This window comes from Cupressus sempervirens, chromosome 3 (genome assembly GCF_028749045.1).
Source record: "Cupressus sempervirens isolate cs-2001-9-10 chromosome 3, ASM2874904v1, whole genome shotgun sequence".
Classification (NCBI taxonomy): domain Eukaryota; kingdom Viridiplantae; phylum Streptophyta; class Pinopsida; order Cupressales; family Cupressaceae; genus Cupressus; species Cupressus sempervirens.
This window is the reverse complement of record NC_143120.1, coordinates 1050815303-1050887391: the sequence shown is the minus strand read 5'-3', so window position 1 is coordinate 1050887391 and position 72089 is coordinate 1050815303.

Genomic DNA, 72089 nt, shown 5'->3' with positions numbered 1-72089 from the left:
AGCCGACAGTGCTATTCTAATTACAAATTAATTAATTATCTTATTATAGTTAATTGGGAAAGTCTCAAGGTTGACTTAAGAAATTATTTTGAAGATATGGTATAAAGAAAAGATGTTTTCCTTGTTTTTAAAGTGTGTATGTTAAGTGCATCAAGTCCAAAGTGCAAAAAGGAGCAGAGTGTTTGGTAAATGTGAGAAAGTGATCCAAGGGATTATTGGATGCAAGGTTCATGATCTAGTTACAAGATTAGAAAGGAGCAGAAATTCAGTTGACAGGATATAGAAAGATGAAGGAGTAGTAGAATTAACTTCTATTATATCTTGCAAGGAATAATACTAAGATCATTTAGACAGTGGGTTCATTGGTCTTGCCCCTGAAGCTATTTGGATAATGGGTCCATCTACCTTATAGAACTCCTAACAGGGATTCAAAGTCTCCTAATAGTGCTTGATATGTGTTCAATGTTGTTACACACTCCTAATAGGTCCATCCTCTAACAAGGAATATTTATATTAGTACATCATCTTATGGGTATCATCCCCACTGAGGTTTTCCCTCATATCAAGGGAATCATTTGTTAATATATCTGGTGTTGTTGTGCATGAGTAACTTATTGTGGTTTATGATTATATTGGTTATATGGTACACATTTAATAAGGTTGATAATTGTGATATTAGTTGGATAACTAATTCACCCACCCCCCCCCACCCCTCTCTCAGTTATATTGGTGGACTATATATTCTAACAAATTGGACTTGTACAATAGGGAATTTTCAAAAGAACAAGGACAATGTATGGTTGAAAGACTCAATGAGAACATTGTTTGGAAATGATAGATTTGGCAAAAATGAACAATTCACTTCTAATGTGTTTGGGAACAATGCTAATGTGTTTGAGAACAATAGAAATATATCACCCCCAAGTACTCCTAGATCACCATGATATGATATGTATGATTCACCTCCTAGGTTTCTAGACATAATCAATAAAACTCTCAACATTACTCTCAACAAGGTTCTCAACATGACCATGACTTGGACCAAGACATTATTGAAGAGGAACTCATGAAATTTCAAGAAGATGAATGTTATAAAAGGCTTATGAAGAAAACCTGAGATAAAAATCATGATTAGTACTTTTTACATCTAGCCTCTAAGGGGTGAAGCTTCCACATAACTTTGATGTTGAGAGATTGATCCAAAATAAGGAATCTACTGAGGCTAATATATTGAAGAAACAACTTCAAGACTTGCAAAACAAAGTGTTAGGTACTAAAAATGAGAGGAACAAGCCTAAGACATCATTCTCTATTGATTCTATATGTCCTTTTCCTTTTGATAAGAGGTACATAAATCCTTTCACACACAAGGCTATATTTCCATAATATTACAAGTATGATGGCAATAGGGACCCTTATGACCACGTTAGACAATTTTACACTTCAAGCATGAATTTTATGCATGATGATACCCTAGGATCCTTTGTTTCCAAGATATGGAATGGTTCACTAAGATCACACCTCCTCTCAATACTTTTGATGAGCTTGCACAAAGGTTTGTCCAACATTATTCATACAATATTCAACAATGGGTTACTATGTTGGACTTATGCAGCCTAAAATAAAGATAGTGTGAACCCTTTGTTCCATTTTTACAAATATGGAGAAAAACTACATTCATGATGTCCATGATGGAATCCTAAGAAAGAAAAGAATGACATCTTTGATAATAATATTATTCCTAAATTGCACTATGACCTTTGAAAGAAACTATTTGAGATATTCAATGACATGATAGAGAGTCCTTTTTAGATTGAATATGTCCTGGTCAAGCAAGGGATACTTACTCTCAATAAGAACAAATCTAATAATGACAAGGATAAGATCAAGAACACCTATTGGAACAAAAAAAAATGGTGTTAATGATGGAGTCGTTGATACATCTAAACCTAAGGAGACCAACTTCAATTTATCTAGTAGTATTCAAGCAATGAAACTTAAAGAGGATTCTTCAAACTCTACTAGCAAAAATATCAAGTCTAATGATTCCAATGATAGATACTTATGTAACTCTAAACCAAAGCAAAATTTCATTGTATTAGGAGGTTCCTATGATGTGATTCTAAAGAATTTACTTGCGAACAAGATCATCACATTACTTGAAAAATCATGACCCTATGAACCTAATGTCAAACCTCCATGGTGGAGAGAGGATCATTACTACAACTATCATAGAAACAAGGGTCAGAACACTGATAATTGCATCAAACTAAAATTCACTATAGAAGATCTCGTTGATAGAAAGAGGGTTGATGTAGATGGATTGATGAAAAATGTTGATCATAAGGCTTTCAAAGAACCTTTGCCTAATTAAGAAAAGGGAGAATCATCTAAACCTAAGGATGGAGATGCAAAGATCAATTACACAAACACTAATGCTGACAACGTGATCAATATGCTTGAGCCTATGCTTGAGAAAAATGTCAACATGATCCAATTAAAAGTGAATAACACTAAATATGACTTAGCTATTGATGAACCACCTAGGGTAATCCTTAGGGCTTGAATACATGAGGAAAATAAATGTTTAGTTATCCTTATAGGTGTTATTTCTCCTTCTTTCTAGAGACTAAATGCAGTTACTAGAAGTTAGCAACCAAAAGTCATGCTTAGAGGTCCTAACTCCTCGCAACAATCCAAAGCTAAGAAAACTGCATCTAAGCTAGTGGCTTCCAAACAAGTGCTGCCTTCTAGTAAGACAAATTACAATCTTGTAGACCAATTGCAAAGAACTCCCATGTAGATATCTATCTTTGAGTTTGTTTAATTATCTCCCACACATAAGAAAATCCTAGAGAATGTGTTATACATAGCTATAATTCACAAAGATATTAACACAAATCAATTTCATACTATGGTTAATCATATCGCTACACCTCACTACCTTTCCTTTCAGGAGAAGATGATAAATCTTTAAGCCATCCTCACAATTTGGCCTTACATATAGAAGTCATGTGGTGTATGAGAAACTCAAAAAATGTTAGAATATTAACAAGCACAACAAATTCAAAATAGTTCATGGAGACATAAAAAGTCATATTTAATTATTCTTTATAATTAAATATAACTTATGCAATAGACAAAATTGAAATCTATAATTGAGAAATATGAAAAATGTAAAAGTGGACATAGGTAATAGACTTAGACTAATCAGTTTTTGGAGTTTGTTTTAAATAATTTAGTATTACTAGATAAGGAAATAAGAGTAGATAGTTTTGAAAATAGTTTTATAAATTGACAATAGTAGAGCATGATAGTGTAGAGGGGGGAATCCATCTCTTCCTTTAAGAATCGATATGTGTAGAGAAGGATTGAAATAATAAAAAGTTATTTTTTCTTGTTTGTTTATGTTTTGGACTAATAAAGTACCATACAAATCTCTTCATTTAGAAGGCAAGAGCAACAAGTCTATTCTAAGATAATCTGAAAATAGTCTTTCGTATGTGGTTCTTCTTAGCTGCAAGAATTAATTTTAATGCAAGTTGATAGTAGCACAAAATGGGTTGCATATTATTGGTTCACTTAGCCATTAGTTGGGCTTTAAAGTCATCATTTTATAGAAACAATTTGCCTTTGCATAGATTTGAAAACTAAAATTCATGGTTCGAATGATAAAGACTAAAATCAGTTGTTTTGGGCATTCAAGATCTGAAAATATTTATGTTTTTAAATGCTATTGGGCTGCATGATTACCAATTTGTTTCAAATTTATTTTTGTTCTTGAAACCACAAATTTTTCCTATAAGATTTGGTTAGTGTCAAACCAATTTATGTTACCAGGAGTCAAAGGTTTGCATGGTCTCGGTTCTTGTTTTAAGACTGATTCTGGTATACTTGGAATTGCAATTATTTTACCATCATTATCAGAACTAATTCATAAGAAATGTTAGTAGTTAGTTTTGAGCAAGTTGAGATTTTTTCGAATCTTGTGTAGAGTCGGCTATTTGATATGAAATAAGAGGAACTATTAGTTGGGTTGGTTTCAATAGTCCATCACCCTCTTGTGAATATATTATCCAATCTTCCAACAAATTTTTACTATATATTATAATTAATTGATCTATTTGTAAATTTTAAAAAAATAATCAACTGTTGATAAAAAGTAGAGCAATACTTAAACACATGAAAACTTATAAAAGTTATAGAAATATAAAATAAATGAATTCATTAACAAGTTAAATAAATAACTTTTTGTCTCAAATAAAATGTCATAGCTATCTATGATATACATGTCGCTTAAAAAATAATATGCTCACTTAATAAAATAAGATGCTCACTTAAATAATCATTGATATCTTAGTGTACAAATACTAATCTTATGTGTACAACAATTGGGGTGACAATGTATATGCATAGAGTAAATCATATTAATAATATCCCTAATCACAAATATAAAAGGTGAATACTAATAAATGTCTTCTATTTTCTCATGAAATGTGTGAGATTGTTAAAAAAAATTAGTGTTCAACTTCTTGTCCCTTTATGTTGGATATATGTTGTATTTTATATAATAATGTGCTATTTTATAAAAAAAAATAATTTGTTGGTGTTGAAGTATTTATCCTGTTGTGTTTAATATCAAAGTTATATATATTAAATATTTATGTTTAGTTATAACTATTTGGTCCATGTAATTTGGGTTGGAAACAATTCTTCAAATTGTATGTTTCCATTGATGTTACACAAATGTCAGTATTAATCGAGTAGTCAAGCAATGAAAAACTTGCATATTTAGTATCAACTGAGAAGTCAGGCAATGAAGGGTATTTAGTGTTAACCAAGTAGTTGGGAAATTAAGAATATCCAACTTCCAATATTAACCAAATGGTCAGGCTTCAAATGATTTCCAATGTTAACCGAGTGATCAATCCCATTATTGACTGAGCTTTAGAAAATAACATTTATCTATTAATTAACTAATTGAAGTTGACTAGTCAGATGTTTAATGGCTATTTAAAAAAAGACGTGGAATAAGATGGATATGTGATTGAAAGAAAAGACAAAGTAGACAAGTGTGGAATATAAGCAACAAAGATTATTTTGACTAGTAAGGATCCAGGGGACAAGCTAGAATAGACATTTGAATCTACAAAAGAAGTTGCTTCATAAATAAGGTCAAATTGTTGTTACTTTTTAACCATTGTATTAGTGAGGAAATCTCTTAACAGAGTTGATTTAACAGTCATATTGAAAACCCTCTAACAAGATGACATTTCAAGATTGAAGTGTTTGAAGACCTCTAACCAAGCCACTCCTACTAGGGTGAGCTAAATCCTCTAACAAGGTCATACTTAACAGTGTGTATTGTGACCTTTGACAAGGTTGGCTCCTAACAGGGCTCACTTCAGAAGAGTGAAAAATATTATAACTAGTTGCATGGTGGTTTTCCCAAATTTGGTTTCCACATTAAATCTTGGTGTCATTTGTGTTCATGTTATTTTCTTTATGCTTTATGTTTTTGTAACTAAGTTACTAAAGTTTAAAATAGATTAATATTTATAAGACCTCTTTATTAACTGAGTTATAACAAGTACTTAGTTTTAATTGAGCTGGACAAAGTATTTCATTATCAGTGAAGAGTTTTCTTTGACATCTAGGGACAAGGAATTTTTTTTGTGGTAATTAATTCACCCCTCCCATCTTAGTTACCCTTTTCATTTCAAACTATTGGTATCAGAGAATTTGGTGCTTGGAGGAAAGGTTTCAAAGAACTAAGTTAAAGATCAAGATGTCATACAAAAGTGGAGATTCCTAAGCTTAATAGAGAAAAATTTTCAGCATGGAAGGAATTGATGAAGCTACACCTATCAAGCATTGGAGATACTAGTCTATTCTACTTGCAAAATAGATATGGTCCACCACCTAAATCTATGAATGTGGAACAAATGAAAGGGAAAAAGATCATAATATAATGATGATTGATATAGATTCCTCTCTCAACTATTCTGAACTTGATGAAGTTAAATATTGTCCAACAATATTTGAAATATGGGAAAAACTATAGAAAGTCTATGGAGGTGATCAAAATGTGCAAAGAGTCAAGGTAGAAAGCATGAGAGACAAATTTGATCAAATAAAAATGAAAGAAGGTGAGAACATTGTCCAATATAGTGAAAGAATCAAAGAAAGCATTAGTGCAATCAAAGCTATAGGAGGAAAGATAACTAATGAAATAGTGGTCAACAAGTTACTAAAAGTCTTCTTCCTATTTATGCAATTAGAATTTCAAAAATTCAAGAAATGAGATGCAATCCAAAGAATGATATAACCTTGGATGCACTTGTGGGAAGATTGAATAATTTTGAATTAGATAACTTTGATAAGTATGATCCTAATCCTTGCAACTTTGAATCTACATTCAAAGCTAAACTAACTCTCAGTAGAAAAGGAGGAAACTCAAAAAGAAAAAAAATTGATAATGAAGAAGAAGATGATATAGATGAAGACCTTGAAGTCATTGAAGCTCTTCTTGCAAAAAGAGTATCAAAAGGGAAAGGTATATTCAAAGGAAAAGTTTGATTGATTTGTTTCTCATGTGAAGAGGTTGGTCATATTGTTGTAAGATGTCTAGACAAAGAAGATAAAAATGAGAGAAGAAATAACAGGTTCAAAGGAAACAAAGACTTCAAGAACTATAAGGACTACAAAGACAAAGGTAAGAAATCTTGTTACATTGCTAAAGATTTTGATAGTGATGATAATAAAGAAGAAGTAGTTTATATTGATGTTAAGGATGAATCTAACGATGAGGAAAGTGAAAAGATGACACTTATTTCTCATGTTAGGAAAAATGATACATGGATCATAGATAGTGGTTGTTCTCATCACATGACTTGTGACAAAACTAAGTTTAAACATTTAGAACACTATGATAGTGGAAGTGTTAGGTGTGGAAATAGTGAACCATGTTATGTAAAAGGATTAAGGCACAATCTACTTAGTGTGGCATAGTTTAACAATATCAGATATAAGGTAGAATTCATGAATGGAAAATCTAATCTATTGGATGGTAAAGGAAACCTTGTTAGGACTAGAAATCAAACAAAAGGTAACTTGTTTTACCTATGCCTCACTAAAAATACATGTTTATTGGCTCAAATAGAGGAAAGTTGGATATGGCATGAAAGGATGTGTCATGTTAACTTTGATAACCTGGTTACCATAAGCAAGAACAAAAGAGTAAGAGGCATACGAAATCTTAAAAAATTCAGATGGCCATGTGTAAACAATCTCAAATAGGAAAGATGAGAAAAAGAAGTTTCAAAAGTAAGTCTTTCAATTCTAAAGAAGCTTTGGAACTAGTTCTTATAGATCTTTGTGGACTAATAAGTATAGAAAGCTACTCTAGAGACATATATTTCATTCTATTTTTTGATGGCTATTCTAGGATGATGACTGTAATGTTTTTAAAAGATAAATATGTTGTTTTTCAAAAGTTCAAATGGTATTTGGCTAAAGTTGAGAAGAAAACATGAATGAATCTAAAATGCCTAAGATCAAATAGAGGAGGTGAATTCATCTTGAATGAATTCAATGAGTTCTACAATGAAAGAGGAATCAAAAGACATGTATCAACACCTAGAACACTAGAGACAAATGGTATAGTAGAAAGAAGAAATATATCCATCTTGAGTGTGCAAGAAACTAATGGTTGAGAAAACTATTGTACCTAAATACTGGAGAGAAGAAATTAGCACAACAGTTCATACACTAAACCAAGTTTAACTAAAAAAAGGTACAAACAAACACTTTATGAATTATGGTATGGGTATAAGCCTAATGTTTGTTATCTCAAAGTGTTTGGAAGTAAATTTTATACCCTGAAAGATGTAAGGAAATGAAAGCTTGATGCAAAAAGTGATGAATATATATTCCTTGGTTAGTCCAATAAAATTAAGGCATACAAATGTTTGAAACTTTCTACTCATAAAGTTATAGAAAGTGGACATGTGAAGATTGATGAGTTTGTAGAAAGAAGTGAAGAAAAGAGCAACAAGGAGACTAAAAACTACAAAAATGTTTGTTTACTATGAGGGGGAATTTGAGACTTTAACATAAATAGTTGGAGCTGAAAAAGAACAAAGTGAACCTACCAAGTCATTGATAGTGTAACTTGAGTTATAGTCAAATAATCTAGAGTAACCCAAGTCACAAACAAAGGAGCTCGAGAAAAAGATAGAAGATCGCAAGCATGGAGAACCAAGTTTTGAAATAAGAAGGAAAGAATCAAAACTTGCAAAATATGTCAGAAGAAATCATACACCTAAAAAAATAATTGAAGGAGAGATAGATGACATATTAACAAGGAACAAGTTAAAAGGTGCATGCTTGCTTAGTGAATTCAAACCTAGATTTGTAAAAGATAGTTTCAAAAATGAAGGTTGGATAGAGACAATGAATTAATAAATTAAGAAAATATAAAAGAATAATACCTAGTCTCTTGTACCTAGATCTAAGGATAAGAATGTGATTGATGAGAAAGGAGAAGTAACAAGGAACAAGGCAAGGCTAGTATGCAAAGGATATGCACAAGAAGAAGGTGTTGACTATGGAGAAACATTTTCCCCTATTGCAAGACTTGAAGGAGTCAAAATACTACTGGCACATTTTGTAGAAAAGGGATTCAAACTTTATAAGATAAATATAAAATCAGCTTTCTTAAATGGAATCTTGGAGGAAGAAGTTTGCATTGGACAACCTAAAGGTTCCATTGATCCAAACAAAAGAGACTTGGTATGCAAACTACACAAAGATCTATATGGACTAAAGCATGCTCCTAGAGCATGGTATGAAAGGTTGCATGGGCATTTGGTAAGAATTGGTCTTGAAAAGACAAATGATAATAGTAATTTGTATATAAAGGAAGGACCACATGACAAGATATTGCTATCAAAAATATTTGTGGATGATATCATATTTAGAGGACATGAGATGTTACACAAATCATTTACTAAAGAAATGAGGAAATAATTTGAAATGTCTATGTTTGGATAGATAAATTTCTTTTTTGGCCTACAAGTTCATTAAATGAAGGATGTAATATACATCACTTAGTCAAAGTACATCAAGGAAACATTAAAAGCATTTGGAATGGAAGATTACAAACCAGTTGGAACACCTATGTCTGCTGGACATAAACTATCAAAGAATGATGATTCAGAGGAGGTAAATCAAACTACCTACATATCAATGATTGGGAAACTTTAGTATTTTGTACACACTAGACCTAATATTTCATTGATAGTTGGCATAGTTGCAAGGTTTTTTGCAAATTCTAAAGAAAATCTCATAATGGCTATAAAAAGGATTTTGAGGTACCTAAAAGGAACTGAAGAATATGGTTTATGGTATAAGAAAGGAGGAAATATTGAGATAAGAAGCTTTACTGGTGTAGATTGGTTAGGAAGCATTGATGACAAAAAAAGCACCAGTGGAGGAGAATTATTTCTTGGAAAGAGAATAATATCTTGGACAAGTAAGAAGCATAATTGTATTTCTTAATCAACAATAAAGGTAGAGTATGTTGTTGTAATAGCTAGTTATTCTAACACTATATGGATCAAGAAATTATTATTAGGAATGAAGGAGAAAATTGAGAAGCCAATGGTTATCTATTGTGATAACACATGTTCAATCAATATATCCAAAAAATCTGTGATGCACACAAAGACAAAACACACTTCAATCAAGTAAAGAAAAAAAATACTTCAATCAAGTATCATTACCTAAGAGAATTAGTTGAAGATAAAGAGGTGAGATTGGAATATGTGAACACTAGGGTATAGATAGAAAATACATTTACTAAGGCATTACCTAAGGGTGCATTTATGTATCTAAGAGGTAAGCTAAGGGTTTTCTCCCTATTTGATGCATACTAAAGAACAAGATATTGATGCATCAACCAAGTTCCATTGAAGATCTATCGAGTTGATGTAGATTGTCACACTTTAGGTGTGAAGTGCATAACATATTGCATATGAATCAGAACACAAAGGTACATAGTAACTTTAGAGTATGTATCCTTTGGCATTTGATGTCAAAGATGTAGAGTCTAGTATATTAGAAGGAAAGTATATAGATGATGGAATATACAACAAAGAGGGAGAATAATGATAAAAGTTCACAACAAGTGATGATCGATGTAAGAGGGAGAATTCATTCAGAAGCAACTGAGTCAAATCTAGGCACAATCACAGAGGGAGTTGGTATGGATGAGAATCAAAATCAAAATAAGGATATTATCAATTTGCTCATACTTTTATCATTGTATATTGAAATTTTGAGTTGTCATCAATGATAAAGAGGGATATTGTTGGAAATAATTATTCAAATTGTATTTTTCCATTGATTTTACACAAATGTCAGTAATAATTGAGAAGTTGGGAAATGAAGAACTTGCATATTTAGTATCAACCAAGTAGTCAGGCTTTGAAGGGTATTAAATGTTAACCAAGAAGTTAGGCAATGAAAGGTATCCAACTTTTAGTATTAATTGAGTGGTTAGGAATCAAAGGACTTCCAGTGTTAACCAAGTGATCAATCCCAATATTGATCGAACTTTAGCAAATTACACTTGTCTATTAATTAACTAATTAAGGCTGACTAGTTGTTGTTTAGTGGTTATTTGAAAAGGTATTCAATCCAAATTGACAAAACTTATGATATATAAGAAAGGTCAAGAAGTGTAATGAAAAATAAAGATGAGTAAGATGTGTAATAAGATGGATATGTGATCAAAAGAAAAGAGAGAGTAGGAAAGTGTGAAACTTAAGTTGCAAAGATTATTCTAATCAGTAAGGATCCATAGGACAAGCTAGAATAGAGATCTAAATCTATGAAATAAGTTGCTCCATAAATCAAGTCAAATTATTGTTACCTTCTAACCATTGTGGTAGTGAAGCAATATCTTAACAAAGTTGACTTAATAGTCAAATTGTAAATCCTCTAGCAAGGCAACATTTCAAGATTGAAGAGTTTGAAGACCTCTAACCAGGCCACTCCTAACAGGATGAACTAAATCCTCTAACAAGGTTATAATTAATAGTATGTCTTGTAAGCTTTAATAGGGTTGGCTCCTAATAGGGATCACTTTAGAAGAGTGAAAAATATTGTAACTATTTGCATGGTGATTTTTCCAAATTGAGTTTCCACGTTAAATCTTGGTGTCATTTGTGTTCATGTTATTTCTTTTATGCTCTATTTTTTTACAACTAATTTACTAAAGGTTAAAATAGATTGATACTCATAAGACTTATTTGTTAATAGAGTTACAACATGTACTTAGTTTAATCTGAGTTGCAAAGAGTATTTCATTATTAGTGAAGAGTTTGATTTGACATCTAGGGATAGGGAATTGTTTTTGTGGTAATGGATTCACCCCACCCCTCTCAGTGGCTCTCTTTATTTATGAAAATTTGTGTTTATGTTAAATTTCATATAGTTATACAATAATCTATTAATAATAAATGATATTTTTAAATTTAATTATTAGAGATTTTTAGATTAAGCTTTGGTTGAATGTTTTAAAAGTTATTTTTTTGACACATTTCACTAGGTGCATTATTTTAATGAGTTGCATAATGTGTAACACCTTCAAACCTTAGTTGTAGGTAGTTCAATTTCCATTTCACATTTCTTAAGAAAATGAAGGTATTATGATATTCCATGTAGCAACTACATGTTGAAAAAGTTAGCCCTCATGACTACTAGCCCCTCTCCCCTAAATATTGGAGATTTCAACACCTTGTCCATTTGTTGTAAAGTGGAAAGACTAATTCATATTCTAATTTTGCTCTAATTTAAATGGAAATCTTGTTGGATGAGTCAAGTTTGGGGTATCCAAAAGTTTACATGTATGATATAAGGAAAACTTAATTTATAAAGACTTAAAGTAGATAAAGGTACATGTATTTTTTTCACCAATAGAGTAAATTGGATGCATGATTGTGAGTTCAATTTCTTTGTATGATGGATTCAGATGGGTTCAAGGTTTGCATGAAATCCATTAGATGTAATGGAGCATGATTTTAAAATTTCTTGATTAAAGAATGGATAGTATACTGATTTTGATTTCAATAAAGTATTGATTTGTTTGTGAAATGATCAAATGTGTAGATTTATGACTAGTAAAGGGATGAAATTGAACTATATGACAAAATTTATGTGAAGGTGCAGCAACAGCCTGGGACATGTTAAAATTGGAGAAATGGTAACAAGCATGTGTAAGTTCCAACTCTTGTTGACTTTTAAATCAAAAGAATTTGCAAAGTAAATTTGAAAACAATTTACACATATAGATTATTGGCTAGATTTGGTAGTAAATTAAAAGGGATTCAATAAGTGATGTTTGGCCTCTAATAAGTAAATTTTTTGATCAGAGAGATAGCATTCCAATTATATTAGTGAGCTATGACATTTCCATTGTAGAGTTAGTGAAGATTTGAATTTTTTGAATTCTTCTCCACATCAAATTGGTATCAAAGCTCAGTGAAAGGTCTAGGAAAAGGTGAATTGTGAGATTGTGTGGCTATGAAAAGTTGAGAGAAGAACCTAAGAAGAAGTCCAAGAGACTAGGTATAAACAAAATAAACCTAGGTGAGGCAAAATGGAGTAGTACGACATAGCTTTGATTGTGGGGTTGTACCTTTTTAGAAGTTATCAATAGATCAAGGATTCCTAGCTAAAAGAGATATAGGAAAATAAGAAAAGAGAAGAAGAAATGAGAAAACAAAGAGAAGATGAAAGCATGATATGAGAAGAGATAAAAAAAATAAGTTTGAGATGAAACTTGAGGAGAATGAAGCTTAGTTTAAAGAATTTGTAGCAAGCATAGAGAAGAATAAGGAGGATCTTGTTGAACAAGCTGAGTTGAATGCAGAAGCAAAGGAAGAGTGCAACACCACTATTGTTCTTGATCAATTTGTGATAAGAGAGAGCCTGATGTTTCTCTAAGTAAGCTTTCTACAACACAATAATGTTTGGTGAAGGAAGGAATGATAAAAGAGTCTTTTTCAAATTCAAGAAGTGCCACTAGTTGAATGTACAATAGAAGATAAACTTGTTACTTATACCTAACTGATTTCTCAAGTTGTTGTTGTTGTTGAAGAGCAATGTGAAGTACATAAGGAAGGTCTTAAGGAAGTGTAGATTCAAAAAGAGGTCTCAAATAATGTTAATGTTGAAGATTGTTCGCTTCTAACATTCTTTATGTAGGGTTGTAGGTCTTATATGTGATTTCTCAAAACTATATGGAGCAGATGAAGATTGTATCTATTGTTCTTGTATGTTTTTTCATCATTGTCCAAAGAAATACAAAAATTTTAAAGAAGAAAGATATTCAAGGGGACCTTGAATTCTTTTGTCCCTCAAGAGCTTGGTGCACGAACAACATGGAAAATGTTAGAATAATTGAAAATCTATAATTGAGAAATATGATCAATGTAAAAGTGATCATAGGTAATAAACTTAGATTGATGAATTAGAGTTAGTGGTAATAAGTTTTTGGAGTTTTTTTAAAATAGTTTTGTAACTATCTGATAAGAAAAGAAGAGTAGGTAGTTATAAAAATAGTTTTCTAAATTGGCAATAGTACACTATCATAGTGTAGAGGGGAAATCGATATCTCCCTTTGAGATTTATTATGTGCAGAGAAGGGTTGAAATAAAAAAAAAATTATTTTTCTTGTTTGTCTATGTTTTGGATATTAAAAGTGCCATACAAATCTCTTCATTTCGAAGGAAAGAGCTAGAAATATGTTTTAAGAAAATTTGAAAATGGTCTTTTGTGCTGGAAATATTCAAGATATGATAGGTTACTGAGAGGGGAGGGGTCAATCAATAACTTCAAAATTTTTAAAGTAATTCAACACTTTAATGATATATACTATTCACCATTCATTCATCTAATCTACTGCATATACGAGAGAACAAACATTTATAACAAATGTACACAGTGATTTGGTGACCTAGAAACCTTCCAAATAGAAAGTAAAACTAGGGTGGGGATGATACCCACAAAACTTTGTTACTACAATATGAAGTTGGCCTATTAAGGCTTACATTGACCATGTTTGGTGATTTGCCCTACTAGGAGCACAAAGGACTGCTAGGTCCACCTTGTTAGAGGATTTACAAACATACACTAAAGTATGCACTCTGTTAGGAGATTTAAACAAAAGACTGTTAAGTCTACCCTGTTAAAGGATTTACAAAACTGATTCACCTATTAGGATGAAATAGTGGATCTACTTACAACTTGATTTCTGATTAGATCCTTGAAAGATAGATCACCTCTTGTGACTGATGAATCTTTACTGATCCTTGTAGACCTTGTGGAATACTCTGCTCTTTTGTTGATTCGCATTTACACTTCTTAAAACATTACATGTCTCTCTTGATACTCTTGTACATGTATTGTAAATGATATAATACATTACATATATACCATTCTAATAATTACAATTGCAAGGTCGGCTAAAAAACAAGTGAACAAAACATTACTGAGTTGGCCAAACAGTAGAAAAATCAGGTTCTTCAAGTTGACTTGGTGACTTTCTAATACTCAGCATCCATTGCATTACTCGGCATCATCATGCACTCGATAGAAGTAGAGGCTTGGTCCATACTAACCACACAACGTAGCTTGGAACTCGGTAACCATTGGAGACTCGGTAGATATAGTGTCACTCGATAAAAATTAGATCCTTCATTTACCTTGATTTCACTCAATAAACACTATACTTCCATTACTCAGTAAACATTGTATTCTCATCACTCGGTAAACACTGTGAAGCTCAGTGAACACTGTAAACTCAGTAGACACTGCTAGATTGCTCATTCACTTGGTAACTTCATGAATGCTCGATAAGTGATGAACCTACAAGGTAACCACTGAATGCTTGGTATACATTGTAGATGCTCAGTGTAAACTATAAAGCTCAGTTAACACTAGAATGCTCAGTGTGAACTGCGAAGCTCGGTTAACACTAGAATGCTCAGTGGGTATATTGATGTAGATAAGTGTTGTCACTAATGGCAATAGTAACTTAATGCCAACACTTTTGTAAAAATTTGTTCTTGGTTGCAAGAATTAATTTTAATGCAATTTTATAGTAGCACAAAATGGGCTGCATATTATTGGTTGACTTGACAATTTGTTGGGCTTCAAAGTCACCCATTTAATAGAAAAAATCTTCCCTTACATAATTTTGAAAACTAAAAATTCATGGTTCCAAAGATAAAGATTAGAATATGTTTCTTTGATCATTCAAGATCTAAAATTATTTATGTTTTTAAAATTCTATTGGGTTGCATGATTACAAATTTGTTTTAGATTTATTGTGGTTCTTCAAACCACTATCTTTGCTGCAAGATTTAGTTTGTGCTAAATTCAATTTCTATTATGATGAGTCAAAGGTTTGCATGGTATTGGTGTTGGACTAATCACAAATGTTTCCCTTTGAGATTTGTGACATGGCTTAATTGCTTGCTGTGTTCTATAAGTCTAGTGGTTGTATCAGGCATTAAGAGGTCAATCTTTTGGTGCAATGAAAACTCTAGCTTGTAACAAGTGGTATCAGAGCTTGGTCACAGGTTCAAATCTCCTCAGGTAACACTAAGGAGGGGGGGATTGTTGGACTAACCACCAATGTTTCTCTTCAAGATTCCTGACATGGCTTAACTGCCTCCTATGTTCTATTAGTCTAGTGGTTGTATCAGACATTAATAGGTCAACCTTTTGGTGCAGTGATAACTCTAGCTTGTAACAATTTGTTTTTGTTTTAAGATCGATTGTGATATATTTGTAATTGCAATTCTTTTCCCATCATTATCAGAACTATTATCGATTAGTTTTGAGAAAGTTGAGATTTTTCCAATCTTGTGTAGAGTCAGCTTCCTAATATGAAACAAGGCATTCAAATATTATTTTGAACATCTATTAAATATTGGATGTTTCAACACTTTGTCTGTTTATTGTAATGAGTGGAAAGACCAGTTCATATTATAATTTTTCTATAATTTAAAATGGAAATATTGTTGGATCAATCAAGTTTGGGGTATGTAGAAGTTTGCATGTATAATCTAAGGATAAGAAAATTGATAGTGAATTGAAGTAGATGAAGACACAAATTCTTTTTCACCAATGGAGTAAATTAAATACATGATTGTGAGTTCAATTTGTTTGTAAGATAGATTTAGATGGATTAAAGGTTTGCATGAAATTGATTTGAAGAATAAATTGGAGATAATAGAGCATGGATTTAAGTTGTCTTGATTAAAGATTGGATTGGATACTAATTGTGATTTCACATTAGTATTGAGTTGTGAAATGATCAAATGTTCAGATTTTTTGTAATAAAGGGATGGCATTGAACTATTTGAAAAAAAGTATGTGAAGGTGTAGCAACAGGGGACATGTTAAAATTAGAGAAGTGGTAAGAAGCATGTGTTGTAAGTTGCAACTCTTCTTGAGTTTTAAATCAAAAGAAACTGTTAAATAAATTTGAAAAGATTACACACATAGTTTATTGGCTAGAGTTGGTAGTAAACTTAAAAGGATACAATAAGTGATGTTTGGCCTCTAATAAGTAAATTTTATGATCAAGGTGATAGAATTCCAATGATATTATGTAAGTCTATGACACTTCCATTGCAAAATTAGTGAAAATTTGAATTTTGCAATTTCTTCTACATCATTGTGATCCAGAAGACCCATGTTAGGCACATGTTGATAGATGGGGGTGTTGGGCTAAATATTTTTCATTTAATCTCTTCAACCAATTGGTTTTTTTAGTTGATGTCATTAATCCTATGAAGAAGATTACTATCAAGGCCTATGATGAAGAAGAATGGTCCTCCAAGGGATTAGTTGTCTTACCTGTTCTCGTGGATCTAGTAGAGAAGGATGTTGTTTTCCAATTTTTTGACATAGGTCCACTTATCTTTTATATCTTTTATATACAAGCTATTTCATCTACCATCAATGCATAAAATTTACCTTTAATGGCATTGAGGTATCAATTCCTAGAGATAATACTTTGTCAATCAATGTTGTCACTTGATACTTTTGTATCTCACAATAGAGAAACAAAAAAAGTTGGTTTTGTTGAATGTGAAAATAAAATTCAAATGATGCATATAGGGATGAGTGATATAAATTATATTCCATAGTGAAACATGTTGTCTCATCATGTTCATATAGTTGACCTTTTGAAAAAATGAAGTCTTCTTCTTCTACTATGACTGTTTATGGGACCTTTGTTCAAGCTTGTGTACCATTAGAGGATGAATATGAGGAAATTTCCATTAGAAACTAGACCTATCATGAAGAAGATGAAACTACCAATGAGACTACTGTTACTAGTAAGATATCCCCTAAGCAGTATAGAAAAGGTTAAAAATTTCTTAACAAGATTGGTTAGCCTAGTCATTGTCCTTTAAGTCCTAGAAAGAATTCTCTTGTTGAATCTCTAAGTTATCTTAATGGCAGGGCCCATGGGGGGTTTAGTAGGGCTTGAACCTATGAAAACTATCTAGGTAAGGGGGCAACCCAATGCTCTACTGATCAGATCAAGCTATACCCCAATAGACCCCGACAGGGCACACACATAGTATTGAATGTCATAGAGAAGTTCTATGCATGCAGAGGCCCCTACAATTCTATGGATTGTATCCCCTTCCACTACTATTCTTTGGGGAGCAAAAAATGATGAACACCACATTGACTATGTTGCAAAAGCTTCAACATCTAACCAAAATGAAGAATCTAAAGTTAAGGATCCTAATCAAATGAAAATTTGTAGAACTATGGAACATCTGATACAAAGGGAAGAAAGAATTATTCACATGAGTGTGAATGGGGTTCCTTCCCATATGTGTCTATTAAATTAGGTGTGGATGAAATTCATTCTTATGCTAATCAACTTGAAGTAGGTGATGAGTCACACATAGGGCTTGATGAGTCAAATTCTCAAGTTGCACTTGTTGATCAAGCTAACAATGCTAGGGGACTAATTGATCTAGATAATTTTGAAGTGGAGTTTATAGACCCTAATTTTCTTGTCACTTGTAACTAGAGATGAGTCATTTTCAATCAACAACCTTGAACCCTCTATTTCACTTTCACTCATAAATCTTGGTCTTATTGACTGGTCTCAGCAACATCAATAACCAAAATTTTTGACTTTCTATAATGACTATGAGATTGTTTTTTATCTTAATGCCCCTGAACCCATGGTCTCTTCCACTAGCAAACTAGTAACAAATGTGATTGAGTCAGATATCAAGTACCTTATTAAAAAATAAAGAGAAAGGTGAAAAATAAGTGTTTTGATGGCAAAAACCACTTTGTGGAGGTGTTAGAACCAAAGAAAGTGAAAAATAAAGACGTATACAAGGATGAAAACCTCCTCGAGGTTCTTGAGCATGAGGTACTATTGAGTGGTCATTCTGCATGAGGCTAACGACAAGAATCCTTGGCGCAATTTCTCTCTTGAAAAGCTAATCTTTTGGGATCAACTCCAAGGTTCCATATTTGTATTGCGACGTACTAGAATCTGCTTAGTTGAAGATAAATGTGATTATTCATGAGGAGGCCTTTGCTGGTTCTGTTTTGATCTAGGAATGAAGTAAAATATGTCTGCTGTCTCAAAATAACACACAAAAGAACAATGTTTTTGTATTTTTCTATTTTTTAATGGATGCAATCTAGCAATGCAACTAAATGAGTTCCTACTCTAACGAGGGGTTAGCAAAGAAAATAATGAAACTGAAAGAAAATAACATAAAATTCAAAGAAAATAATGTGAAATTGAAATTCTAACAGACATAAGCTATAGAAAACAACAGACTACGAGTTAAGATTTTGAAAAGATTGGTAGGTAACCAATGAAAATAGGAACAACGCTTCCTAGATTCCACTGATGCAATCATCGATGGGAAATTTCAATAAACGAATGATGTTTCATTCTTCATCAAATCACAAGGCCATGAAAAGTGTGCTCATGCAAGAAAAAAAGTTATGTAGGCACAATTTGGTGATTTCTTCTTGAGCTAGATACGTCAGCAAAATTTGTAAATCTGTAGCAAACACTAGAACTAAAAGATCGCACAACCAGAAATAATGCAATAAACCTTTGGCTCAATCATAGTCTCATGAACAAAATTCACAAAATAATGACACATTCAGGCAAGAATCACTACACTCCAAATGTGAGCACCAAAAGCATAATTTTATTGCATAATAACAGTGACCCTTGTTACATATTACAATGGGGTATTTATAAGAAATAGTCTCCTCAATTTGTGTTGAGAGTGAGAGATATCTTCGTAAAATAATTTTTTTTTAAAACATTAAAATAAACTAAATATATACAATCTAATAGTTAATTTGGTGCTTAGTAGGACTCCATCCATATTTTATTCATTAACTAGATGCATGAGCCTTTACATGTCAAAAACAAAGAAAATATGAGAGAAGAAATAGGAGGAATCCTTTAGTCAAAGTAGGAGCATCTAGAGGTACCAAAAATAGAAGTTAGTCCTATACTAAGCGTGTGTCAAAGTTAAACTGTCGTTAGAGTGCATTTTCAATGCATGGAATGTGCTTTTTTTGGAACTAGTAGTTAATTGTCGACACACCTCTAAATTATTGATCTGCGGACCTGCATACCTATACATCTATGGACCTATGGAGCTACAAAGTTGTGGACCTCGACAAGGTCAAAATCTCAAAATTTTACTGAGTGTCAAAATTGAAATTCTGGCATCTGGGTTTTGTTCTTCTTCATCCCAAAGCTATGTTTGGATGTTTTCCCTTGAATTTCTCTATCATCTCAGAAATTTTAGCCACATCTGGTAGATCTAAAGCCTCATACTTATCTTTGACTTTTTGTTAATAATTGTCTACCTCAATCCAAGTATCAACAAAATCTTCAAGTTTGGTATCCAATTCTAACAATGCTTCTTCAGTCCTAAAGGCTTGTCAGATGTCCTCATCATCAGCAACCTCCACAAAAATCTTCCTGAAATTCTCCACTATTGTCTCCATAGGTAGTAGCTTTTCTCATTCCTCATCTTCAAAAATATCCAAGCATGCATCACTGTATCATCTCTCTACTTCCAAAATTCACTCTCGAGCTTGGTCCTTGAGCTGATGGATCTCCTCACATAATGTTCCCATTACCTTATTGCTATCCGCTATCTTTTCTATCCAATCATCAATCATATCTAGTTCTTATCCAGTATATACACCAATCAAAACCCAGTATTTTTGGCCCTTTATGGTTTGTAGAGTTTGTAAATCCTTACTCCAAGCCCATACTTCATCCATAATACTAAAGTCCTGCCTCAAAATTGCTACAATTTTATTCACATTCTCCTATATAGCATGCAGTAACTTCAAATTCCCAATGATGATCATAACACCTTTCTCCTCAAAACTTTCTTGCCATTCTTGACAAGCCTTCAAAAATGGATCAAGTTGTACATCTAGTCTACTCTAGGTGTTCAAGATCTAGAGGACCAACTACTTTAGCTAGATATCCCTTTAGGATCTCAACCTACCTTCGAAGTGCTTGGAGTTTGGCCTCATCCTATTCCATATGCTTAAGGACCTCTTTAACTCCCAGAGTCATCATTAATTGAGATAAATCCCATGTAGGTCTCCCTAACATAACATCCTTTAATTCATAATCCTCAAGACCAAGACCTTCCACATTTGTGCCTTCAGAAGGGAGAGCCACTTGTGCAAATAGTTCTTGGTTCCTTGTGCTGGTGATAAATGCCAATGGCATTGCCTCATGTGATTGAGATTCAGGTTTATTCAAAATCTCTGCAATGTCACAAATGCATTATTTTGAAGCATGAAATTGAGGCTTAGTACTCCTCATTATTTCCTTTCAAATTTATCTAGGGATGCGTCCTATTGAGGACCTGGCTCTTGATGATGAAGGAGTATGTTCTACAACTTCCTTCCCTTTGCCACTCTTGCTTGGAGTTGTATCCTGTTGGGAGGGCTCTTCTTCTATAGCCTCATTCTTAGTAGACCCTATAGTCTGAACCTCAGTGTCTTAGGAAGGTGGTTGAGAATATTCCACCATTTGTCCCTTCTTTGATACTTCATCGATCACCATTTGTTTTGGTTGCTTCTCTGATGATGAATCCTTATGAACTTGTTCTTCCTTTGAACTGTGAGGTGGAGGAGTCACCAACCCCTATTCTACCACTATAACTTGTGGTGGAGATGGAGTAAGATCAGGACCCTTTGTATCTAGCAGCATTTGCATCTAGTCTTGCTGTTGAGGTTCACCTATAGGGGTGTCCCTGATCTTATCCCCAATCAATTTTTTACCTACAGGCATGAAATCAAAATTTGACATTGAGAAAATGACATCGCCCTCTTCACTTTTCTCATCCACCCACTACTATACTTCATCTTTCAAAGAAGAGAGTTCTAAGGGTTCTACTTGAGTGGATGGCAGGGTACCCATGGCACTCTTTCTCCTTTGCAACTCTGTGGCTCTAGCTAGCTAAGTTCTTCCCTATAGGGGCACTTGTTCTTCTTCCTCTTCTGATTCTTCTTCTTCCTCTTCTTCATCTCCCTCTAGAATGCTTTCAGGAATAGATGGGGAAGGCACAAATCTTCTATTGATCCTTTGCCTCTTTTTCATTTGAATCTTAATCCTCTTCTTTTATTTCTTGGAGGTAGAAGGAGAAGCTAGTTGTTCTTGCATAGGAGGAATGGATGCCTATGGAATCTCACCCTCTTTTAGTTGGATAGACACAATGGGAGGCAACTGAGGTTCATCTTGGACTTGAGTAGCTCCAGTATCCTTGAACCCTTGTGCACTCTATTCTTGCTACTAGGGAGGCATTTGTTTTGTTTGAATCCTCTAAGGGGAGGTCCTCTTTCTTTTGTTCTTTCCCTTCCTTTCAAGAGGGTGATAATATCCAACCGAGTGATCAAGTTGGTATATTATCTTTGGCCTGATAGTAGACTTGGCTACGAAGGTAGGAATTGTTACTTTCTTCTCTCTACCTCTTTCTGGGTGGGCATGTGCATGAAAGATCACTATATCAAGAATCAGATCAAGTGGAAAAGGTTTCTTGATCCAATCCTTCATCATTTTGACAACATGCCTCACTCAATGATTAATATCATCAACCTCCTCCCTGTCAACCTCATCATTCATAATGGGTCCTTCACCAATTTTGTCAGCATTGAATAGGGGGTCTAGTAACTCTTTAGAATCTTGTTGCCTTATTTCCTCGAAGATGTTCAACTAGAGAGCCTTCTTTGCTAGATACAAAGTCATCCTACAATAATCCCTTATGTGGACATCATAGTCATTTGTTGCATTCATCTAGTGATCTTCAACAACATCCTCATGGTGAAAGTCTTTTCTTGCTAGACTTTCCACTTTCCCAATATTGTCAAAATAGGGCTGGGGAGAGTTGTATTCTTCAAGGGGATAATTCTCCCATTCCCACTTGAAGGATGGAATGTCTTGCTTCCGCTTCACCTGATATGGTCGAATGACCAATGGCCATGCCTAGAAAGGTCTTTGTTGTCTCTTTATCTTCTCATAGGCCAGCTCAATTTGTCAGGCAATCTCCAATAGCACCAAATTGTCACTAGGATATCTTAGGAGTTTCTTATGATTGATGGATGCACTAGCTACTCGCAGATATGTGAATGTCTTAAACTGAATGAAGTAGGCTCGGAGAACTGTGATTTGTGCTTTGGCTTCATCAATTAACCTCTTCCCATAGTCTCCCTCAATGAATCAAATGATCACAAAGATGAATGCATCATTCACGATTCTATATTCCTTGCTCTATGCTGAGAGCTTCTTCTTCACTAGCTGAGGGTAGACTATATATGGCCAGACATTGGGATCCTGCATACTGCCTCTTTTGTACAAACCAGGGTAGTTTTTTGCCCTTGCTACAAGTAGGTATACCATGTAAGAAGTCATATAAAAATTATTCTTGTCCTTCACCATCCTTAGTTGCTCACACAAGTTTTCACTTAGTGTGGTGGCCCAGTCCAGTGGTATCTTTTCCTGTTTGATGGCCTCAATGAAGTTGACCATGAAAGTGCTGAGGTGGCCTATTGCTGGTAAGCCCATGACTTTGCTCAAGAGGATGATAGAGTATCCAATGTCTTCCTTCATGTAGCCTTGAGTCATGTCAAATTTGCCTATTATTCTTCCCTAAGGAGGCTTCTCAATGAGGTAAGAAGATTGTATGATGTCAACTGCTTCCTGCTGGTGTTCCCTATACCATCTCTTAACTTTTTCATACGAAAGCCTAATGAACTGGTCTACTCTTGGGAGATGGAAGACCCTCTCAATGTTTTCAAGTTGTAGATCCAACATAACCTCTCCTGTAATGCTCTTGAAAACCCTTTCTTTAGACACAGCGTTGTGCCAAGGCCATGATTAGTTCTGATGATTGTACTGATATGGGGTGTGACACTGCATTCACCAACTTGGAATGGATCAATGCGGATACCAAGGTTGATCTCTCTGTTGGCTTGTTGCAAATTCTTAGAAATTATCCTAGATTTGTGTGCCCTAAATTAGTATCTCAATTTTTTACGTGGTCATCATGAAATCTTGACTTTGAGGGTACATCTTGGAATTTGAAAACTACGAGTTTGAGTGCTACTCTAGATGTGGAAACCATTTGAATCTTTGATCTACATGACATGGAAAAAATGCTGATTAGCTCAAGAATAAAAACTAAATGCAAAGAAAACACTTAATTTATGTCTAGTTGATTATATTAAAAAAAATGAATCTCCCTTTTATTTTATTTTTATTATTATTTATTTTATTTTATTATTTATTTTTTTAAAATTCTAAAATTTTAAAATTTTAATTTCTTTTTTATCATTTTTCTTTTGAGAAATGAAATGGAGGCTTATGTGGCGTGCGACGCTTGTGGGCACGTGACACCATGGACAGGCGTGCGGTGGTTATGGGCGTGCGACACCACAGATGGGCATGTGGTGGTTATGGGCGCACGATACTGCCAAAAGGACACACATGCTTGACACGGCCAAGATGGCGGTGGTAGCACCACACAGGGTGTGAGCATGATGCGACCCAAATGGGTGTGGCATGTTGCCGAAAGCCGCCACAATGCTGCCCAAAAGAGTGCGTGCATAACACAGCTCGAAAGGGCAAAGCATGGTGCGAGGCCAAGAAACCACACAACAATGTGGCCAAAGGAAGGGGCATTTGTGGCACTATTAATGGAAATGTGTGCAGTGCAGCCAAGAAGGTGCATGTAGCGCATAACTAATTAGGTGTCTTTAGAAACACACCTTGGCCAAAAATGCATGGTGCAAAGATGAAAATCGAAAACAAACAAATGCAATGGTAGAAAAAATGATGAAGTATTTGGTGAGAAGGGGGGGTTTTATAACCCTCCCGTCGAGTGAGGTGCACGGTGTGCCCCAGCGTGAGCGTGTGGGTGTGCAGTGGGCATCTCACCGGCACGCGTACATTCGAGTGACGCGGGTGATGATTTTTTTTAAATTTTTTTTAAAAAAATTTTATATTTTCCAATTTTTAATTTATTTTTTTTTATTTTCCTCATTTTTTGATTTTTTTTGTGTTTTCCTACTCTAACACTTTTGACTTTCAATATTTTCTCTTGACTCTCAAACTATGAGTTCAGGGGTCAAAAAAAAGGTAGGGGGTCCCCATTCCTAGTGAGGAATGGGGCGTGTGTTGTGAGACCACAATAGGTACTTGGTAGATTACCCAGTTATTTTTTGGAAAGATCTTTAGTGTTGATAGAGCCTACTCATTCCACTAATCTTGGAATAGAAGAAAGCCCTTAGATCATTCATCTAGTTTAGTCACTATCAATAGAAGAAAAGAGGAGTTTACTCAATTCTTTAGAGATAGAAAGATAAATTTTGCTTGGACTTATTCTAATGTGATGGGACTTGACTCTAATCTCATTATGCATCATTTATCTATAACTCCCAGTGTAAAACCAATTAAACAAAAACTCATAAAAATGCATCTAAATGTTTCTCCCCTAGTCAAAGAAGAATTAAAGAAACTATTGAAATTTGGATTTATTAGAGCTATTGGCTATGCCAAATGGATATCAAATATTTTCCTAGTCTATAAATAAGACAAAATTATTTATGTATGTAAGTACTTTTGAGACCTAAGTAAAGCATGTCCAAACGATGAATTTCCACTCCCAAATATAGACATGATAGTAGATAGGACTATAGACTATGAGATGTACTCTCTTATTGTAGTGCCTACCTCTAGTTTGTTTTTTGTTATATTGTTGAATTCTTTTAAGCCATTTTTCATGGTTATGTAATTGATTTAGTGGTATTTGGTTACTTGATTTGGTTGATACTATTTACATGTTTGGATTATATATTTGATGAGCTAATTTATACTATGATATTTGATATGTTCATGGTTATTATTTTGATGATTTATTTAAGGTTTTATGGTTACTTAACCCATACTTGCATGTGTATGGTGTGCATGTATATTTGACTTTATGTTTGATGTATCTGATGTGGTTGAGAGAGGGAGTCGTAGTCACTTGCTAGTCAGGATCTACATGATGTACCAATTCCCATTATTGCTTGTTTAGTTTATATATATATATATATATATATATATATATATATATATATATATATATATATATATATATATATATATATATATATATATATATATGTACATGTTCAACTTTTATGTAGGTTGTAGGTACTGGACATTGACTTCCTGAAGTTGCTTGGATGACCATGCCCTATCACAATATCTCAATGGTAAAAGAGGGGAGATAATTCTCAAGTCCAAATCCTAAACTCAAGCCTAATTGTTCTAGATTAAAGGACAAGTACCTAAGTTCTTCACCTTTTGAATTCATCAAAGTGACATGAATTCAAGATTTTAATGTTTGAGTTTGTTTCATACTTTGTCTTTTAGTCAATTTTATCTTATTAAATTTGTGGGTATGTTGTGATGTTTAAGTATAATTAAATCAATCACAGAGATTATTAAAGGATTTAATTATACAAAAAAATTTATAAAGAATATTTTTATTATTATGTTTAATTAATTAAGAAATTAATTAAATGGAAGAGATAAATTTAAAGATTTAATTAAAAGACAAAATTTGATATAATTATATTTATTTAATTTAACAATAATAAAGTTAGAAGTTGTATTTAAATAATAGACTTTAAATATTATTATTAGTTAAATTAATAAATATATGTTCTAAAAATGAAGTGAGAATAATTTAAATAAAGTTTATTTTAATTAAAGGCAAAAAAAATGTACAAGGGAATTATAAATTAAGGAGAGGCATTTGCATTTTTGAAATCCAGAAACCCTAGGTAGAGTTAAACTTTTTATTAAAAGATTTGAGCTCATTCCTACACACACAGGTTTTGGGGAACAAAATAATTGTTGAAAGTTTTAGAAGGTTTGGATTTGCATGCATTCACAAGTTGTCTCATATTTTAGCTATTGTTTTGAGGTATGGCTTGAAAATCTATAGTAGAATTTTATTGAAATATCTATCTACTTTGTGTCTTCTTGGGTGCTTGCATAATACTTATTAATTAATTGTATTAATTTTTGGATAAAGAATTATGTTGTAGATTTTGAAAAGGAAAACTTATTAATAAAAAAAAAACATGATTGAGGAAAACTGTAGAAAAATTTAGAAAATTATTATGAGTGTATTCTTTTAAATCCCTTTCCAACATAGGGAAAATTTGATTATAGAAAAATTAGAAGAAAACAAAAAATTGAATAACTAGGGTTTAAAAATTAAATTTGTCACATGATTATCATGAATTTTCTAAATAAAGATAAATATTGTTCTCATATCTAAAATACTTTAATTTCAAAATTTATTGGAAAAGAAAAGATTAATTGAGAGGAAATCATGTTGTAGCCAAACTTATATGTGCATGTGAAAACAAATATACTAAATATAGAAAACTAAGTATATTATGGTTGCATGATTTGAGAGATTAAAGACACACGAAAATAGTAATTGCATGATTTTTTTTCTAAAAATATAATTTAATTTTTGGATTTATTTAAATTATTTTTAGTAAATGCTTTTTATGATTAATTATTAACTTAGGAAATTAAATAAATAAATAATCCTTATTTTCTTATACGTGGGTTTTTAATATTAATTCTTTTTAAAAACTCTAAGTGGGTTTTAACTTGTTATATATTTATTAGTGCAAGTGGAGCTATAAGTTAATAAATATATATTTGTGGCATAGCTATTTTTAAGAAGAGTTATAGTTGAGTTAACTATATAATCATCTAGTTATAATATTTAAATTTTATGAAAGAAATTGTCAATAGTTTAATTATGATTATAATTTCAAGTTTGAGTTATTTCGAGTTACATTATGAATTAAAGGAAAAGTAAATATTAATATTTTAGAAATGAAATAGATATTAAGATTTAATCTAATAATATACATTTATGTTATTAATTAAATCAATCATGATTTAAGATTATTTAAATTAATATCACAATAATATTATATGATTGATAACCTTTATCCAACTATGAAATGATTATGAAATGAAAACTTAAATTTGACGTAAATCAATTTTTATGAAATTATATATTAAAAAATACTAAATAACTACACTTGTTGTAAATGTATGTCGAAATTTCATGTTTTATTTTGTGATGGTTTTTTGGGGAAACCTAGTAGTTTGGCCAATTAGGATTTTTTACTAGAAGCTTGGGAAGTGGTTGTTGTATGATGCTGCTATGTGATGTTTTATCACAATTATTTAATTCTCAACCAATTTTCTATAATCATGTGTTTTTGTGAGAGATCAAGTTCTTTTTTGTAAACTCTTATATTGTGATTTTCTTGGTGTAACCTATGATATTTTCAATCAATTATCTATTGGTGCTTTCCAATTACTTGTATATGATAGAGGTGAATATTGTGATTTTCTTGGTGTAACCTATGAAGTTTTGATCAATTATCTATTGGTGCTTTCCAATTGCTTATATAGGACTAAGGTGAATATTATGATTTTATGAGATATACTTTTTATGAGCTTAGGGTAGGTTATTTATGTGTATGCTGGGAAGTGGCTTGCAATAGAGGTCGGATCCCTAAAGAGTTTTCCTAGGAAACCCATTGCAGGTTGTATTAATAAGTGATAGCATTTCATTAATAGGGTAAAAATGAATTAACAAGAGCTAGTATGTTATCTTGCACATTCCTCAAGTTCTAGTATAGGCTAGGATGGGAGTAGAGAGGATGCTCGGTTGTGACCTTTCCTAGATAGTATGCATCGTCTGTATGAAAGGATATTGATGCCGCATAGAGTCACTAGGGGGCCAGAGTCCAGAGAGGCCTCCATGGTAACATTAGAGTTGAATATTGTGATGAAAATTCTCCACATGCATATTAGGTTTCCTACATGTCTTTTTTGCCTCTAGGATTAGATGTTACTTGTGTACTTAGTACCTTTGAGATAGATTGCTATCAGGATTCTTTGACCTATGTCATTGTTATGACTGTGAAATGTCCCTTTTCTAATTTTGTATGATATTTCCAACCTCTAATCAGATTTTCAAGATCAAACAACTAATATCACAAAGATCCACCAAATTTCTCAAGAAACTCCAAATCAGGTATGCCAGAAATTATGCCAAAAGCTTCACAGCTTCACCTATTATTAATAAATCTAAAAGTGGACATTTTTATAGAAATTTTAGCAGCATAAAAGCCTACAAAATGACATTTCCAGATCCGTATAGCCTTTACACAATAGTTCTCAAATGTAGGACAAAAACTATGCTCATCGGGCTCCCGAAATTAACACAAAAATGCCCAGAAACACCACAAAAACACTAATAATCTATCTCAGAAGTTTAATCACATTCCAATACATATATTCAGCTCTACTTTAACACCTTAAAGTCTAAAATACAGCAGCAACCCAAATTGATATGAAATACTCAACTGAAAATACCAAACTCATACAAAAAACACATCCAAAAACCCACAAATCTGCACTATTCAGCACAAAGGCAAACTCTGTATGAGCATGCACATGGAATGGCTTCAAACTCCTGTCCTTAGCCTTCCTGGAAACCTACAAACTCCTATTCTTGGGTCTCCCTGGAAACCTACAAACTCCCGTTCTTGGGTCTCCTTCTCCACAGGTTTGGCAGCCTCTGAAGAATAACAAAGAATGAGCAAAAATCAAGTTCTGAAATCAGCCCAAAATGCCTCCAAACCCCTTAAAAGAGGGCATAACCATAAATCACGTCCAAGAGAGGTTAATGAAACATATTTTAATAATAATTTTCATTTATTAGTCCAACAATTTCCAAAGATTAACCCCCTTTTTCTGAAACTTCACTTTCTTGGGCCTGCCTGCCTTAGCAAAGATTATTATTTTTTAATTATTTGAAAAGGGGACATGAAAAGTCCTCCCCTCCCAAAAATTTCTTGTCCTCAAGCAATGGCTGAACAATAAACCAATCAATCCACCTAGATCCCAAATGTAGTCATGAACTATACTACTACCAATTAACACAGGCTCTTGCAATATTCTCTGCAATATGACCAAGAGGAATCCATAATCAAACTAAAAATTATAGCTCAACCAAACTCCAAAATCAACACTACCACAGTCAAAAACCCATGAGACACAAACTCTTAGAACATCAGAATCCAAGTAAAGTGGACAAATCAAACTACCAACACAGTAAATACCATCAATGCATCTCACTGGCCTATACGGAATGTACAATCCAACTCTGCAACAATGGTGAATGCTCTCGAATGAAACTATACCAAGTATGGAGAATCCACACACTGTACAACTCCTGCAGTCAACACAACTCTACAAATCACCAGCCACTATCTCATAACCATAACTCCCATGCACTGCTGATGGTGACAAGACATTACAAGATAAAGAGTAGGAAATGGAATCCAAACCAAATTTGCCTGCCATCAACTCCTCAAAACAAGAATCAAATGCTAATTGATGTACATATCCTACAATATAATGTTGATTAAAAAAACCAACCTCAGTCAACAACTCACCATGAACAAGTGATACAACCCACTGTGACTGATCACTAGCTAAGTTAGGAGATGTCATAGCCAAAGGAGTAGAATCAATAACAACACCCACTAAAGCATCACTCCCAAACTCCTGCTCTAAGTCACATATTATCAAGCTGTCAACTGCAAAACCTATCACCATGTCATGCCCATCACAACTCTCATCTTGAGGCATCAAACTATCCCATAACTGATGATAAGCACTAGGAACTAAAGTACATCTTTGTATCATCATCTCATCAACATGGTCATCAAAGGTAAATTGATGAGCGTACCTCACAGTATAATGCCGATAGAATTCGCCAATCTTAGTCAGTGGCTCAGACTGTAATCTAGATGAAACTAACTGCAATTGATCATTAACCATGTTGGAACTAACTACTACCTCTGAAGATATCACCAAGGGAGTAGTATTACTAGCAGGAACCATGCCAATTGCTGACTCACCAACATCACACATGATCTTTGATACATCTCTAGTCTTCGTGCCATCAGTACTAGAGGCCACCACCATGTCAGGCATACAACAATCTGCTACAACACCCAACTCAACTGAACCTGACTCTAGTGGGAATGAACCTGATATGCCAATGTTAGTATCAAGGATGGATGCATCCCCATCTCCACTGTCTCTGACAATCTCGGCCATGGAAATCCTCGAATCACCAAACACCATAGCTTGTGACTATATAGAATCAGGTAAAGACTATAGTCGCTCTAACTCCATGGTCACCTTAGCCAAATGAAATTGTGTACTCTCAAGAATCTCAGAAGTCACCTCAAGCTACTCAGTAAGCTCACTCACCATATCTTCCTTGGCCAACAATGCATCATATGCTGTACTGCCCCACTCCATAAGATAATCTTTGTCGGCTACCAATTGCATATAATTTTGTCTCAAAATCTGAATAGCCTCCCATAAAGAGTGGAACTCTATCAAGGAAAGATAATTGCCTCCCTACTCATCACTAGTAGGAGAACCCCATCCATAAACTGCTAACAACTGACGAGCAGCATCGAAATGCTGGCAAGTGATAGCAATGTCTCGATCACTAATTCTCAACTGATGAGACACATGATGGCACTGGCTTTACTATCTCCTACAAACCTCCTCTGATGCACTATCTAAAGGAGTATCCTCAAAGTTACTAGTCTCTAGAGTATTACCATCCATATCCTGTGAATCAAATCTAAAGCTCATATCAACATATGGAGTATCAAAAACATTAGCATTGCTGTCCAACTCCTCTATACCCAAGGAAACCAAGTCTTCAAAATTGCCCACTGCATCCTCCTGGATGTCATCAATACCAATATGATCTTGGGACTCATCTGTACACACTACCAAATATGAAATATCATCAACACATTCTAGCAAGTATGGTCGACTGGATATATGAACAAAGCCCAACACTGGTGTATAAAAACTAATACCAACATCGGATAAGCTCCTGGCACAAGAAAAGACAACACCGTGCAATCTGCTAATCAAATCCATGATAGCACCCAAAAAATCACTGCTACCAAAAAGTGTTAAAGATTTTCAGTCAACTGAATCCCAAATCCAATATAACAATCTCGAGTCCATATCTGTAAACTATAATCAGCTGGTAACTCAAGCAAAATCTTCACTTGAGTAATATGACCAATACCAACTAATCTCACATACTTGTCATGATGAGATAATGTAGTCACAATACTATCTTCACTCACCTTTAGCTGGCGGGATAAATCATGTGAAGTACTACTAGCCTCAACCTCATGTGACGAAACATCTAACTGTGCCTGGTACTCTCTCTCAGAAAAGTCATGAATGCTCAATGTCTGCTCATCTCTACCAAGTATCTCACCATCATGCACAACAACATCCTCATAATCATCATCCTTGAGGTCAAATCTATCTATCACTCTTTGACTAAAATCATCAAATGTAGTTACCTGATCATGACCTTGAGTAGTCATTCCATGATACCACCAATCATAGGCTGCATCTTCTAAGTGTAGACTTGCAATTTGAACAACATCACTCTCCTTCATGGGGTTAAGTGTGAAGAAGGTCTGTAATTTTTGTAGCCATGCTCTAGCTGAAATTTTATTTTTTCCATCAAAAGTAGGTGCTATAAACTTGCTTATTTTATTTTTGAGCTCTCTTCCACTTATGTCATGCTCCCTTCTATACTCTTTCTTGGGCATCAAAGTGTTCATCATATCCATATATTCTCTAAAAGGAACCGAACTAAAAAAGTCATCATCTAAGCCATTGTAAGTAGTTCTTAATGTAATCAAGTTACCTATAACCTCTTCCACAGGATTAATGGCTGGATTTGGTATTGGTGGCTCATCTGTAGGCAAGAAAATAGTTTTGGTTGATTTAGATGGTGTGGATTTCAGATTTCTTGGCTCCTCTAAAGTGCTCCCTTTCTCATTAATAGATGCAACCCCTTGTAGTTTTTCTGTCAATATTCGCAAAGCCTCTCTAGTTTCTGCCAAACTATCCACTGTTTGCTTCTGAGTATTTTGGATGTCTTGGAAGAATTTCTTTGCCATCTCATCTGGATCAGCCATACTTTTCCCTTCCTTGGATTTTGTACTTTTACTTTCAACTATAGGTTTGATCAAAATTTCTTTATTCTTTTCTCGCTGCAAATATCTTTTTTCTCTTTCACTTAGTTGCATGCAACCATAAATTTTGACATGCAGCTGATTAGAAGCAACATGCAACCACCAAATTCACCCAGAACTAACATGCAAATGATTAGAAGTAGAATGCAACCATAAATTTTGACATGCAGTTGATTGGAAGCAACATGCAACCATAAATTATGGCATGGAAGATTTGGGTAGTTATCAAAACTGACATGCAAGATCTGGGTAGTTGTCAAAACTGACATGCAAGATCTGGGTAGTTCTCAAAACTAACATGCAAACTTCTACAACCACCAAATTCACCAAGAACTAACATGAAAATGATTAGAAGTAGCATGCAACCATAAATTTTGACATGCATCTGATTAGAAGCAACATGCAACCATAAATTATGACATGCAAGATTTGGGTAGTTCTCAAAACTGAAATGCAAGATCTGGGTAGTTGTCAAAAATGACATGCAAACTTCTACAAACCCTCAGGCTAGCAAGATCATGGCTATGATACCACTGAAATGTCCCTTTTCTGATTTTGTATGATATTTCCAACCTCTAATCAGATTTTCAAGATCAAACAACTAATATCACAAAGATCCACCAAATTTCTCAAGAAACTCCAAATCGGGTATGCCAGAAATTGTGCCAAAAGCTTCACAGCTTCACCTATTATTAATAAATCTGAAAGTGGAAATTTTTAAAAAAATTTCAGCAGCATAACAGCCTAAAAAATGACATTTCCAAATCCGTATAGCCTTTACACAACAGTTCTCAAATGTAGGACAAAAACTATGCTCATCGGGCTCCCGAAATTAACACAAAAATGCCCAGAAACACCACAAAAACACTAATAATCTATCTCAGAAGTTTAATCACATCCCAATACATATATTCAGCTCTATTTTAACACCTTAAAGTCTGAAATACAGCAGCAACCCAAACTGATATGAAATACTCAACTGAAAACACCAAACTCATACAAAAAACACACCCAAAAACCCACAAATCTGCACTATTCAGCACAAAGGCAAACTCTGTATGAGCATGCACATGGAATGGCTTCAAACTCCCATCCTTAGCCTTCTTGGAAACCTAAAAAATCCCATTCTTGGGTCTCCCTGGAAACCTACAAACTCCCGTTCTTGGGTCTCCTTCTCCACAGGTTTGGCAGCCTCTGAAGAATAACAAAGAATGAGCAAAAATCAAGTTCTGGAATCAGCCCAAAATGCCTCCAAACCCCTTAAAAGAGGGCATAACCGTAACTCACGTCCAAGAGAGGTTAATGAAACATATTTTAATAATAATTTTCATTTATTAGTCCAACGGTTTCCAAAGATTAACCCCCTTTTTCCGAAACTTCACTTTCTTGGGCCTGCCTGCCTTAGCAAAGATTATTATTTTTTAATTATTTGAAAAGAGGACATGACAGACTGTTGGATTCTTATCTATATGGGACTTGAGATTATCTCCTCAACATAGTGGGAGTGGGCCATTTAGGTTCTACGAGATCAAGTGGCAGTGTTTCTTATACCATTGAGATCCAACAAATGGATGTCGATGTTGGATGTACCTTGTGCAATTGTTCTATTCTTCTTGTCTTGTGATTATGTTTTATGGTCATATTTTGGTATATTTTATGTTGGTTATTTGAGATCCTATGTAATGTTGTATCTTATCATGATGTATATTCTTTTAGCATTTCATACCTTGTGACATGTGCAAAGGATGAGTATGCATTTTGGTTATGCCATGTGGCATTTTATGTAGTTGTATATTCTTTCATGTGATTTCATACCTATGATTATTCTATGACATGGACTAAGTTTACTTATCAAATTTAATTTTAATAAAATTTATGTATGTGATTTAATGTTATGGAACCCTTGAGAGTTATAATTGTTATTGTATTACTTATGTATGTTTATGAGTTATTTCTTCCGCTATATTATCTCTTGTTTGTTTTAATCTTTAAAAGAAAATGTTTAGCAAAATTAGTGACATTATAGGTTAGTTTCTCTTGAGTTCCTTGGCAAGGTGTTACACTTATGGATGGGTATAACTAGATTATGATAGCTCCTGAGGATCAAGAAAAAATAGCTTTCACATGTGCAAGGAGAACCTTCTATTGTAACATAATGCCATTTATACTAAAAATTGCTAGAGCAACTTACCAAAGAGATATAAAAACAATATTTCATGATATGATGCATAAGAATATGGAAGATTATGTAGATGATACACTAGATAAGTTAAAGAAAATAACTATACATCTTGAAGATTTAGTAGTAATCCTAGATCGTATGAAACAATTCCAGCTTAGTCTAAATCCAAAGAATGATTCTTTTGGTGTCACTTCAAGAAAGTTACTAGGATACATCATTTCTACCAAAAGGATTGAAGTTAACCCTAAAAAGTTCCAAGCCATAATGGATATGCTACCTCCTCATTATATTAGTCAAATAAGAATCTTTCAAGGATGTCTCCAATCTATTAGTATTTTTATCTCTCAACTTGGTAATAGGACTCGACCAATTAAAAATAATTTGTATAAGGGAGCTACATGTTTTTGGAATGAGGAATGTAAAAAGAGACTAGATCAAATAAAATAATATCTTGTGAAGCCTCCTATTATAGGAAACCTCTCATATTGTACATTTTAGCTACATCTACATCCTTGGGGGCATTTCTTGTATAACAAGATGTGAATGGGAGAGAAAGGGCTATATACTTGTATCATCTTAAAATGGAAGAACTTCCATGGTAAGAGCATTTAGCCCTCTAAGTGGTATGGGGTCATGTCAAGCACCTTGAATAGGTCTTTGCATGGATTTGGTTGTTTCCCCCCTATTATACTTTTCTCCCTTTATTTCCAACCTCTTTTTGACAACTTTATTTGAGAAACTCAAGAATATGACTTTCTGGGTCAATGAAAACTTGAAGGGTCAAGGTCAACCTCAACCATGGTCTAGGTTAAGGATGACCTTAACTCTAACCTAGGGTAGAGTCAACCTTGACCTTGAACCTAGGTCCAAATTTCAAGTTTTGGAGGTTTGGGGATATTGGGTGTCAAAAAGTTTCATTTTTCCACTTTCAGGTTAGCCATTTTGGGTTTTGGAATGGTAAAATCTTAAATTGAATTTAATCTATAAGGTCCATTTCTAGGGGTTAAGGTTAATTGAGATTTAATTCTCCAATGTCGGCCTCTCTAGAAGTTTGTACCCTAGATCACTATATAAGGAAGCCTCCTCTCATTTTCTCTAACAAGAAACAAGAAACATAACATACATTATGTGAACACACATTATGATAGTGGACAATCCATTATCTTCATGATCAAGCATTCAAGCATTCAAGATCCAATTCATCAAGGAGATCCATTGTTAGCCATTAAAGGATTCAATCTCTATGGAGCCCTCTTGTTGAATATTTCTCTGTTCACATTCATTCAAGCCTCTTCCTATGCTAATATCCATTCAAGATTGGTATTGAAGATATAATGCCTTTGATTTGAGACATACTACATTGAATTCTACATTCATTTGGAGCATTAATACTTGTCAATTCAAGGATTTGAATCCTCCACAAAGATTTCAATATAAGCAAGGTGAATAGTTCCATTTACTTTGTTTATACATATTGTCATTTCAATTACATTTCAAGGTTGATTCCAAACTAGAGTTTGACCAAAGAAAACCCCCCATCCAATAAAAAAAAACTAGTTTTCTTGTAGGTACAGGTACAAGACAACAAATTAAAGTTCAGATTTAGATACCCTTTCTAGCAAAATTTTGAGATCCTCGAACATAATTTCCATCAGAGTTGTTCAGGCTAGGGATGACCTTAAGTGAAGATAGTGCCCCGCTATCTAGGTCAAAGTCAACCTGACCTCAGAAGAATAATTTTTTTTTTTGGTTTTTCTCTGTCTCAACATTTCTAGTCTGAAGCAAGTTGTGGAATTCCCCAAAAATATGCACAAACATAAAAAATTAGCATTTTCCATATTTGTCCTACTTTGAGGTTAGTATTTTCCTTTTATTCATTCAATATTTCAAGTGCATACTTTCTATAGTAGATTATAGGATTTCCTCATTTCTTCATGTTCTCCATCATTTGATTCATTGGTGCATTGATCATTTCTTTATGATCAATCCTTTTGAGAATTTTGGTTAAGGATAGGTCTTATATTCCCCCTCTTACATCATATCATATCATACCCCATTCATATATTCATTTTTTTATCCTATCCATTTTTGGTGAACCCAACACACTTACCCTCTTTTCTTTTGTGGAATTAGATGCCCTATTGTGTTTTGTGGTGTTAGATTTATCTTTTATGTTAAATATTGCATTCTAATTAAATTTATTGCATATATATTTAAAAAATACAAAAAAATTGCAAACTCTCTTTCAAAATACAAGAATATTCATGCTTTTATGTTTTCTTAGTTTAGTTCATTTGCATTGCATTGGTTTGTGATCTTTACTACTTCTAGTCCTAATTATAATATTCCAATTAGAAAAAGTTGAGACTTATGGGTGCCTTTGATCCTGAGTCTTCCTCTTCTTTCCTTAGGATCCCAGATGATAAATTGATTATTCATGATTTCAATCCTATTATGGAGAAAAAATCTTTTCACTCATCTCATGATGAGGATGATGCTTTAAGAGTTCCTCCTAAAAAAGTCCAAAAAAATTCAATCAAACTTGATAAAATGGATAATTGGCTCATTTAAGAAAACCATAATCAAGATGTTATTCAAGCTATAGAGGCTCTTTAGAAAGTTCTTTGTGATAGTGATCAAGGTGTTAATCTCTTGCATGGTATTACTCAAATTGTGCATTCAAATGTTAAACCTTTAGCTCAAGAATCTCAAGATTTAGGATTGATTCCTCCTATCACTAGTGTAGAAACTTCTTCTGTTCCTTTACCTAGTATTCATACCTATAATCCTTCTTTGGTGATTGTGATGGTTTCCTCTATTCCTATGAGTGTTCCTCCCATGTCCCTTCCTACATCACAACCTTCTTATCATAATGTTCCTTTTACTTATTCTAATCCTTTGCCAATTGTAGTTCCCAATGTTCCTCCAATTGTGTCCTTCATTCCTGTAGCTTCATACACTTTACCTAGTGTCTCTAATGTTGCTATTCCTCCTATTTCTTCTAATGATTCAAAAATTATCAGCTTGGCTCAAACTGTGCCATCTTTATAACAACAACTTGCATCCTTGACTCCAAAAAAGTTTAGAATTCCTATATGTGACATGGGAAGTCCTTTTTCCTATGATATCATTCATACTCCCATTCCTCAGTAAGATGATATGCATCATCTTGATAATTAAAATGGTACGGGAGACCATGTTCATCATGTTAAAATATTTCAAATCCTTTGTAGTGGTTATGTTCATGACCATAGGATTTTAGCCAATTTATTTTCTAGAACCTTTTGTGACAAGGTCTTACAATGGTTTTGTTCCTTGCCTCCTTATTATATTGATTCATTTCCATAGCTTTCCAATACTTTTATTCAACAATTTCAAAACAACATTGGCCCACAATTATCTTTGATTGATTTGATGCATTGTAAACAAAGTGCTAAGGAAAAATTGACTAAATTTATTGATAGATTTAAGTATTTACATGCTCAGATTTCCTATCATGTTCTTGATATTGATATTCAATGTATGTTTATTTGATATTAGAGATAAGATTATACTTACTAAATTTACCTCTTTTCAACAACTTTGTGCAACACTTCATCATTATCAATTACAAGTGAGTCATTTTGGGAGCAACACTCTAATGATTCATGTTCCTATTGATATATTGATGCTTCTCCTAACCAAATAAATTTAAAAAATTTAATCAAACAAGCGAATGTAGTTGTTGATCAATTTGATGTTGCATCTCACAATGCCACTTCTACATCTCCTACATTTTGATTCAATTGTAAATTTACTCCTCTTTTTGAATCTTTACATTCTATTATGAATAGGTTGTTAATTGCTAATATGATTACTTTACCTCCTATTTAGCCTCTTTTACCTACTACAATTGCATCTAAATCCTTTGATTTTAAAGATTTTTGTCAATATCATTATCAAAATTGTCATGATATTGAGAAATGTTATTCTTTAAAACATAAGGTACAAGAATTAATTGAATCTAATGCCTTATCTATTGTGTTGGCTCCTGATTTAATAGTTTTGAAAATGACCAAGAAACCATACGAATGCATCTAAGGCTAGCAACTTCCTATGACAGATACACTTGACTGTAGTCTTGGGCCAACTATAAGGCTAGACCCTTCTTCTTCTTTAGGCTTTGCAAAACCTAGGTGGGTGGACCTATAGATTCTTTATATGGTACCAATTATCAAAGCATACATTGAACCTAATATAAAGCAGATAAAACCCTTATTTCTCCTATTAACTCATGTAATAACATAGATCTATAGTAGAAAATTGCAACTCTATGATATTCACAAGTTAAGTGAGGACATTCTATTATAGCTCTTCAACATTAAATATAAATATGATTTGAATTTGATTTGATTTTATGTGGGTGGGGAAAGTGGATGAAAACTATGTATAGACAACAACTTAATGACCTTGTAGCTGATCAGTGCCTGATCCATTGGAAAAATTCATAAATCTCTCTTATGCATTTTGGATATCTGATCTATCCATTCACTTTGTAAATAGACATCAATGTTCAATTTAAATCTCATTCTTACTTGATATCCTCCTCAATAAATTTGCAACCTTATTGATTTCTCTAAAGCATTTATATAATTCCTTGAATTACAAGCAACAATGAAACAACATACAACCTTAAGGGATTGCAACTGTGACCTAAGCTCTTTGTTCAAAGACCATAAAACATTACAAATCACTGAGAATTGAGACAAGATTTAAAATGAAACTCAACCCTTTCTATTCTTTGTATTCATTTCCTTGAAATAATACATGAAAATGCCTAAAATTAACTCACAAATCACCTAATAAACCAAACTATACAATAACATATGCTATCATACAAGAGAGAAAATGGCAAGAATGAGAAACTGATGGGATAGGAAGGGGGTATCATAGCCAAAGCAAAGCTTCATGGTCTGGAACTAGCACATCCCAGGTCCTCCATTTAGAGTTCATCACTTTCAAGGCTAGTTCCACTAAATGCCTTCATTCCAAGGAAACTTTCCAAAATTTCCAACAACACAAAAGAGAAGAAGAAAGCACAAATAGAGAAGAAGAAATTCCCAGATTCATTATGCAACTGACATGTGTCCCTTCAAAATTCTTCCTCAAGAAGCTGAAAATAATATCTCTACCTTCTCTTTGTAACTGCAAATCAAATCCCCATGATTCTAGCTCTTAAAGGCATAAATAATATCAAAAAATTGATTCATCATCATAACTGATTTTTGATGTTACAATTAATACAAGGTAGAAAGTGAAAATTAGTTAATTGGCCTTCAGAAGCCAAGAAAATATCTCAGAATTGATTTTCTTCACATCCAGACTTCAAAAAGCCTTCATATCTACCTTTGACTTTGAGTTTTCCTTTGTTTTCATGTGGTCTTTTCTTAAATGCCATGGATACACTTTTGAATCCCCTATTCCTCTTTGCATTTCACATGTCTATCTTGCATAGAGTGGGCCTACCGTCTGCATTTAAATTTGTGTTGTTGATCTTTAAAACATCCTACGATCCAGGAATGAAAACTAGGCTGACTCACTTTTCTTCTTAGCACACTGGTAGTCAAACCAATAAACTACTCCCATCTATATCTTTCCTTTAATGCTAGCATTTCAACTTGGACCCACTGAGTTTTGAAGACATGTGTCATTTAATCGCTATCTCGCTATACATAAAAAGTGAGCATCTTGCTACAATGAGATAGAGAGCATCATTGATTCTGCACTGATCATGTGAAAGACATTTTATGCATTACTAAAGAGAAATATGGTGGGCCCCTTGTCACTATGTCATTGTTCATAACCTTCATGCAACTCACCATAGCGAGATAGCGATGATCATAGATTTGAGATCGATCTGACGATCATGATCTTTCATATGTTTTATGAATAGGGCGTGGGTCTAGTTATTAATGATGCAAGAAAAACCCTACACCACTAGCATGTAAATTCATATTTTAAAATCTTGGTCACATTACCACACTGCTTGGGTCCCAATGTCTGTTTACTTCCCAGCTGGGCGCTATGTCGCTAATGGCGAGAAGCACAAGTTTCTCAATAGCGATATAACGACCTCCGATGCTGTCACTTTTCTCGGTGTGTATGTGTATCCCACTAGATGCGACCGTGTGCCAAAATTTTATAACTGATATCTAACAGAGCATTATCTAGGATCCACCTTCTAAAAATTTTCCGTAGGATTACTTTCTGTCAAGGTGCTATGTCGCTAATGATGAGAAACACAAATTTCTTGATAGCGACATAGCGACTTCCGGGGACTTATCAAAATTTGGGGCTGAAAAGATAAAGGCAAGTGAAGTCATAACCACCCTCATTAATGCTTCTAACATAACAATAAAACCACACATCCATCATGCAACTTGGAAAACTTATGGTCATTGAAAAACTTAAAAGTGATTGTTGGCCATTACTTTTGGTGAAGGCGCCATGTCACTAACGATGAAGTACTCAATTTTTTTGATAGCAACAAAGTGACTAATCAAAAAAGTTGAGATTTTTCTTGACACCTTTTGTACTTCAATGTTCTAACCCCTTTTTAGGTTCTGATAGGTCTGTCATAAAAATGTGATCAAATATTTCTGAAGCAATACAATCTCTGATCACTGTACCTCCATTTGATGACACTGCTCTTCAACTTAGCGATAGTCGCTATGTCACTAAGGGTAAAAACTTGCATCTTTTCATAATGAGATAGTGACCACCATAGATCTTACAGGGATTAGGCAGTGAGAAACAAAAAAGAAAAGGTGAGACTTGGGGCACGAAAAGTTTGAAAAGGATGGAGAATATTCAAATATTTTTAAAAGGTTTTTGCGCCATCAGTGGATCTAGTCTAATTTTTTACCTAGGAAAGGGAAAATTATAATGCGAAAAATCAGACCAACATATTGATAATCTTAATGGTAGTGATGATTCCATTCATATCTTAGATCCTATTTTGATTATTCTAGATGAAAAAGATACTCTTGATGATACTAATGATGTTAATGATGGATATGAGACTGTTGACATTGCTATTTATTTACCTAATATGTTTTCCTCATAGTTGACACTTACACCTAGTATTCAACATTGTGATTCTCAGTAGGATCCTTGTGTGAAACTGGCTATCATTCCTACTATGTTGGATATAGTCCCTCTTGCGAGTTAACCACCTTCCCTAAATGACATAGAATGAGACAAGGAGAGGAGGTGGCATGCTTGATTGGCTTGTCCTTTATGGTAGCTTTGTTGTGTCTTTTACTTTTGTATTGCGATTCTTCTATGATGTGGTTGCCAAATATTGTTAGATTCTTTTATATGACCCTGTGTCTTTGTTGGTGCAAGGTGATAAAGGAATTGAACCTATTGTACTATTCCTCTATATATATCTCTATTCTTCCATATGTTTTTTCATGTCATGTTGTACCTATGTTATTATTCATAAATGTTTCCTTGTGTAATCTTCTTGGATCCATGACTTAAGAGAACTGATTCTTTTTGGTCTCTAGGTCATGGTCTAAAAAGATTCTTCTTTGTATCTCTTATATGATCTTTCTTCCTTTGTGATTGTAGTTTTACTTTCTTTGGAGAATGACATCAATTCATTTTCTATATATATATAAAATCTTATGATCATATTGACCCCACAATAGGTAGATCCCTTCTATGTTCTATGTATGTTTATGTGGTATTTCCCTTGATTTATCTTTGTCTAGGGAAATTTCATAGTGGAAACATAATTAGTGGAGTTGTTTATGTTTTCATTAAAGCCATTGCTCTTGCTAAAGTGTTAGAAATGAATTTATCGTGGGGGCATACACTTTGCTCACCTATTGCACACACACACTTTTCAATACACATATTATTTTTCAAGATACTTTTCTCCCTTTTTGGATTAGTGACTAATCCTTAAAGCATGGATTTATATTTTAGGATCTCTTGATCCCTCTAGTTTCAAAATTTTTTTATCTCTTAAGGTCAAAGGTGTCCTTAAGATTGGATCTCTTTTACTGTTTGGTTTTACTCTTATGAAATAGAATATTCTTAAGGGTGAATCCTTAATGTATTGACTAGTGAGTAGGTACATTCACTAGGAGGTTCAATTCCATCTTTCCAATTGTGGCATTTACTTGTGTGGTTCACAATCAGACATAAGTTCTCATTGGGCGAGATAATCACTCTCTCTCTCTCTCTCTCTCTCTCTCTCTCTCTCTCTCTCTCTCTTTATAGAGATGTCTCTTTTATTGTGATCTTGGAGTTGACAAAGGCTTGCAGATCTCTAGGGGCTTGAGGATTTATTTGTCCCTTTGATTTTAATAAGATTATCTTTTCATTATGATCTCCTTTACCAAGAGTTTGCATCGAGTCCATACTCTTGTTAAAGTGGGGGCTTAATGTATCATCTTAAAATGGAAGCACTTCCATGATACAAGTTCCTATCCCTCCAAGTAAGTGGTTTGGGGTCATGTCAAGCATCTTGAAAAGGTCTTTGCATGGATATGGTTGTTTCCCCCTATTTTTCTTTTCTCCCCCTATTTTTAGCCTCTCTTTGACAACTTTCTCTGAGAAACTAAAGACTTTGACTTTTTAGGTCAATGAAGACCAAAAGGGTCAAGGTTGACCTTGACCTTGACTAGGTCAAGGATTACTTTGACTCTAACCTAGGGCATAGTTGACCTCAACCCTAACACTAGGTCCAAATTTCAAGTTCTGGAGCTTTTAGGATATCAGGCTTCAAAAAGTTTCATTTTCCTGCTTTTGGGTTGATTGTTTTGGGTTTTGGAATGATAAAATCTTAAATTTCATTTAATCTAGGTCCATTTCTATGGGTTAAGGTTAATTATGATTTAATTCCCCAATTTCAACCTCTCTAAATTTTTTTTCCCTAGATCACTACATAAGGAAGCCTCCTCCTCAATTTTTCTCTAACAAGAAAGAAGAAACATAATAGACAATATTTGAATGCACATTATGATAGTGGAAAATCCATTATCTTCATGATCAAGCATTCAAGCATTCAAGATCCAATTCATCAAGGAGATCCATTGTTAGGCATTGAAGGATTCAATCTCTATGGAGACCTCTTGCCGAGGATTCCTCTATTCACATTCATTCAAGCCTCTTCCTATGATAAGATCCATTCAAGATTTGTGTTGAAGATATAATGCCATTTATTTGAGAAATCCCTACATTCATTTGGAACATCCATACTTGTGGGTTCATGGATTTGACCCCTTCACAAGGATTTCAACATAAGCAAGGTGAATAGTTCCATTTACTTTGTTTATACATATTGCATTTTCAATTACATTTCAAGGTTAATTCCAAACTAGGGTTTGACCAAGGAAAACCCCCCAATCCAATCAAAAAATCATTTTTCTTGTAGGTACAAGTAGAGGACAATAAATTGAAGTTCAAATTTGGATACCCTTTTCGGTGAACTTTTGAGATTCTTGAAAAAATTTCCATCGAAGTTGTTTAGGTTAGGGATGACCTTTAGTGAGGGGTAAGATTGTGCCCCACTATCTAGTTCAATGTTGACCTAACCTTAGAAGGACATAAGTTTTTTGGGTTTTCTTTTTCTTTGCATTTCTAGTCTGGAGCAGGTTGTAGAATTCCTCAAAACTATGCACAGACTTAGAAATTGGCATTTTCCAGATTTGTCCTACTTTGAGGTTAGTATTTTCATTTTATTCATTTAATATTTCAAGTACATACTTTCTATAGTATATTATAGGATCTCCTCCTTTCTTCATATTCTTCATCATTTGATTCATTGGTGCATTGATCATTTCTTTGTGATCAATCCATTTGGATTTTTTCTTTTGAGAATTTGGGTTAAGGATAGGTCCTATATTCCTCCTCTTACATCATATCATATTGTTGGTTAATAGTTTGTCCCTCTTACTAACTTGGCTTTACCTTGACTCTAGATGCCCAAAATGTGAGGAAACAAAAGGATGTTACCAAAAAATGGGTCAGTATATGTGTTATATCACTGCCCTCTAAATTGTAAGGTACAACTCCCTTATATGCAATATATGTAGTGAATTGTGTTTTTAATAGATCATTGGGATATGGGGTATGTTGTTAATGTGAGAGCAGAAAAGGATAAACCAGGATGCTCATAACTACAAACATCTCAAGTAGAAATAGATTTGGGCAACTTATAACACCCAGTGGAATGGATATCACAAGCTACCTTAAAGTTCTAACATCTACTCCTACTTCTAAGTGCAAATTTACCATCTAAATACAAAAGAGGAATGAAAAGATAAGCACATGAGGGAAAATGGAATTGCTTTCACTATCAACCTTGAATGAAATGGAATCCAACCAATAACTAATAGATTCATATACATTTATCTCTCATTTCCCAATAAAACTATCTAACATGATATGAAATGAACAAGAGAGGAAGAAAAATCATATATGAGGAAAGTAAATGGAATCCACCTAATTATCACAAGTTCACATATAATTGTCCTTCAACTCTTTATGCAAAGCTAATCTAAGAATGGGAAACAAAACATGACCATTAAACACAAGTAAATGGAATTATAAACTCATTAACCATCAAGTTTGTTGAGCTTTTTATTATCAAATGAGATTACATTTATAGACTGTTGTTATCATTTCTAAATTCTGGTAGAGAAACAATCATATAATAAAGAATTAAATATGAAAATATCCAATTTATATCATGATATGAGCACGTGCTATCTTTTCTATTGATGAATTAGAATCAAAGATATTCTTAAAAACACTCCATGACTGTTTAGCTTCTTGCAATCTTTAGAAAACCCTATGATAACACTATTTTATTTACCTTATATTGTTTCACACCAAATACATCTATTTCATATTACAATGGTCACTACATTTTCAAATTTTGGTTGTTGATCTCAAGTTAATGATCATGATTTAAACATTATGGCTTCCTTTATATTTTCTACTGTGGGTCACTTTGTCACTAAGACTAACTTCTATGCATCTCTCCATAGTGACATAGCAAGAAGCATTTATTTTTAAAGATCTGATGGTGCTTGCAAAACTGACCCACCTTTGTCACTATTAGAGAATCCATCCAATCATAGTACACCAATCTAGGACCCATTTACCTTTTGTGGCTCACAAAATGAATTTGGCCTTGTAGTTCCATGCCTCAAATCATCGATATATCATATAGAATAATTATCGAGCAACTTCACATAGCAAGATAGTGACAATCATGGATCTCTTTCCAATGTGACAGTAATACCAAAATGAGGTTATGTTTTCTTACTTTGTGATGTGGGTCCCTCTTTCTAGCTATATACCTCATGGCATAGATGTGGTAGTACTTTATTGTCTAGAATTAGACTATTTTGCCTCATTGGTAGCTCATGACTAGACTTTGATAGCACTTCATGAAATGTGATGGCCCACCAGACATGTTCCTTCACATCACTATGTCACATGAATTAACAAAAGAGCATCTTTATATAGTGATGTTACAACCTCCATAGATCTTCTTTGATTTGATAACTAAAGGCATTGTTGCCCAACTTTTACACCTTGTCCCAATTTTACAAAGTGGAGTAGATCATAGTCTTGTGTGGTCTGGTCAAGTCAATAGGTCTTTGCCCTCTTAGGTGAGGAGCTTCTTCATCGGGTTCTCACCTGTAGCCTTCCTCCGTATCACATATGAGCCGGGTGGGTTGTTCCTTGACTATTATAAGTCAGAGGGGTAGTTTAGATCCTTACTCGATGAAGATTCTCGGATTGTACTGCATCATGTGACTTGCCTTCAATATAGCCCACTTTGAGTTAAGAAAATCAAGTTGGCGGGAAATTGGGTTCTAGCTTCTCCTCGGCGGATTTCGCACCCCGAAGGCCTTTTTCCGCAGATCTCAGTATATACAGTAAAGGAATTCAACTGGAGCGAAATAGTTCATGTTTCTAAGAAATCTTTCGTATGTTGTCGCGATCCTACCACCGGAATCAATTATAACTTAATGGAATGATCAAAAGGTAGATGTGCGGAAAATGAAGAAAGGGCTTCTCCTCGGCGGGTTTCGAAATCCTAAGTGAGATTTCCGCAAAAGCACTATTAGAAGGGAAAGTTGACATATGGGTCCCACCTTCTGGCGAAGCTACTTGGCGATTTTCCAAAAAGGAGCTTTCCGAAGAGATAATATAAGACGGTGGGCCCTACCTTTTGGCGAAGCTGCTTGGAGATTTTCCGAAAAGGGTTGAAACGAAGTGACTTAAATAAAGAGAAGGCAGTGGCGGAAAAACAGAAATCGACTTCTCCATTGCGGGTTTTCTACCCTCAGAGGCAATTTTCCGCATCAGATGAGAAGACGCAACTGTAAGCATGGTAAGTATTCAAATTGATTGCAGATGGTTTTCAGAAGGAGATTGAAAATAGAACCTATCCACCCTATCACGGAGAGACTCAGAGGAAGCGGATTGGTGGAAGCAGCTGGCTTCCTAGTAGTAGTTCAAGCCCCGGAGTTGATTCTCGAATGCATCAACAACTACAACCCGGACACCAAGCAAATCCTCTTGCCTAATCAATCAGTTTTGATTTCAATCGACAGGCAAGCAGTGGTGAACTGTCTGAGAATTCCGGAGAGAGAAGAATTCTCTGACCTAACCATGGGTGGAGCTATGTCGGAGTTCTCCTTGAAGAAGATGATCTGGAGGAAAGAAATAATGAGCTCTTGGTTTCAGAAGCCAAGAGGAGCCAAGAGTAAGGTCCCTAAAACCCTCTTCGGTACTGACCTCAAACCAGAGATTGTGGACATCCTGGTCCTGTTGCATCGGCTCAAAGGTGAGGTAGAAGCTTTTAATTTTATGGAGCAATGTTTCTTTCTAGTGCAAGTTATATGCTCAGATACTCAGTATATAGATTGGGCGCATGAGGTGAGTGAGCATCTTGCTAGAGCTCTCGCCGCAGCTAAGTTTTATAATTCTTTCTATATTTTGTCCTTTTTGATATACATGTTGGCTTCTCTTCAGTTATGGCCAGGACTTCCCAGAATTGAGGAATTTCCTGAAGATGTTAAAAGTTATGAGTTTTATCCATGCTTACAGTTGCAAAACAGTTATGCAAATTATGTCAGAGTGAATGACGCCTTTACTATGAGAATTTGCAGGGAACTTCAAGGATGTCCGGAGCGGAGATTTAGTCCTGAAGCGATGGCGGCAATCAGTAAATTTGGCTGTTATTTCATCCAGTTCTTATCCTTTTCTTATTTGCGTCTTGCAGCATTTGATGGTTTCCCAATGAAGCTGCCCAGATACCCAGACGACATGATCGTGCTCGTAGAGATCGTGAGACAAGCCGTCCAGGTGAACGTGCTGAGCGCCAGTATGCGGAAGAAAGGGTATGAATTCCCCATAAGAGTCGGAGCTTATAGCTGCGAGGCCAGACCGGATGCAAAGAACATCCTCAAGGCGTTTGAAAGCAAATACAAGCTGGAAGAGTATGAGGTAGTCAGGCCCATGTTCGATCCCAATGGTTATGCCCGATATGTGCTCCAAATTGGGAGCGTGATCAAACATGTGACTACCATGGAAGACTACTGGGCAGACTGTAAAGACGAGCTGGAGAGCCGTGATCGGGCATTTGCAAGATTCACTGTGGAGCAGGTAAAAATGTATGGCGTCAATCTAGACGTGGAAGGAATCAAAGATGACGGCCAAAATATGTATAGTCATACATATTTGACCAAGTTGCGGAACACGCCTGTCAGTTCCGAACCATACTTCAATGTCGAGGAAGATTTTGATGTTATGATGGCGAAAATCATCAAGCGGACTGGAAAATGGGTAGAATGGACAGCTAAGAAAGGTCGGAGCAGAAGTAAAGCCACTCAAGCTTCACCAGCCACAGCTACCCCTGCTTCATCATAGAGCGCTACTCCCAGTACCACAACTTCAGCTGCACAAGGACCAGCTCAGTCCGCCGGAGGAGGAGATCAACCCCCAGAGAAGAACATTTCGATAGTACCAACATGCCAAGGCGGATTGTTGCCAGTCATCGGAACTCAGGCTGCAGCAGAGGAAAAGGAGGCCGAAGAGCCAAAGGATGGATCCACTTCTCCAATCCCTTTTTCTCTTTCCACTCCACCCCCATCTCCTCAGCTCACCCCAAGTTCACCATCTCATCATAGCCCTACTCCAGCCATAAGTGCCCCGTCCTTGAAGCCTACTGGCTCCTCTATTCAAATTGTAAAGATCAAGGATGATCAAAGTAGTAGCACTGAACCTGAAGAAGAAAAGGAGATCCCTAGTTCCTCTCGACTTCTCTCTCGAGACCAGAGGAACCCATTCTCTGTGACTACTGCTACAGTGACTCAAGTAAAGAGGAAGATGTTCACCATTGAGTCTCTGGGAACAGCCTCTAAGATAATTAGCACAGAGTCTTGGCTTGAAGACACCCTGGAGAAGAAGAGGAAGAGGAAAGATGACAGCACTCCTGCGAAAGATATAGTGTCTCAAGCAGTTCATTCAGGATCGATGATGGTGAAGGCCAAGAAGCAGAGAACCCTATCCATACTAGGGCATGATACAGAAATAGGGCACCTAACCATGGAGGTGGCGAAACCAAACAGAGTGGGAAAAATTGAAGATTTGACTCCAGCAGACTTCACTCTGCATTCCATCGATCTCGGAGAAGCCAGGCATGACACTAAAGTGGGCCTATGGAAATCAAGTAACGAAGTAATAGAGGAGTAGCTGGAGAACCTCAAGGTATCAAAGATTAAGATGAAAGCTGAGATCGAAGAACTAAGAAAATTCATCCGACAGTTAGTTGTCCCATTGGCAACTATTACCGGTTTACCCGCTACAGAGGATCCTTCGGCAGAAGAAGTGCAGACCTTCATATCACAGCTGCAGAAAGATAGGCACTTCGGTCAGATCGGGAAAGAGTGGATTGAAAGGCTTAATACTGATGGAATCGCCCTCATTGGTCAAATCGACAATGTGCTCATCCGATTAGAAGCAGAAAAGGGCAATATTACTGCCAATAGTAATATTCTGGCGGGAGAAGAGGCGAAATGCACAGAATCCATTTCTCTTCTGAATATGATCATCCAAATGAAAGCCAAGGATGCAATTGAAGCAAAGATTCTGAAGAAAGGAGATGAACCATTGAATGAATGGATCAGAAGCATGCAATTCAAGCGGGAAATGATCCAGGAAGCCGAGAAAGGGCTTAGAGAAACAGGGGATAAAGTAAAGAAGGCCCAAGAGAAAGCTTTTGAGCTCATGCGAGGATTGCACACTGAATCACAAACCAGTGGGCAAGGGAAGTCCTTCATCGACATTGATATGATGAAAAACAACTTCTCCATGCATTTGAGCAATCTGTCTGGGATAGCTTCAAGCAGCTAAAACAGAGTGTCAGAACTACAAACACTTAGCGGATGCGTGCACGTGGTAGCTGAGGAAGCAGTGAATCAACAGAATCAAGCCGAAGAATTTACTCAAGAACATGCAAGGTGGCTATTGAGATTCACAAATGTACACGTACCAAGCTATGATGAATTAACCCCAATCATAGCGGCTGCTAAAGCATATAAGGCGAAAACTGAAAAGGGGAAGAAGCCCAAATGATTCAAAATTCCCCCCTTTTGTTTTCTATTCCATTAATCTTAGGATTTTGTAAATGTGTAGATATGATAAGTTGGCATCTCGCCATTTGTCATCTTGAGAAGATGAGCCGATTTAAATTCCATTGTAACGGTCATCTCTCTCACCCTATATGTAAGATTTTGAATGATTAATAAAGGGTCGGCAAATTTTTGGTGTGAATCCGGTTGCAGAGACAATTGAATTTGTGCCATTTCTTTACTGTCCTTTTCTTTTCATTTGTGTATGAGATACTTCTTCGATATTGGATGGAAATGGTTTAGTGAACAGAGTTTCATTTTGTTGTTTCTATTTAATTGAACTAGTGAACCGATCAGAGTATTGGAGCTAGTAGTGGGAAATATCTCGGTTAGTGTTTTGTTCTCCATATGCATTCCCTTATATTTCAGTCATCTGCATTAGATCTTATATTGCATTGTTGCGTGTCGAAAATCATGAGATCGTGAAGATCCGAACGCAGTAGCACTAACTAATCATCTCATATTGCATTCGCGGTCCATATCTTGCATTTCATTCTGTTGTGTTGCGGGAGCCATAAGATTGTGGGTGCCATATACATAACATCCTAACATTTAGATTCCTGCCTGAGTTTCACTTGTCTGGGTGAGACTTGGTTTCCTCTCCTGCTCTCGGGTTAAGAGCATACCCCGCATTAGTTTTAGGAATCAAACATAATTCATCGAATATCATTCATAATAGGGAGCTGTACCTACAAATTCAGAGATAAGCCAGTTAACAAGAAAACGGCTTTTCAACTGTTGCAAACAGATTTTGTTTATTGTTCGGGCATCAAGAATCATATTGACAGAAGAAATTAAAAAGAACGAATCTGTTTACCAACAGATTTTTGGCAACTCTGCTGGGGAGACGAACAGTCGCTTGATCAAGAAAGCATATGTCATGAGGAAAGATGGTACTGCCTCATGAAAACATTATACCCGTTCTCCAACCAAATCTTAGTTTTCAAGACGACCAAGAAGATATAATTACTTCACTCAACACCTTTGTTTGGAGAAATAGAAGGAACTCGGAGCACTATAGGAATGCAAACCAAGTTTTAGAGGAAGAAGAAAGAAGAGCTGAAGCCTTAGAAAGAGCCATCCAAAGAAGAAATATCAGACGAGTGGAAAGGTAATCGCAGTAAGAAGCTGTGACCCAGCACCCTGGAAAGTTTTAAGTTCCTTCGAAGTACCAAGGAACGAGGTGGGAAAGATCCTATTTTTGACAAACTTGAAGAACTCGGATTTCCTATCTTAGAAGTTCCAAAGCGAAGAAGTGAAAATCAGGGTCGAAGTAGACCATCTTCACCCGTTAAAGATCAAGGCGCTAACACTTCGCACTCTGCCTGTCAGGTGTTAGCATTACACGGGGTAACACCTCCATCAACTGTAGGCTTTCCTCCCTACAATTCAAGGATAATCATGGCCGCTCCATGGGCCGCGGCGACAGGACCCTTAGCTCTAAATGCTTATCATCCACTTCCGTCTGGTTCCAGGAAGAATTTCCCTAAATTCTTAGGTGATGGGAAGGTTACTACGGACGAACATATTAAAGCCTTTTTCGCGGCTACCCATATCCTAGGAGTTGGACATGAGGATGTAGCTGTGAGACTGTTCGTAGAAACCCTTACTGATAGTGCAGCTGATTGGTTTTATCATTTGGATGACGGTTCAATCATAGATTGGGCCTCATTAAGGATTGCATTCGAAGATAGGTTTAAGACCGCAGAGAATGAACATGCCCTGTTGACCCAGCTCACGTCTATAAAGAAGCAACCAATTACGAGCATGAGAGATTTCATTGCAAGCTTTAACAAGACTGTCAGCAGGATCCCGACTGCCGCCAGACCTACCGTAGGTAATTTGAAAACTTTCTTCATAAGTGCGATGCCTCCTGACATCAACTATGATTTAAGAAGAGCAAAGCCCACTGACTTAGCTGATGCACAAAAGAAGGCCGTTGAGTGCGAAGATGATTTAATCTCTGCCGGAAAATGGAAGAGAGAACTTCATGCTAAGGGTAGTTCAAGCAGTTCTTCATCATCTGAAGAGATGATTCAGAAACTATCCAATGAGATAGTGTCTTTAAAGAAACACTTGCCAGCGTTCAACAATCCTTATCAGCACAATTACCAGAACATGCTCGGGAGGAACAACGAAGGTAAAGTCCCACAACTCATGGGACCACCACCTAAATTGCAAATCGAGGCGGCACCAAGGAAGGGAAATATGTGTGTCTTCCATCTAACCACAGATCACGACAGCGAAAATTGTCCAGAAACAGCTCGCATGATGCAATTGTTGTCTACCAATGAGTTGAACAATGCAACTAATGTTTTGGAAACCGATTCTTATCAAAATGGCGACTCTGAAAATTTATTCTTAGAATATGAACCGGATTCCGAGACCAAAGGAGAATGTTATGCGACTATTGACGGAACTTCTTACACCGTTCTTACTCGAGGACAAAAGCAAAAGGCTCCCTCCTCTAGCTCTGCTCAGAGAAATGATCCTGGCCCGTCAACAAGTAATACACCGGCGGATATTGAAGTTTCTGCTTCGCATATGGGTAAGGGTAAATCATCCTTTGATTTTATTCAATTTTGTGAAGATTCGAAAATTCAAATTTCTGCCATTGATTATTTAAAGACACACCCTGTTGAGCTGAGAAAGCTGGTAGACCGGTGTAAAGATAATGCGACTGGTGCTAATTGTAACATAGTAGTGGAAGAAGAGAAAGAAACCTTGACACCTGACATTCCTGATCGGAGAGATTCAATAGTTCTAGTAACCTCCCCGGGACAAAAACCTGAGCCTTTTTATATTTCATTGTACATTAACGGGTGTAAGCTTAGTAACTGCATTATAGACTCAGGTGCCTCAGATAATGTCATGCCTTATTCTGTGGCTAAAGCCTTAGGCCTCAACCTTACTAAGGTATACGGGAAATGCTATTCAATGGACTCCAAACAGGTCCCTTTGCTTGGGCAAATTAAGGATGCACAAGTGGCTCTAGCCTCATACCCAGAAAAGAAACTCCTGTTAACGATTCTGGTAGCTGATATCCCTGCGAGTTATGGACTCCTTTTGAGCAGAAGTTTCTGTCGTGACTTGGGAGGGGAAATTAAGCTGGACTGGTCTCAAGCTATAATACCCATCGATAGTAAGAAAGTCAAATTGGAGCCAGAAGAAAAGGCCAAGTTCACGGTCTTAAAGTCAGACGATCCCAAAGCCCAAATCTTATATCAAGAATTGGAATTTGGGAATTATATGTTGTTTACGGAAGAGGATGCCGGTAAACAAACATATGAGAATTTGGACAAAGAGGTTCCCGAAGAACACCAAGAGGTTTCTGGCGTCTGGACCCTTGAATTCGACAGAAGTTGCGCTTCCTCTGGTTCTGGAGCCGGCGTAGTATTGATATCTCCAGAGGGAGTGGCCGAACCCTTAGCTTTCAAACTAGAGTTTGGCAATACAAATAATACAGCAAAATATGAGGCCTTGATATTAGGGGTAGTCGCGACGAAAGAGAGGGGAATAGAAATCCTAAGAGCTCAAGGTGATGCAGAGTTGATAGTAAAGCAAGTTAAAGGGCAATATTCAGTGAAAAACCATAAACTAAAAAATTACAGAAATAAGGTGTGGGATGAAATAGAAGGTTTGAAAGCTTTCTCTATCATAGCTGTACCAAGGGAAATGAATACTAAAGCTGATTCACTTGCTGTTTCTACATCCTTACTATTACCTCATCCAGATTTTAAAGATAAAAAATACCAGATTGAAATTGTATACCGGTCTGCTGTTCCAGATAACACAGAATCCTGGCAAGTGTTTAATGATGATAAAAGCTTGCAGTTATTTCTTGAAAATGACGAATCCAGTTTCGAATCTGAATCCGATGGAAACAGTGAACAAGGCAAAGTTCAATTGAAAGATAACATCATTCCTCCATACTTTATAGCTCTGGAAAAGTTGTTCAACAGACATGATGCTTACGTTAAACAAAAAAGGATGGAGAAGGAACCTACGACGGGCGAGTTCGAAGGGATAAACATCGAAAGTGCCCATAATCCAAAGATGGTGAATATTGGCAAATGTTGTACCCCGGAAGAAAAGGAAGCCGCGAAGAGTTTGTTTGAAGAATATAGAGACGTTTTTGCTTGGAGCTATGAAGACCTAAAAAGTTATAGAGGAGGAGAAGTGAAACACCATATTCCTCTCAAACCAGATGCAGTGCCTTTCCGGCAAAAACAAAGAAATTATAATCCGAAGGTAGCGGACGCCATTTTCAGGGAAGTGGATAAAATGTTAAAGGCAAGAATCATTTACCCTATTCATCACTCCACCTGGATTGCTAATATAGGGCCTGTCAGAAAGAAGAATGGAGAGATAAGGATTTGTGTGGATTTTCGGAACTTAAATCAGGCATCTCTCAAGGATAACTTCGCTCTCCCGAACATGGATCATTTGTTACAGACAGTTGCTGGATTAGAGATGATGTCTATGCTCGATGGCTTTTCAGGGTATAACCAGGTTGAAGTAGAGAAGAAAGATCAACATAAAACGGCTTTCACCACTCCTTGGGGTACTTTTGCCTATCACAGGATGCCTTTTGGGTTGATCAATGCCGGAGCTACTTTCCAAAGATGTATGAGCAAAACTTTTGCAGATATGAAGGACAGGATTATAGTCATATACCTGGACGATCTTACTGTATTCTCAAAGAAAAGAAAGGATCATATGGAAGATCTGAAAAAGGTGCTGCAAAGATGTAGAGAACATGGTATCTCCTTAAATCCAAAAAAGTCAGTTTTCTGTGTGACCGAAGGAAAGCTGCTTGGACATATAGTGTCCCAGGAAGGCATAAAAATTGATCCTGATAGAGTAGAAGCCATCCAGAGATTGAGTCTGCCAGCGAACAAAACAGGGGTCAAGTCTTTCTTCGGTCAGGTGAATTTCCTCAGAAGGTTTGTCCCGGACTTCGCAGAAACCACCAAACACATAGTAGATATGATGAAGGGAAGTCCGAGCTTCAAATGGAATGAAGCAGGCAAGCGAGCCTTTCAGGATATAAAGACTGCAATTGCTAATGCTCCCGTGCTGTGCCATCCCAATTATAAAAGGGACTTTATTATTTATTGCTACGCATCAGAACATACCTTGTCAGCCATCCTTGTGCAGGAAAATGATGAAGGAATACAAGCCCCCATCGCTTTCATGAGCGTACCTTTGAAGAATCATGAATTGAAGTATTCACAGATTGAAAAACACGCCTTTGCAGTGGTAAGAGCTCTTAAGAATTTTCGTTTTTATATATTGCACTCACATTCTGTAGTTCATGTACCAGATGCAGCTGTGAAGAGCGTGTTGACGCAGCAAGATATAGATTGTAATACTAGAGGAGCCTAGGTAGCGAAAATACAAGAATATGATATAGAGATTAAACCCACCAAGTTAATAAGAGGGAATGCTTTATGCAGAGCAATTGCAGAAAATAAGATCGCTGAAGAAAGCAAGGAACTAAGCGAGAAAAATTTAGTGCTCGCTGTAGGTCTGTATGATTCGTGGTTTGAAAACATCTCGTATCTCCTAACATACGGAGAATGTCCAGAAGGACTAAACTCAAGGCAAAGGAGAGACCTTAGGTTGAAAGCTGCTAAATATGTATTGTGGGATGACAAACTGTTCAAAAAGGCCATTGATGGTACATTTTTGAGATGCGTAGATAAACCACAGCAAGAGAAGCTATTAAAGACTTTCCATGACGAGGCCTGTGGAGGACATTTCTCTTCTTCAGTTACGGCTTTTAAAATACTGAGGCAATGTTATTACTGGCCCAGGATGTTTAAGGATGCATACGCGTGGGTGGCGAGATGCGAAAAATGTAAGTTGTTTACTGGGCGTCCTCAATTAGCTGCATTACCACTGAGACCAGTTATAATTGAAGGTCCATTTCAACAGTGGGGTCTTGATTTCATTGGTCCAATTGCCCCTGTATCTAGCGCTGGCCACCAATACATAATCACCGCTACGGACTACTTCACCAAATGGGTAGAAGCTAAAGCCACGAAGAAAACTACTACGGAGGTGGTCTGTGAATTCATAAAAGAAAACATTCTAGTCAGGTTTGGCGTTCCTATCAAACTGGTGATGGATAATGCATCCTATTTTTCATCATTAGATATCACTAGTTTTTGTTTTGAGTATGGAATCATAGTCAGCCATTCCTCTGACTATTTCCCTCAAGGAAATGGTCAAGCTGAATCTAGCAATAAGAACTTAATTAGCATTGTTAAGAAGCTAGTCTCAGATAATCAGAAAAATTGGCACAAGAAGATTCATGAAGCACTCTGGGCAGATAGGGTAACACCTAAAAGGGCGATTGGCATATCCCCATTCGAGCTAGTTTATGGAACTGAAGCTAATCTGCCTTTACCCCTGGAATTGGCTACAAGTAAAATCAGAACAGTAATCGAAGATGATATCTATAGAGATGGCCTGGAAAAGAGAATCTTGTATTTGAGCAAATTGGAGGAAGAAAGAACAGAGATTGTTGATCACATCACACAGCATCAGATGCGAGTAAAATAAATTTTTGATAAAAGGGCAAGGCCTCAAAAATTTATGATAGGAGACATGGTATTGCTTTGGGACAAAAGAAGAGCTCCAAAAGGAATGCATAAAAAGTTTGACACACTGTGGAAAGGCCCCTTCAAGATCCAACAGGCATTTGAGAATAATTCTTTCAAACTGGCATATGAAGATGGCGAAGTACTACCCCTGACCTATAATGGTCAGGACCTCAAGCTCTATCAAGTTATTAATTGAAAACAGGTAATCCCTGTGCTGTACTATAGTAGGTTAGTATTTCCCAGTTCTGCTTAGTTAGCTTTTCCTTTGCTGTTTTTCCTTTCCTTGTTGTTTGTCTTGTTTCATTTTTGTTGTGTTGCCACCTTTTATTCCATCCTTGTGCGAAACCAGAGATCCTAGGTCCCTTGCTTGGATATACTCTACCCAAGTCCCCAGTCAGAGCCAGCTGTTGCCCCACTTTTACACCTTGTCCCAATTTTACAAAGTGGAGTAGATCATAGTCTTGTGTGGTCTGGTCAAGTCAATAGGTCTTTGCCCTCTTAGGTGAGGAGCTTCTTCATCGGGTTTTCACCTGTAGCCTTCCTCCGTATCACATATGAGCCGGGTGGGTTGTTCCTTGACTATTATAAGTCGGAGGGGTAGTTTAGATCCTTACTCGATGAAGATTCTTGGATTGTACTGCATCATGTGACTTGCCTTCAATATAGCCCACTTTGAGTTAAGAAAATCAAGTTGGCGGGAAATTGGGTTCTAGCTTCTCCTCGGCGGATTTCGCACCCCGAAGGCCTTTTTCCGCAGATCTCAGTATATACAGTAAAGGAATTCAACTGGAGCGAAATAGTTCATGTTTCTAAGAAATCTTTCGTATGTTGTCGCGATCCTACCACCGGAATCAATTATAACTTAATGGAATGATCAAAAGGTAGATGTGCGGAAAATGAAGAAAGGGCTTCTCCTCGGCGGGTTTCGAAATCCTAAGTGAGATTTCCGCAAAAGCACTATTAGAAGGGAAAGTTGACATATGGGTCCCACCTTCTGGCGAAGCTACTTGGCGATTTTCCAAAAAGGAGCTTTCCGAAGAGATAATATAAGACGGTGGGCCCTACCTTTTGGCGAAGCCGCTTGGAGATTTTCCGAAAAGGGTTGAAACGAAGTGACTTAAATAAAGAGAAGGCAGTGGCAGAAAAACAGAAATCGACTTCTCCATTGCGGGTTTTCTACCCTCAGAGGCGATTTTCCGCATCAGATGAGAAGACGCAACTGTAAGCATGGTAAGTATTCAGATTGATTGCAGATGGTTTTCAGAAGGAGATTGAAAACGGAACCTATCCACCCTATCACGGAGAGACTTAGAGGAAGCGGATTGGTGGAAGCAGCTGGCTTCCCAGTAGCAGTTCAAGCCCCGGAGTTGATTCTCGAATGCATCAACAACTACAACCCGGACACCAAGCAAATCCTCTTGCCTAATCAATCAGTTTTGATTTCAATCGATAGGCAAGCAGTGGTGAACTGTCTGAGAATTCCGGAGAGAGAAGAATTCTCTGACCTAACCATGGGTGGAGCTATGTCGGAGTTCTCCTTGAAGAAGATGATCTGGAGGAAAGAAATAATGAGCTCTTGGTTTCAGAAGCCAAGAGGAGCCAAGAGTAAGGTCCCTAAAACCCTCTTCGGTACTGACCTCAAACCAGAGATTGTGGACATCCTGGTCCTGTTGCATCGGCTCAAAGGTGAGGTAGAAGCTTTTAATTTTATGGAGCAATGTTTCTTTCTAGTGCAAGTTATATGCTCAGATACTCAGTATATAGATTGGGCGCATGAGGTGAGTGAGCATCTTGCTAGAGCTCTCGCCGCAGCTAAGTTTTATAATTCTTTCTATATGTCGTCCTTTTTGATATACATGTTGGCTTCTCTTCAGTTATGGCCAGGACTTCCCAAAATTGAGGAATTTCCTGAAGATGTTAAAAGTTATGAGTTTTATCCATGCTTACAGTTGCAAAACAGTTATGCAGATTATGTCAGAGTGAATGATGCCTTTACTATGAGAATTTGCAGGGAACTTCAAGGATGTCCGGAGCGGAGATTTAGTCCTGAAGCGATGGCGGCAATCAGTCAATTTGGCTGTTATTTCATCCAGTTCTTATCCTTTTCTTATTTGCGTCTTGCAGCATTTGATGGTTTCCCAATGAAGCTGCCCAGATACCCAGACGACATGATCGTGCTTGTAGAGATCGTGAGACAAGCCGTCTAGGTGAACGTGCTGAGCGCCAGTATGCGGAAGAAAGGGTATGAATTCCCCATAAGAGTCGGAGCTTATAGCTGCGAGGCCAGACCGGATGCAAAGAACATCCTCAAGGCGTTTGAAAGCAAATACAAGCTGGAAGAGTATGAGGTAGTCAGGCCCATGTTCGATCCCAATGGTTATGCCCGAGATGTGCTCCAAATTGGGAGCATGATCAAACATGTGACTACCATGGAAGACTACTGGGCGGACTGTAAAGACGAGCTGGAGAGCCGTGATCGGGCATTTGCAAGATTCACTGTGGAGCAGGTAAAAATGTATGGCGTCAATCTAGACGTGGAAGGAATCAAAGATGATGGCCAAAATATGTATAGTCATACATATTTGACCAAGTTGCAGAACACGCCTGTCAGTTCCGAACCATACTTTAATGTCGAGGAAGATTTCGATGTTATGATGGCGAAAATCATCAAGCGGACTGGAAAATGGGTAGAATGGACAGCTAAGAAAGGTCGGAGCAGAAGTAAAGCCACTCAAGCTTCACCAGCCACAGCTACCCCTGCTTCATCATAGAGCGCTACTCCCAGTACCACAACTTCAGCTGCACAAGGACCAGCTCAGTCCGCCGGAGGAGGAGATCAACCCCCAGAGAAGAACATTCCGATAGTACCAACATGCCAAGGTGGATCGTTGCCAGTCATCGGAACTCAGGCTGCAGCAGAGGAAAAGGAGGCCGAAGAGCCAAAGGATGGATCCACTTCTCCAATCCCTTTTTCTCTTTCCACTCCACCCCCATCTCCTTAGCTCACCCCAAGTTCACCATCTCATTATAGCCCTACTCCAGCCATAAGTGCCCCGTCCTTGAAGCCTACTGGCTCCTCTATTCAAATTGTAAAGATCAAGGATGATCAAAGTAGTAGCACTGAACCTGAAGAAGAAAAGGAGATCCCTAGTTCCTCTCGACTTCTCTCTCGAGACCAGAGGAACCCATTCTCTGCAACTACTGCTACAGTGACTCAAGTAAAGAGGAAGATGTTCACCATTGAGTCTCTGGGAACGGCCTCTAAGATAATTAGCACAGAGTCTTGGCTTGAAGACACCCTGGAGAACAAGAGGAAGAGGAAAGATGACAACACTCCTGCGAAAGATATAGTGTCTCAAGCAGTTCATTCGGGATCGATGATGGTGAAGGCCAAGAAGCAGAGAACCCTATCCATACTAGGGCATGATACAGAAATAGGGCACCTAACCATGGAGGTGGCGAAACCAAACAGAGTGGGAAAAATTGAAGATTTGACTCCAGCAGACTTCACTCTGCATTCCATCGATCTCGGAGAAGCCAGGCATGACACTAAAGTGGGCCTATGGAAATCAAGTAACGAAGTAATAGAGGAGCAGCTGGAGAACCTCAAGGTATCAAAGATTAAGATGAAAGCTGAGATCGAAGAACTAAGAAAATTCATCCGACAGTTAGTTGTCCCATTGGCAACTATTATCGGTTTACCCGCTACAGAGGATCCTTCGGCAGAAGAAGTGCAGGCCTTCATATCACAGCTGCAGAAAGATAGGCACTTCGGTCAGATCGGGAAAGAGTGGATCGAAAGGCTTAATACTGATGGAATCGCCCTCATTGGTCAAATCGGCAATGTGCTCATCCGATTAGAAGCAGAAAAGGGCAATATTACTGCCAATAGTAATATTCTGGCGGGAGAAGAGGCGAAATGCACAGAATCCATTTCTCTTCTGAATATGATCATCCAGATGAAAGCCAAGGATGCAATTGAAGCAAAGATTCTGAAGAAAGGAGATGAACCATTGAATGAATGGATCAGAAGCATGCAATTCAAGCGGGAAATGATCCAGGAAGCCGAGAAAGGGCTTAGAGAAACAGGGGATAAAGTAAAGAAGGCCCAAGAGAAAGCTTTTGAGCTCATGCGAGGATTGCACACTGAATCACAAACCAGTGGGCAAGGGAAGTCCTTCATCGACATTGATATGATGAAAAACAACTTCTCCACGCATTTGAGCAATCTTTCTGGGATAGCTTCAAGCAGCCAAAACAAAGTGTCAGAACTACAAACACTTAGCGGATGCGTGCACGTGGTAGCTGAGGAAGCAGTGAATCAGCAGAATCAAGCCAAAGAATTTACTCAAGAACATGCAAGGTGGCTATTGAGATTCACAAATGTACACGTACCAAGCTATGATGAATTAACCCCAATCATAGCGGCTGCTAAAGCATATAAGGCGAAAACTGAAAAGGGGAAGAAGCCCAAATGATTCAAAATTCCCCCCTTTTGTTTTCTATTCCATTAATCTTAGGATTTTGTAAATGTGTAGATATGATAAGTTGGCATCTCGCCATTTGTCATCTTGAGAAGATGAGCCGATTTAAATTCCATTGTAACGGTCATCTCTCTCACCCTATATGTAAGATTTTGAATGATTAATAAAGGGTCGGCAAATTTTTGGTGTGAATCCGGTTGCAGAGACAATTGAATTTGTGCCATTTCTTTACTGTCCTTTTCTTTTCATTTGTGTATGAGATACTTCTTCGATATTGGATGGAAATGGTTTAGTGAACAGAGTTTCATTTCGTTGTTTCTATTTAATTGAACTAGTGAACCGATCAGAGTATTGGAGCTAGTAGTGGGAAATATCTCGGTTAGTGTTTTGTTCTCCATATGCATTCCCTTATATTTCAGTCATCTGCATTAGATCTTATATTACATTGTTGCATGTCGGAAATCATGAGATCGTGAAGATCCGAATGCAGTAGCACTAACTAATCATCTCATATTGCATTCGCGGTCCATATCTTGCATTTCATTCTGTTGTGTTGCGGGAGCCATAAGATTGTGGGTGCCATATACATAACATCCTAACATTTAGATTCTTGCCTGAGTTTCACTTGTCTGGGTGAGACTTGGTTTCCTCTCCTGCTCTCGGGTTAAGAGCATACCCCGCATTAGTTTTAGGAATCAAACATAATTCATCGAATATCATTCATAATAGGGAGCTGTACCTACAAATTCAGAGATAAGCCAGTTAACAAGAAAATGGCTTTTCAACTGTTGCAAACAGATTTTGTTTATTGTTCGGGCATCAAGAGTCATATTGACAGAAGAAATTAAAAAGAACGAATCTGTTTACCAACAGGCATCTAACTTGCATTTAATATTTGAATAGGACCCAATATGACAGGTAAGCATCTAACTTTTAACTAGCCAATAGAAAGTGTGTTCTTTCATTCAATTGACTTTTCAACTTAGTGATGTGGATGATTAGACATGTTTTGATTCGTCAAATCGATTTCCACTCAGGTCTTTTCCACCTTTGGCCATGTTCTTCACCATTTCTACATTTTTAAGTATTCATTTTGCATCAAATTCAATTGATCTTCTTGTAGTTCATTCGCACAATCTGTATATTGTCTTCAAGCTTGGTATTTGATGTTCCTCCACTGTATTTTCTCTATATATGCGTATTATTTCTCTATTTTACTTGCATTATGTCTTTAATGGAACACTTGATCATAGAATTATGATTTCTCAAAGATTTGTAGGAATATTTTCATAAGGGGCTACCATAAATCTTTGTCTTTCACATGATTAGGAATAAGAAAATATGAATTAGCAAAAAATATAGACCTTCTTCTCATGAAGGAAATGCATAACAAGCCCTCGAAACCCTAATAACCTAGATTTGGACTTATGCATTGTTCACATTATTTCCCACATTAGGTTAGCTCAAAGGAATGATGAGAAGAAAGAACATCCTATAGGAAATCTAGACTCAGACTCATTGTTTTGACACTTGACTTGACTCAAAAACTTAAGGCAAAAGATATGAATTGAAACTTAGGCAACACATATCATACCCCATCCATCCATTAATTTTTTCACCCTATTAAATACTATATAAGTCACACTATAGTAACCTATGAGGTCAATTATGATAACATTGAGAAAACTTTGCTTGATGTTGTGTTTGTGTACCAAAAACTATGATGCTACAAAATATCTACTAAGTAAGGCTACCCTTACTAGTTGGTTAGTTAAATAGATGATGATTATCTTACAATTTTACATTGAGTATATCAATCATAAGGCCATTAAAGGTCAAGCTATTGTAGATTAGCTAGCTGATTTTCTTTTACGAGATGATGTTACTATGCAGATAGATTTTCCTAAGCCATCCATTATGTACATGACTAAGTGTACATGGAAAAAATTATTTCATTTCTCTTACAAACAAAATGGATTAGGTGCTAGGATATTATTCATTACCCCTCATGGTTACATTATCCCCAAATCCTATAAGTTGTTATTTCAAAGTACCAATAACATTGTTGAGCATGAGGCTCTAACAAATGGGATAAAATTAGCTATTGAATGAAGGATCGTAGAGATGAATATCTTCAAGGACTCTCAACTAGTTGTCAATCAAGTTGATAATGACTATCAAACCAAAAATGAAAAGCTTGTCCCCTACAAGAATTTGGTTGATGCTTTAAAGAAATAATTCACTTTCATCACTTTTCAATAAATTCCTAGAGTAGAAAATAAAGAAGTTGATGTTATGGAAACTTTGGCTTATATCTTAAAAGTTCAAGAGCATGAGTCTAGATTTGAGTTCTTGGTGGAAGAACTACATTACCCAATCTATGAATCCTTAGAAAACCATGTCATTTGCACCATTATTGGTTGTGACTCTTCACAGTATGTTAACATCTACTCCTACCTCTAAGACCAAATCATTCCTAATGGCCTTACCCTTAATGAAAAATGTCATCTTATCTATTAAACTTTCATTGTGCTATCATCTTTGGTGAAAACACTTCCTAAGTGTTTAGAGAGAAAGGAATTTGAACGTGCACTAGCTGAATTCCATGAGGGTGTTTGTGGGTCTCACTCTAATAGTATTGCATTAGATCAAACACTATTGAGGGATGGTTACTATTGTCCCACAATTCAAATAGGTATTGTAATATATGTTAAGTCATGTAAGAAGTGTTAGATGCATAGTAACTTGATTCATGTACCAGGAAGGGAACTCATCCTGTCAATTATACATTGGCCTTTTCAATGGTGGGCCTTTGACTTGGTAGGATATATTCATCCCAACTCATTATGAGGTCACAAGTTCATCATCACTTCTACTAAGTATTTCACTAAATGGGTTGAATTAGTGCCTTTGTCTGCTACTATAGGGAAGAAAGTCTCCTTGTTTATACTTAATTATATCATCTATTAGTATGGTATACCATCCTCCATATTCATTTATAATGGAGGTCAATTAAAGAAAAAGGACCTAAAATAACTATGTAAGAAGTTCAATATTACACAAAATTGGTTGTCTATCTACTTCCCTCAAGGAAATGATCAAGCTAAGGCTTCTAATAAGACTCTCCTAAAAATATTGCATAGAACTATTAATAAATCTAGGAGAGATTGGCATTTTCAAATCAATCCTACATTATGGACCTACAAGACTAGTATTCCCACACCTATTGGCACTATACCATTTTCACTTATCTATGGTTCATAAGTTACTTTACCACTTCAAGTTGAGATTCCTTCACTTAAAGTATCTCTTAGAGGTCTTGTGACAAGTGAATATTAAAGAGTCATGTAACTACAAGAACTTGAAATATTGGATGAAGCAGGTTTTGATCTCATGAAAGTCTATAAAAAATGGATTTCATTGAACTATAATAGAAAGTTTCATCCTAGAGAATTTCAAGTTGGATGTCTAGTCCTACAAGAGAATCCCAAGAATCAACAAAATAGAGCTCAGAAGGGGAAGTTGAACCTAATTAGCTAGGTCCCTACATTATTACTACAAATTTTGGCTCTATTGCTTACTTACATTCGATGCCTATAGGAGAACACCTCCTTGATCCCATCAATTCGATTCATCTCAAGAGATCATATGATTGATGCTCACATTGCTCAAAGCTTTGTATATACTTTATGATCCTTAAAAAATCCAAAAAATTCAAATATGGTCCTAAAATATCCTTAAAAGCATAAAATTTCTTGAAAAAATGATCATCTTAGTGAAAACCTATTAAATAGGCTCTTTGGTGTATTATAAAAGAAATGAAATATCTAAAAAATCCAAAAAAAAAACTATTCCAAGTGGTAAAAACCTAGAAACGGGTGCTACTTGAGCATATGTACCTCTATATATTAGCTTGAGACTTTGATACTCTACCATTTCACTTCATCTTGCTTACTTGTCTCATGGTTTTGAATTGGTCTTCTATCTAGGTCTAGGGAGTATTAATTGTATCATATCTTGGGTCTCTACGATCTATTAGTGCTCAAAAATTTCACCATACAAATAGTGATTCTCACCACTTTCCTTGACACTTAGTGTTTGAGCTTGCACCTTGTTGTTAGTCTTGGATTTTGATATTTCTCACTTATAGACATAATTCCTAGAGAGTTAGCATTTTCTCTTTCACATTGCGCTTAAACTAGAACGATTGAGACATTCTTCATCTTTTTATTTGTATGTTACTTGTGCTAATTTTTAATGAGTGTACCCTCCTTAATCTCTCTAGGATATCACTCAACTAGAGGGTTGGGGGGCATGGGGCATGTTTTATTTTTTCTTTTGCTTTTGGTTGTAGCCTTGATGATCATAAGCATCTCTTGCTTTGACCCCTTGGAGATATAGGAGATTTGAGGCATCACCCTTGTCTATTACTTTTCTTAGGAAATATTATGATTATCCTAGGCTTTATTGTTAGGATTAACTGTGGACAAAAATAAAAATTACATGTAAATATAACCAATATCGGAAAATAATAAATTGTATAGAAGAGAACACAAGACACAAAGATTTAATGTGGTTCACCCAATCCTTAGGCTATATCCACCAACAACAAGTCTGATATTAATATTATCCATTGATTACAATCTAAAATCCCTTATAGCTCAATACCATCGCAATAAGATATAATTTCATCATACATTATGAAATCTCTATGCCTAAGCCATAGTACACAAGCTTTTTGTCGCTTAGAAAACGAGGGCGAGAATAAGTCATCCAATAGAAAATAGCACTGAATCCTTTTACAATAGTAAAGTTAGTTGAGCTTTTGGGGGTGCTACCCCTACAAACCCTCGTGGGGGTGTTTCCCTCAAAACCACCCTAAACTACGAAAGGTCCCCACAAGGGGCACTGCCCCTTGACCCCGTCTTGGGGGTGCTGCTCCCAAACCCCCATAGTAATAATTTTAGGGGAGATTGTGCTGAATAAAGTGGGAAAATATTAACCTTAGAGTTTGATTAGACTCCACATCAGAACATTTAAGCCTTGATATAGGTGTAATCTTGTAATATCAAACTTTGGAAATCTACCAACAAGTCATCTTGACCTTTATGTGTTTGATGCTTATGCTAGGTTCCCACATTTTGGATTGATGATAAAATTAAGGACCTATCTAAGTGACCCTTATAATTGTACTTTTCATTTCATATTAGTTTGAATTTTATGGTTTCATCATAGTTTAGTTTGCATATGAGTTTGGAGAGAGACTCCTTCATCACTTGTTGGACACATTGTCAACTGTGCTTTCTCATCTTTTCTTTTATCTCTCAATAATATCTACATCACCTTTCTTAGTCCTTGGTCATCCTCTCTCTTTTATCTTTTCTTTCTATCCCGATATCACAAGGGGTTAATATTTTCATCACATCTATCTATCCTTTTGATCCCCTTTATATAGTATTTTGACCTCATTTTTTCAAAGTCTCAAATTTCCAAAAAAAAAGTATCCTTACCTAGTTTTGACATTTTGGATCCATTTTCATAATCGAAATCAAAATGTGAGTCCATCTTGATTATCAAATTTTTGTTTTAGATTTCATCCCTTCTATGTGTAGTTGATTGACCCTTTTAAGGCCAATTTTTTTATCTTCCTGAGGTAATCATCTTGTCTACTCTCTTCACCTCTCTTCTCATTCATTCCATTCCATTTCTTTTCATCTTTCTTCTTGTTTTGACCTAATTATCTCAATTCATCTTTTGGTCAACCTTAGTCAAACTAGGGCATATTATCAAGGCTTGGTGGTCAATCTTTTGTATTAATCTCTTATCTATCAACATTGACCTTATATTATCTTGATATTATCATATTCATCTCATTTTGATATCTCCTCTATATTATTTCAATTTTGATCCTAAGAGGGTAGGAATATTATACCTATTTTTCAAATTGATTCTATTTGCTATCTACTTTCTACTTTGCTTGGGGAATACAGTTGATCTATCTACTTTTGTTGTTTAGTGTGGAGCCTAATCAGTCCTCAACTAGGAAATTGTTAGTTTTTTGTGACTAAATCTTTGTATCCACCTAGATAACTTCATTAGACACTCCACCAGAGTCATCCCAACCAATGCCACCTCCTTCATCATTAGATATTCCATTTTGCTCAGCCCCCCAACCTATTTAGAATGTATGCATCAATTTCCATGGTTTTTGTGATGAAGAAGATACTAATGTGAATGGGGATGGATCAACATCACATTCAAGTATACATTTCAGGAGAAGATTTCATGCGTCTATTATTGAGAGCATGGCCCTTAGTGATGATATGATGAGGATGGTTTTTTTTGAAGGGTCAAAAGAGGTTTGTTTATTTGTTTTTTGATATGCTATTGATTAATTTCACCTAAATTTGATAAATTGAGATATATTTGTATTTAAATAAGAATAGATATTGATACATGATTTATGTGTGTTGCAAGGTACATTGGGTGATAGGAACACACCATGAAATTTTGGTTTGAGTAGATGTACATGGGTAGCTCAGACAACTGAGGTAAATAAAAAATATTCACTATGTAATAAAAGAAAAAAAATTGGTTTGAAAATATTAATTCTTAATAAATATGCATATTAAATTGGTGTTTTATAGGGCTTGTCTATGAGTCTAGTATCCCAAATTGATAATGTGACACTCTCAACCATTGACTTTGGCTTATCAAATTTTGTGGTATCATATTTTGCACTCCTCTTGTTAACAATATTAACATAGTATCATATTTATTTATGTTACTTATGATTTTGTTAGGATACCCCACATACCTCGAAGTCACTATGAAAGAGGAAGAAATCATCAAGGAAACCCAAAGACAAAAATGTAAATAAGTTTAATTTTACTATATTTGCTAAAATAAATTATGATAGAAGACAATGTAATTACTAGTCTATATTTATGAATACACATGAGTTATTTATTGTAAATGCATGTAGAAACAAATGGATTTCACAGAGCTTATGGATGCACCAAATGCCACTAATGTTTAGGACAGGGAAGAGGTAATATTCTTATAATTTATTTCAGCCACATTCTTGTTTTTTCAAAAATATTATAAATTGGGTTCCTTTCTTACTAGATGTCATATGTTATGACTTTTTACATAGGAAAAGGTCATAGTTGCATCATTATTAGTGGTTCCTCCCAATAATATAGGACAACCATTAGTGTTATGTGTTATAATTCTATATACACACTTTAAACATATACATTTAAATATTAAATTACATACATTTATTGTATTTTACTACTTCATTCAAGTATTAACAATTATTGTATTTTACCATATAGGTAAATATCACAATTGTTTCATCAGCTAATTTGCCTCCTACTATTGCATTTTTGGTATGCATTTAGTCTTTATTCCATGCCTCTTATGTTTTTAGTATGTCTTAATTATATTTGATCATCCTTTAATTTTATTAGCCTATTATAGCCCACATTATGAATGGTGAATTCTCTTCCTATCCAATTTACAAGGATCCCTACTCACTCAATATGGAGCCCATTATCCTCATCATTCATCCCTAGTGTATTTATCTTAGATTGGTTTTGACAAGTGAGTGTCTACATACTTAATTCATTTACTTAGTTCATGTCGAAAAAATAGTATATGTTGACCACAACATGTATAAAACCAAGCATGTCAAGTTCATAGTGAGTGTTGAGCCACTCATGTGTTGAGTCACTCAAGTGCTGAGCAGATAGTGTGTGTCGAGTGATACAAGAGCCGAGTAAGTAGTGCATGCTGAGTTATAGTATAGAAATCAGTTTATGTCGAGCATCAGAGACTTCAAATGCTAAGTAAGATAGTTTTTTCATAGTTTTCTGTAATGACACAAGATACTATGTAAACCATATTTTAGCTAACTTAAAGATTGAATTTTTTTATTTTGGAGATAAGGACGAATCTTAAGTTGGAATCCTTATGAATTGCATGCAGCCAATCAAGTAAAGGGAAGGTTTAAGCGGAAGAATAGATGAATCACAATTGTTGATTCATATCTAACCCTAAGTCACCTAAGTCTTCTTAAGGAGGAAAAAACCCTAAACTTCATATGCATAAGGAAGGAGTGAAGAGAGAAATTTGAATGCGTAAATAGAGCATTCATGGTGGCTAAGGAATTATGATCTAAAATTGCATTGCAGAAATAGCTAAAGGAGAACAAAGGAAGGGAATAACATATAGTACAGAGACATCTGATCAAGAAGGATTGAGAATACATCATTTAGAGGTGATCTGTCATCAAGCAACTAAGTGCTAATTGTAGGATCATTGTTGAATCATTCTAGCAAGTGAATTAGTTAAATCTCTTAACAAAGTAGTCTTAACAGGCTGTATTGAAATCCTCTAGCAAGGTGCTTACTTAATTGTAAGTTGAAGTCCTTTAACAAGGCACACTTCTCATAGGGTGTTGAAATCCTTTAACAAGGTGAGACCTAATAGTCTTTGTAAGCTTTTAATAGGGTAGACCTTTCACAAGGTAGATCATGTTTCATGATCAAACATTATAACCTTCATTAGATACACTTTATTACTACAGTAGTGAAGATTTGTGGGCATCATCTCCACCCCAAATTTACCTTCTCATTGGAAGGTTTTTGGGTAATCATAAATAGTGTCATATATGTGTGAATGTTCACCTTTTACTTATTTTAGATGTACATGCCTTACATGGTATTTTAGTTTACTTATTGAATATATGAGATGGATGTGTAGTAAATATTTTATGGGTCAAATTTTAAATTAGTAATTCACCCTCCCCCTCTTATAAGCTTACCTTTCCTATTGTAATTCCAATAATTGGTATCAACGCCTTTTTTTTTGAAAGCAAAAGCTTTGTAGCTTTGAGGAAAGATCTTGAAAATGGAAGTCTACAAGTTGGAAAAGATCATTGAGAATTAGGGAATTGAAATAAAACTCATCCTACATCAACTAAATGAGGTAAGAGAAGACCTAAATAAATCTTTAAAGAGAAGGAAGGAAATTTCTATTGAAGAGAATGACACATAATATAGAGAAATGTACACTACTAAGTTATTTTCTAATGGAGGCTCCAATGAATTTGATGCAAAAGTTGTAGATCTAATGGAAAAGAATAGAGCCCAAGCTGAGGAAATTAGAAATCTCAAGTTAGACCAAGAATCACAAGCTATACTACTATGTGAGGTGACTGAATAGAAGAAGAAAGTTATGGAAGACAAAGCCATGATTGAAGAAGACAAAAGAGTTTTGAGCAATAGACTGGAAGAGAAATCATCAGAGCTAACCAAGATTTCCAACATGCAATTGGATACTCTAAGTCAAATGATGAATGGCAACTATGAATTGAATGTCAAGGACATTGAGATAACAACATTGAAGCTACAGAATGAGCAATTACAAAATGACCTAAAAAAGGAAAAGGAAATTGTTGAAAGTTTCAATAAACCAAGTGAAGCCATCATATACTTTGATAAATTATTGAGATCCTCTAGATCCAATAATGATACATCTAGACTAGGATACACAAGCAATGAAGAAAGATAATCATCTAAAAGTGTTGAAGAAAGGAGAAAGAAAGGTAAGAATTCCAAACCTACTTGTCATAATTGTGGTAAAATAGGACATACTACTAATGTGTGTAGGATCAAGACAATAAATCAGAATGTCAAGCATAAGAGCATGGTTCACTGCCATAAGTGCAACAAACAAGGTCATTAGGCACATGAATACAGATCTATGATCATGCACACTCAAATATTTGAAGGATATTTTTATAACTATCAGAAGTATGGACATAGAGATTTTGAGTGAAGATCCAAACTCACATGGTCATCAAACAAGCAAATAAAGGTAAATAACATTGGAAACTCTTTTAACTAGGATTATAATACAAGATATAGTTGTCATTATTGTCAAGAGTATGGACATGTTCCTAAGAATTGTATTAGGACACACTTAAGAGGTGACTACAAAAGGTGGTTGAGTCAAACAACATGTTTTAGTTGTTTTATTATTGGTCACATCAGTCGATATTGTCCAACAAGGTCAAAGGCAGCAAATTGTGAGTTTGATAAAGGCAAAGGCAAGATAGATGTTGAAAATGTCAGAAATGAAATGAACAACACATGGAAGAAAAAGGAGGATTGCAACACATCAAGCAGAGAAGGGATCACTTCACCTAATGGGTTAGGTAATCACACCTCATTAAACTAAGCAATCAAGAGGTATATGGGACTGATATTCATAATTT